Below are 72,089 nucleotides of genomic sequence, written 5' to 3'. Positions count from 1 at the left end.
AGGAGCAGCGGCTGTACTTTGCAGTAGCAGGAGTGAAGAGATACTGCACATCCAAGGTAAGAGAAATCCCAGTAAGATGGTAGGTGCTGAGAGAGGGCATTAGGGGGCAGAAACACTGAAACCACCATCGCAGAAACTTAACCAATCTATCACATGAACCCCGGCTTGTCTAACTCAGTGGAACTAAGCCATGCTTTGTAGGCTCACACAAGATGGACATCCATACATATCCCCTGAGGGGGCGGGGGGAGGAAAAACTAGCTTTGCCTGGGGGTGGGGGGAAGGAAAAACCAGCTTTGCCTAAACGGACCTTTGTCAACAAAATGATGTCTCTGCTTCTCAGCACATTGTATCTAGGTTTATCATAGGTTTTCTTCCGTGGAGCTAGAGTGTCCTATTTTCGTGGCTGTAATCACTGTCCCCAATGATTTTGGAGACCAGGAACACTGTCGTCTTTCTATGTTTAACCTTTGTATTTGAAAAACTGCATTTAGCCTTTGTTCTGCATCATTTTATACCCAAGTCCAAACTTGCCTGTTACCCATGTATCTCCTGACTTCCTGTTTTACATCACAGTCAGCTATCATGAAAAGGGCATCTCTTTTGGGTGGTAATTTTAGAAAATCTTGGATGGTTTCCTAAACTATTAAAGTTCCATGATAGCTTCAGTGGTAAAAATTTGAAATGCAGAAATTTGCATTGTTTATCTATGAAAATCTACATTCAAATTTTCATACAAAATTAAGGAATTCCACATGTGCAGTAGGAAGCATAATCATCCTGAATTTCAAAAGTGAATTATAGAGAATAGCAACTTTCAAATAGAATTGACACCTATGTTTTCCTATGTGAAATTTAGAGACTCATATAGGAAAATCTACACCAAAATTCTTATATGTGAAATATAGAGAATTTATACTTCATTTAGGAATAGTGCCCTTGATTTTAATATTTGAAAGATAGGAATTCCATATTTCAAGCAGTCAATCCAACATCTGGATATTCAATGAAATACAGGAAATTCATATTATATGAAAGAAATTTAAAAATCTAGAATTTATTTATATTTTTTAGAAATTATTTATTTATTTATGGCTGCACTTTCTTCATTGCTGTGCACAAAGTTTCTCAAGTTACAGTAGTTGGGGACTACTCTTCATTGCAGTTAGCTAGTGACTCATGGTACTCCCTTCTATTGCAAACAGAAGCCCTAGGACGCCCAGATTAGGTAGTTGGGGCAAAAAGGGTTATCTACTTTGGTAGCATGTGCCATATCTTCAGACCAAGGATCGAACCCACGTCCCCTGCATTGGCAGGGAAATTCTAAACCCACAGGATCACTGGAGAAACCCAGCAGGCTTTTTTTAAAGTATATATATATTTTTAAATTTCATTTATATTAATTGGGGCCTAATTACTTTAAAATATTGGAGACTAGTCTAAGATGATGGAGGAGTAGGACGGGGAGAACACTTTCTCCCCCACAAATTCATCAAAAGAGCATTTAAACGTCGAGTAAATTCCACAAAACAACTTCTGAATGCCGGCAGAGGACATCCGGCACCCAGAAAAGCAATCCAACTCTTCGAAAGGAGGTAGGAAAAAATATAAAAGACAAAAAAAGAGACAAAAGAGGGAGGGACGGAGTTCCGTCCCGGGAAGGGAGTCTTAAAAAGAGAGAAGTTTCCAAACACCAGGAAACCTTCTCACTGCCGAATCTGTGCCGAGCTTTGGAAGCACAGAGGGCAACATAACGGGGAGAAAAAATAAATAAACAATTAAAACTCGAAGATTGCGAGTCCTACAGTAACTCGCCCAGCAGGGAAGCAGCGCAGACGCCTGCACGCACCATTAGCAAGCGGGGGCTGGGCAGGGAGGCGCAGCGCGGGCTGCATCGCTTAGAGTAAGAATCTGGCCTGAATACCCTGAGCACTATCTGAGCGAAATAATCTGGGCTAGCAAACCAGACTGTGGGATATCTACCACGCGAAAAGCCAGCCCCAACCTAAGACACCGCCAGGCCCGCGCAGGGAACAAAGAACTGAACAGAGATAGCTGGCTGCAGACCTTCCCCCTCCAGTGACAGGCAGCCAGAGCCGGAAGGGCGCAATCGCAGCCCCAGAGAGACATTATCTATAAAACTGTAAGCAGGCTTCTTTGCTAACTAAAACTTCTTGGGGGTCTGGACGGTTAACATCTGCCTGAGAAGGTGCGCCGGTTTTATACCCAGATAACCGAGTGGCTGGGAGGCGATAAGTCGCAGTATTGGCGCTCGCCAAACACCTCATCACTTGAGCTGCTCGTACCTGGGAAGAGCACAAAAATCAGGCCCAACTGAGTCTGCGCCTCTGAGGACTGCCCGAGCACCTGAACCTGAGCGGCTTGGACGTGGGAGGTACATGCAGCCCAGGGCCAGCCTCGGATTGTTCCCAGCGGAACAACCTAGAGCCCGAGCAGTGTGGGCAGGGAGGCTACACGCGCCATGAGTGGGGGCAGACCCAGTGTGGCTGAGGCACTGCGAGCGCACGCCAGTGTTATTTGTTTGCAGCATCCCTCCCTCCCTCCCCACAGCGCGACTGAACAAAGAGAAGAAATACAGCTCCACCCATCAGAACACCGACACAAGCTTCCCTAACCAGGAAACCTTGACAAGCCACCTGTACAAACCCACACACAGTGAGGAAAAGCCACAATAAAGGGAACTCCACAAACTGCCAGAATACAGAAAGGACACCCCAAACTCAGCAATTTAAACAAGATGAAGAGACAGAGGAATAGCCCGCAGATAAAGGAACAGGATAAATGCCCACCAAACCAAACAAAAGAGGAAGAGATAGGGAATCTACTGATAAAGAATTCCGAATAATGATAGTGAAATTGATCCAAAATCTTGAAATTAAAATGGAATCACAGATAAATAGCGTGGAGACAAGGATTGAGAAGATGCAACAAAGGTTTAACAAGGACCTAGAAGAAATAAAAAAGAGTCAATATATAATGAATAATGCAATAATTGAAATTAAAAACACTCTGGAGGCAACAAATAGTAGAATAACAGAGGCAGAAGATAGGATTAGTGAATTAGAAGATAGAATGGTAGAAATAAATGAATCAGAGAGAATAAAAGAAAAACGAATTAAAAGAAATGAGGACAATCTCAGAGACCTCCAGGACAATATTAAACGCTACAACATTCGAATCATAGGGGTTCCAGAAGAAGAAGACAAAAAGAAAGACCATGAGAAAATACTTGAGGAGATAATAGTTGAAAACTTCCCTAAACTGGGGAAGGAAGTAATCACCCAAGTCCAAGAAACCCAGAGAATCCCAAACAGGATAAACCCAAGGCGAAACACCCCAAGACACATATTAATCAAATTAACAAAGATCAAACACAAAGAACAAATATTAAAAGCAGCAAGGGAAAAACAACAAATAACACACAAGGGAATTCCCATAAGGATAACAGCTGATCTTTCAATAGAAACTCTTCAAGCCAGAAGGGAATGGCAAGACATACTTAAAATGATGAAAGAAAATAACCTACAGCCCAAATTATTGTACCCAGCAAGGATTTCATTCAAGTATGAAGGAGAAATCAAAAGCTTCTCAGACAAGCAAAAGCTGAGAGAATTCTGCACCACCAAACCATCTCTACAACAAATACTAAAGGATATTCTCTAGACAGGAAACACAAAAATGGTGTATAAATTCGAACCCCAAACAATAAAGTAAATGGCAACGGGACCATACTTATCAGTAATTACCTTAAACGTAAATGGGTTGAATGCCCCAACCAAAAGACAAAGACTGGCTGAATGGATACAAAAACAAGACCCCTACATATGTTGTCTACAGGAGACCCACCTCAAAACAGGGGACACATACAGACTGAAAGTGAAGGGCTGGAAAAAGATTTTCCATGCAAATAGGGACCAAAAGAAAGCAGGAGTAGCAATACTCATATCAGATAAAATAGACTTTAAAACAAAGGTTGTGAAAAGAGACAAAGAAGGCCACTACATAATGATCAAAGGATCAATCCAAGAAGAAGATATAACAATTATAAATATATATGCACCCAACACAGGAGCACCGCAGTATGTAAGACAAATGCTAACAAGTATGAAAGGAGAAATTAACAATAACACAATAATAGTGGGAGACTTTAATACCCCACTCACACCTATGGATAGATCAACTAAACAGAAAATTAACAAGGAAACACAAACTTTAAACGATACAATAGACCAGTTAGACCTAATTGATACCTATAGGACATTTCATCCCAAAACAATGAATTTCACCTTTTTCTCAAGCGCACATGGAACCTTCTCCAGGATAGATCACATCCTGGGCCATAAAGCTAGCCTTGGTAAATTCAAAAAAATAGAAATCATTCCAAGCATCTTTTCTGACCACACTGCAGTAAGATTAGATCTCAATTACAGGAGAAAAACCATTAAAAATTCCAACATATGGAGGATGAACAACACGCTGCTGAATATCCAACAAATCACAGAAGAAATTAAAAAAGAAATCAAAATTTGCATAGAAACGATTGAAAATGAAAACACAACAACCCAAAACCTGTGGGACACAGTAAAAGCAGTCCTAAGGGGAAAGTTCATAGCAATACAGGCACACCTCAAGAAACAAGAAAAAAGTCAAATAAATAACCTAACTCTACACCTAAAGCAACTAGAAAAGGAAGAAATGAAGAACCCCAGGGTTAGTAGAAGGAAAGAAATCTTAAAAATTAGAGCAGAAATAAACGCAAAAGAAACAAAAGAGACCATAGCAAAAATCAACAAATCCAAAAGCTGGTTCTTTGAAAGGATAAATAAAATTGACAAACCATTAGCCAGACTCATCAAGAAACAAGGGGAGAAAAATCAAATCAATAAAATTAGAAACGAAAATGGAGAGATCACAACAGACAACACAGAAATACAAAGGATCATAAGAGACTATTATCAACAATTATATGCCAATAAAATGGACAACGAGGAAGAAATGGACAAATTCTTAGAAAAGTACAACTTTCCACAACTCGACCAGGAAGAAATAGAAAACCTTAAAAAACCCATCACAAGCACGGAAATTGAAACTGTAATAAAAAATCTTCCAGCAAAGAAAAGCCCAGGTCCAGACGGCTTCACAGCTGAATTCTACCAAAAATTTAGAGAAGAGCTAACACCTATCCTGCTCAAACACTTCCAGAAAATTGCAGAGGAAGGTAAACTTCCAAACTCATTCTATGAGGCCACCATCACCCTAATACCAAAACCTGACAAAGATCCCACAAAAAAAGAAAACTACAGGCCAATATCACTGATGAACATAGATGCAAAAATCCTTAACAAAATTCTAGCAATCAGAATCCAACAACACATTAAAAAGATCATACACCATGACTAAGTGGGCTTTATCCCAGGGATGCAAGGATTCTTCAATATCCGCAAATCAATCAATGTAATACACCACATTAACAAATTGAAAAATAAAAACCATATGATTATCTCAAAAGATGCAGAGAAAGCCTTTGACAAAATTCAACACCCATTTATGATAAAAACTCTCCAGAAAGCAGGAATAGAAGGAACATACCTCAACATAATAAAAGCTATATATGACAAACCCACAGCGAACATTATCCTCAATGGTGAAAAATTGAAAGCATTTCCTCTAAAGTCAGGAACAAGACAAGGGTGCCCTCTTTCACCATTACTATTCAACATAGTTTTGGAAGTTTTGGCCACAGCAATCAGAGCAGAAAAAGAAATAAAAGGAATCCAAATTGGAAAAGAAGAAGTAAAACTCTCACTATTTGGAGATGACATGATCCTCTAGATAGAAAACCCTAAAGACTCCACCAGAAAATTACTAGAACTAATCAATGATTATAGTAAAGTTGCAGGATATAAAATCAACACACAGAAATCCCTTGCATTCCTATACACTAATAATGAGAAAACAGAAAGAGAAATTAAGGAAACAATTCCATTCACCATTGCAACGAAAAGAATAAAATACTTAGGAATATATCTACCTAAAGAAACTAAAGACCTATATATAGAAAACTATAAAACACTGGTGAAAGAAATCAAAGAGGACACTAATAGATGGAGAAATATACCATGTTCATGGATTGGAAGAATCAATATAGTGAAAATGAGTATACTACCCAAAGCAATTTATAGATTCAATGCAATCCCTATCAAGCTACCAACGGTATTCTTCACAGAGCTAGAACAAATAATTTCACAATTTGTATGGAAATACAAAAAACCTCGAATAGCCAAAGCGATCTTGAGAAAGAAGAATGGAACTGGAGGAATCAACCTACCTGACTTCAGGCTCTACTACAAAGCCACAGTCATCAAAACAGTATGGTACTGGCACAAGGACAGAAATATAGATCAATGGAACAAAATAGAAAGCCCAGAGATAAATCCACGCACAAATGGACACCTTATCTTTGACAAAGGAGGCAATAATATACAATGGATTAAAGACAATCTCTTTAACAAGTGGTGCTAGGAAATCTGGTCAACCACTTGTAAAAGAATGAAACTAGAACACTTTGTAACACCATATACAAAAATAAACTCAAAATGGATTAAAGATCTCAGCGTAAGACCAGAAACTATAAAACTCCTAGAGGAGAACATAGGCAAAACACTCTCCGACATACATCACAGCAGGATCCTCTATGACCCACCCCCCAGAATATTGGAAATCAAAGCAAAAATAAACAAATGGGACCTAATTAAACTTAAAAGCTTCTGCACATCAAAGGAAACTATTAGCAAGGTGAAAAGACAGCCTTCAGAATGGGAGAAAATAATAGCAAATGAAGCAACTGACAAACAACTAATCTCAAAAATATACAAGCAACTCCTACAGCTCAACTCCAGAAAAATAAACGACCCAATCAAAAAAATGGGCCAAAGATCTAAATAGACATTTCTCCAAGGAAGACATACAGATGGCTAACAAACACATGAAAAGATGCTCAACATCACTCATTATCAGAGAAATGCAAATCAAAACCACTATGAGGTACCATTTCACACCAGTCAGAATGGCTGCAATCCAAAAGTCTACAAATAATAAATGCTGGAGAGGGTGTGGAGAAAAGGGAACCCTCTTACACTGTTGGTGGGAATGCAAACTAGTACAGCCACTATGGAGAACAGTGTGGAGATTCCTTAAAAAACTGGAAATAGAACTGCCTTATGATCCAGTAATCCCACTGCTGGGCATACACACTGAGGAAACCAGAAGGGAAAGAGACACGTGTACCCCAATGTTCATCGCAGCACTGTTTATAATAGCCAGAACATGGAAGCAAAAATAAAATAAAATAAAATATTGTAGTTGGTTTTCCATACACTGGCATGAATCAGCCATGTGTTTACATGTGTTCCTGCTATGAACATTCCTTCCACATCCCTCCCCATCCCATCCCTCAGGATCATCCCAGTGCACCAGCCCTGAGGACCTTCTCTCATGTATCAAATCCAAACTGGAGATCTGTTTCTCATATCATAATATACATTTTTCAATGCTAACCTCTAAAATCATCCCACCCTCGCCTTCTCTTCAGATCAGATCAGATCAAATCAGCTGCTCAGTCGTATCCGACTCTTTGTGACCCCATGAATTGCAGCACGCCAGGCCTCCCTGTCCATCACCAACTCCCGGAGTTCACCCAGACTCATGTCCATCTAGTCAGTGATGCCATCCAGTCATCACATCCTCTGTCGTCCCCTTCTCCTCTTGCCCCCAATCCCTGCCAGCATCAAAGCCTTTTCCAATGAGTCAATTCTTCACATGAGGTGGCCAAAGAACTGGAGTTTCAGCTTTAGCATCATTCCTTCCAAAGAAATCCCAGGGCTGATCTTCTTCAGAATGGACTAGTTGGATCTCCTTGCAGTCCAAGGCACTCTGAAGAGTCTTCCCCAACACCAGAGTTCAAAAGCATCAATTCTTTGGCGCTCAGCCTTCTTCACAGTCCAACTATCACATCCATACATGACCACAGGAAAAGCCATAGCCTTGACTAGACGAACCTTTGTTGGAAAAATAGTGTCTCTGCTTTTGAATATGCTATCTAGGTTACAGAGTGCAAAATACCGTTCTGTACATTTATGTCTATATTGCTGTCTCACATATAGGGTCATCGTTACCATCTTTCTAAATTCCATATACATGTGTTAGTATACTCCTGATCCTGGGCATTTTCTTTCCTTTGGCCTCTTCTCATCTTTTGATGTATTCCATAGATACAGGGTCTGTGTCATTAATCATGTATATTTAATTTGCAGCGTGCACAACTGGTTGGAAGGTTTCCAATCCTCTTGCTTAATGGCTCTATCCCTGGGTCTCTGGTGTAATTTTTGTCCTTCCTCACATGTGGTCACCAAAGGAGTCTGCCCTGAGAAACTCGTGGCACACCGGGGCCTGCCTGGGTGAGCACAGGATGTGGTACAGCTGCTTGGAGTGCTGGAACCCTGGTGGTGCCAATTATGAATAGGAGCCAGCAGCCACGGGCAGAAGAGATTTGGCCTTAATGGGATCATTATCTAGCGTGTTTTTGCAGAAGCATGAGTAGTACTTCTGACTGGTCTTTCTCTATTGCCTTGTAGTAGGTGTTAACAGGCAGGAAGAGGAGTGGCTACAAAGGTATCTCTACCTCCTGAGTGTGACACAGCAGTAAGGTCCTGCCTCTTTGGCAGTTTGTGATTTCTCAAAAGGCATTTTCTGCTACACAACTACTCATACGTGCTCCGTCAGGCCATCTCCACATAACCAACAACAGTCCTCTCCCAGGATGGCTCTCTAAATCCTGTGTCCAGCTTCCAGACCCCATGCACACTGGTTGAGCTGCATTGCAGTTTGGGCCATATAGAGCCACGACACACATTATCTGTGTAACTTTTGCTCTACATAAATAATATTTCATCAGCTGTTCTACCTTGCTTCCTTTTAGTCCAAAGCAATTTACCCTTTACTGAAGGGGCTTGCCTCATTCTGGAAATCTCTTCCCTGCTTCTCCATCTCCCACCACAAGGCTCAGGTTTTGTTTTGCTTCCTCTTATACTCCTTCTCCCATCCTAATTCCTTCCCACCCAGGTATGTCTGAAACCCACATGGGACACTCTGGGGACTAGGGTCTTCTGCTAGTATTTATCTGATGCTCTGGGAAAACTGTTGACCATGTAGAAGTATTATTTCTGATCTATACATTGAGAGAGGTGTATTTCATATCCTTCTACATTTCTGCCTTCTTTGAACTTCTCAGTGTTTCCTGGAAAGCTCTATTATTCTTTTTCCTTGACAGCAAAACATGAAACATTAGTGGACATGAATTACTCTGTTTGATGGGACGTTGCTTACGTACACATGTCACTGGCATTACTTTGACTTCCAACATGCAATCAAGCACATTTGTTGTTGTTGTTGTTTTCCCCCTAGAAAATTTCTCTTAATGATGAATTGTCATCAGCATGAAGAAATGCAGAACTTTCCACATAAAATATAATAGCATAACTGGGCTCAAAAAGTCAGCACTTGAATATTTCTAGCTATATTTTGAATGTTCCTGACATTTTCCCAGAGTACCGATGTCTGATTTTGAATCTCAAAGTTTAATTCCATTCAGTGAGTCTCAAGGGTCAGAGACTGCTGTGGGCATAATTTAATTCCTGTAGAATAAGTTGGCAAGTTCATACTGACTTGACTACTTGGTACTTGACTACTTGATAAAGAGAGAAAATGACAATAGCAACAATGACCAAAAAATAAACAAACAAAAAAACACAGAAATGTGTAGTTAGGGATTCAGTCATAACAGGTACACATGAATTGATGTATGGACTATATAATCATCTATATCTGCTTAATTGTTTCTGCTAAGGACTTGGACACTGTGAATTGCACACAAACCATTAAAAAAGAAAAGTAATTTTGGAAAATTCTTAGAGAAAAGAATACTATAATCCCTTACCTGTCTCCTGGGAAATGTGTACGCTATTAAATTTACAACAGTTAGACCTGGACACGGGACAATGAAGTGATTCAAAATCGGGAAAGGAATAAGTCAAAGCTATCTAGTGTTGCCCTGGTTATTTGACTTTTGTGCAGAGGACATCATGAAAAAATAAAATCCCAGATGAATCTCAAGCTAGACACAAAATTTATGTGGGCGATATGATAACTTAGTTATCCAGATGACAACACCCAAATGACAGAAGAATAGTAGGAATTAAGGCTCCTCTTGATGAAGGTATTACCTGTTTCAAGTACAGACATCTGAAATGACATAGTCCTTCACAAAATATGAAATTCTCAGTTTCACATATGAAAATCTAGATGCATATTTCAGAATGTGAAATATAAATTTCTCTATTAGTCACATGTACAAATCTGGGGACAATTTTTCCAACTAGAAATGTGGAATTCTCACATGAAAGTATAGATACAATATTTTCTGTGTAAAATGTGGAATTTTTCATGTTAGAGATATGAAAATCGGGATGCAGATTCTTTGACAGGAAATACAAAAATGGCTATTTCACATATCAAAATATAGTCACAGGTTTTTCTCACATGAAATATGGAATTTTTTCATATTTCTCATTTGAAAATCTTTGTGCTGTCTTTCCTTCATGAAATATTGAATACTGTCTATTTAACATTTGAAAAAAGTGCATTCATTCTCCTACAAGAAATGCAGAATTTTCCCACAGATTTTTATGCTTGAGCTGTGAAATTCTCTATATTTCCATCAAGAAAGCTTGAATGAAGGTCTTCTGATATGAGACTTGGAATTTTGTGTATTTCACATATAACAATTTGGGGAGAAATGTTCTCATATGAAATATGAAATCTTGATTATTCACTTATGAAATTTTTTCTAGATTTGCACACATGAAACTTATATGCAGGTCAGGAAGAAACAGTTAGAACTGAACATGGAACAACAGACTGGTTCCAATTAGGAAAAGGAGGACCGCAAGCCTATATATTGTCACCCTGCTTATTTAAATTATATGCAGGGTACATCACGAGAAACATTTGGCTGGAAGAAGTGCAAGCTGGAATCAAGATTGCTGGGAGAAATATCAGTAACCTCAGATATGCAGATGACACCACCCTTATGGCAGAAAGAGAAGACGAACAAAAAAGCCTCTAGAAGCAAGTGAAAGAGGAGGGTGAAAAAGTTGGCTTAAAGCTCAACATTAACAAAACAAAGATCATGGCATCTGGTCCCATCACTTCATGAGAAATAGATGGTGAAACAGTGGAAACAATGTCAGATTTATTTCTGGGGGCTCCAAAATCACTGCAGATAATGAGCAGCCATGAAATTAAAAGATACTTACTCATTGGAAGAAAAGTTATGACCAAGCTAGATAGCATATGCAAAAGCAGAGATATTACTTTGTCAAGAAAGGTTCATCTAGTCAAGGCTATGGTTTTTCCAGTGGTCATATATGGATGTGACAGTTGGACTGTGAAGATTGTTGAGCGCTGAAGAACTGACGCTTTTGATCTGTGGTGTTGGAGAAGACTCCTGAGAGTCCCTTGGACTGCAAGGAGATCCAACCAGTGCATTTGGAAGGAGATCAGCCCTGGGATTTCTTTGGAAGGACTGATGCTACAGCTGAAACTCCAGTACTTTGGCCACCTCATAGGAAGAGTTGACTCATTGGAAAAGACTCTGATGATGGGAGAGATTGGGGACAGAAGGAAAAGGGGATGACAGAGGATGAGATGGTTGGACAGCATCACTGACTCGATGGAAGTGAGTTAGAATAAACTCCGGGAGATGGTGATGGACAGGGAGGCCTGGCATACTGCAATTCATGGGGTTGCAAAGAGTCAGACACGACTGAGTGACTGAACTAAACTGAACTGAACTGTATACGTGAAATAGAGAATTTTCAATGAATTAGAAATTGATATTTGAGCTAAAACATCAAAAAAGTACAGCTATATTTCATATATTTCCTGAATAACAGAAAGGGTTCTCTGTATTTCTTTGAAAAAAGTCTGGGTGAAGATTTCTCTGCATGAAATAGGAGATTAGCATATTTTACACATGCAAAACCAAAACACTTATGATTATACAGTGGAAGTGATAAATAGATTCAGGGTATTCTATCTGATAAACAGAGTGCCTGAAGACCTATGGGTGGAGGCGTGACATTGTACAGTAATCAGGGATAAAGACCATTCCCATATAAAAGAAATGCAAAATGACAAAGTGATGAGGCCTTGCAAAGATCTGAAAAGACCAAAGATGCAAAACAAAAACGGGAAAATGAAAACAATACCCATTTGAGTGCAGAGTCCCAAAGAATAGCAAGGAGAGATAAAACCTTCCTCAGTTATCAAAACCAGTTAATAGAGGAAATAAATAGAATGGGAAAGCCTACAGATCTCTTCAAGAAAATCAGAGATACCAAGGGCACATTTCATGCAAAGAGGGGCACAATAAAGGACAGAAATGGTATGGAGATAACAGAAGCAGAAGCTCTTAAGAAGAGGAGGGAAGAATACACAGATGAACTATGCACAAAAGATCTTCATGACCCAGTTAAGCACAATGGTGTGATCACTCACCTAGAGCCAGACGTCCTGGAATGCAAAGTCAAGTCAGACTTTAGAAGCATAACTATAAACAAAGCTCATGGAGGTGATGGAATTCAGTTGAGCTCTTTCACATTCTAAAAGATGATGTTGTGAGTGTGCTGCCCTCCATATGCCAGCAGATTTGGAAGACACAGCTGTGACCAGATGACTGGAAAAGTTCAGTTTTCATTCCAACCACAATAAAAGGCAATCCATCGAATGTGCAAACTACTGCTTAACTGCACTCATCTCACACATTCGCGAAGTATTGCTCAAAATTCCCAAAGCCAGGCTTCAATAGAATGTGAACCATGAGCTTCCAGATGTTCAAGCTCGATTTAGAAAGGTCAGAAGAACCTGAGATCAAATTACCAACACACGTTGGGTTATCAAAAAAGCAAGAGAACACCAGAAAACATCTACTCCTTTTTGGCTATGCCAAAGTCTTGTTTGTGTAGATCACAACAAAACATTTTAAATTCTTCTAAACATGGGACTACTAGAGTATGTTATATGCCTCCTGATAAATCTGTATGCAGTTCAAGAAGTAACAGTCAGAAAAGGAAATGGAACAACAGACAGGTTCTGAGTTGGGAAAGGAATATTTCAAGGTGTACTGTCAACCTCTTTATTGAACTTACATGAAGAGTTCATCACACAAAATGCCAGACTGAATGCAACAGGGTTTGGGATCAAGTTTTCTGGGAGAAATATTAATAACATCAGATATGCAGATGGCATGATTCATGTAGCAGAACACGGAAAGAACTACAGAGTATCTTGAGGAAAGTAAAAGAGGAGAGTGATTCAGGTGACTTAAAACTCAACATTCAAAATGAGATTCATGGCATCTAGTCCCATCACTTCATGGCATAAAGATGGGGAACCAACGGAAACACTGAGAAACTTTATTTGGGGGGAGCAGGTTCCAAAATCACTGAAGATGGTGACTCTGTTCAGGAAATTAAAATATGCTTTCTGCTTAGAAGAAAAGTTACAACCAGGCTAGACGGCACATTATAAAGCAGACAAAGGTCAGTCTCATCAAAGCTATGTACAGAGATGAGAATTGGACCTAAAGAATCTTGACCTCCAAGGAATCGATGCTCTTGATATGTGGTGTTAGAGAAAACACTTGAGAGTCCCTTGGACTGCAAGGAAATGAAAGGAGTCAATTCTAAAGGAAATCAGTTCAGAATATTGATTGGAAGGGCTGATGCTGAAACTGGATCCTGGATATTTTAGCCACCTGAAATGAAAGGCTGACTCATTGGGAAAGAACCTGATGCTGAGAAAGATTGAAGTCTGGAGGAGAGGGTGACGACAGAAGATGAAATGCTTGGTGGCATCATGGAATCAGTGGTTATGGGTTTGAGCAGGCTCTATGAGTTGGTGATTGACAGGGAAGCCTGGCATGCTGCAATCCATGGGGTCAGAAGTCGGACTGGACTAAGTACTTAATGATACTCACCGTACTTACTTAGGTTCTCAGCAAAATGAAAATGGTAAAGAACTCTCTTACCCATCAATTGAATCCTGACGATGGGACCTCACCAATCCTGAGGAATGGTCATTGCAAATGGATGTTATCTAAAACAATTTCTGCCTATTACTTTAGTGATGACACAAAGCAAGCACATTATGGTAATCATGCCTTCGTTAACCTTCCCTAACCAAGACAATAGGCTGCACTAGCCATTGGGGAGCTTACAGGATCACAAGGTCTCCTGTAAATGGTTGGAGCCACCTGGGCCTTTCCCACAGAGGGTTTGCAGGTGTGATGAGGTCACCTTTTCCATGGCAAAAATTCTCATCTATGGCCACCAGTCTTACTGCCAGTCCTCTGAATTTGTGAGAACCCCACAAGACCAATTCTAGCTTGCAAAGTATACATCTGCTTAAAAAACAAACAAAAGGATAAAATCCAGTCCAAACTGAAGTGCCTAAGGATAATCAAATGGTCCTCAGGTCTATGAAGGGCCATTAGGGCCACAAAAGCACGGGTCCAGGCAAGTTCATTGTTAACACCTGCAGCCCTTCAAAGGACATGTCCTGGTAATGGATAAAGATTGTAGATTGTAAGTCCTCTACCAATTTGAGAAATTGTGTCAACAAGACCTCTTAACCTCCCATCTTAGCCAAGCCTAAAAGACAGAATATGTGCATATCAGGCCCAAGACACATTCAACTGGGAATATTTGGAGGTAACAGTACCAGGTATAGGACGCTATAGAGAAGGTGTACACAAAAATGAAATAATAAAAAAAAGCCTTTTGTGCCAGTTTCAGACTGAAAATGTGCATTTCCCAGATGCCCAAGTGAACAGGATTCAAGTCACTAATAACACTCAACGTAGCCACATGTCAATGCAGATTCCCACTAGGTAACTTCAGAAGCTTCTGTGCAGGCCTGTCTTCAGCCTCTGCTTTCCATTCATAAATTGTGTTCATTCAATCAGCAGACAGTATGAAATATAGGCAATGGGTAGGCACCCACGGAAGATGATGAAGACTGTAAGAACAAAGTATCTTTCCAGGGCAAGGGACAGACAACACCACAGGTTGGTGATAAGATGGAGGAAGTTGGAGAGGAGAATGAAGGGCAGATTTCAGATCTAGCTTCTGGACATTTAGGGTGATGGCAGCTGCTCCAGACCTGGCTGCAGGCCTTGAGGAGATATTTCCAAATGTAATAAATTAATGTGGTCTCTGTCCTTTATGAGCTTTTACAACCTTAAAGCCTCAGCCTATGATACTATACCAAGTAGAGAGTCATAGCTTAGAAATTCAAGAGATATTAATTTAGGGAGGGTGTGTGAGACTTGTCGGAGATGTGTTCTATCAGACATGTTCTAACATTTAGCATAATTAACGGGGCTCGAGCCAGGACTCACTTATATGCATGTAGACTGCTATCTTAGGAAAATTCCAATTATGAGATCATATAACCTGATATCTGGGATTTCACTTTCTTGGTGAGTACTTCTCCACTTAAGAAAAAGGAAGATAGCACTAGTTAGAAGGTACATCTTTGTATTAGGACTTTTCTATCAATTTCCCAACTCTACCAATTGTTCTAGGTAACTTCCTGACACTACTAAATATGGCCAACTATATAGTATCTCCTCCTGCCATACTAGAGGCACTACAGTAAGTGTAAAGGCAGATAACACACACAAGTACATTTATAGCTCATGATTCTTTGCTAATTTTCTTTTCAGTTGATGTATCCATAGGTGTGAGTGGGGTATTAAAGTCCCCCATTATAATTGTGGTACTGTTAATTCCCCCTTTCCTACTTCCTTGCATTTGCCTTGCATCTTGAGGTGCTCCTAAATGGCACAATGGACTAGTTACACCTAATTGTTATACATAGGCATTACACTCATTAGTAATGGAATCACCTTTTTCCAGTGCAGTCCTGAGCCCAAGTCTTGGTCCCTGCACAATAGCAGGCTGTATCCTTCCCATGTTCAAACCGTGAGAAACACTCCTGAGCCCACATCTCTGTCACTGCACTGAACTAGGCTGGGTCCAGCAGTTGCTCAAACCCCTGGAAAATACTCATGAGTCCACATCTCGGTCACTGCACTGAACCAGTCTAGGTTCTTCCTTAGTTAGTCCCCCGACACATACCTCTGAACCAACATCTCGGGCCCTGCCCTGAAGCAGGTTGGTCCTTCCCATGTTCAAGCCCCGACAAATGCTCCTGAGCCAACCTCTCAGTCACTGCACTGAACTAGGCTCGGTCCTACACTTGAATCTCATGCCCTGCACAAGATCCAGTCTATGTCTTGCCCTTGTTAGATCCCCCAACACATACACCTGAGCCCACATTTCAGTCCCCGCACTGAAGCAGGCTGAGTCCTGCCTTTTGTTCAAGCCTCCGGCAAACAACCGTGAGCCCACAACTCGCTCCCTGCCCCTGAAATTAGGTCTGTCCTGCCCTTGTTCAATCCCCCAGAAAACACTCCTGATCCCTCATCTCACTCCCTGCTCTGAGACCCCAATAAATACTCCTGAACCTACGTCTTAGTTCGTGCACTGAACCAGTCTAGGTCATGCCCTTGTTAGATCCACCAACACATACTGCTGAGCGCACATCTCAGTCCCTGCACTAAACTAGGCTGGGTCCTGCCCTTGTTTAAGACCCCAACAAACACTCTTGTGTCCATATCACATCCCCAGCACTGAACCAGTCTAGATCATGCCCTTGTTAGATCCCCCAACACATACTCCTCAACCCACATCTCGGTCCCTGCACAAAAGCAGTCTGGGTCCTGCCCTTGTTGAAGACCCTGACAAACACTCCTGAGCCTGCATCTCAGTCCCTGCACTGAACTAGGCTGGGTCCTGCCCCTGTTCAAACTCCCGACAAACATTCCAGAGCCAACATCTCTGTCCATGCACTGTCCATGTTCAAGCCCCCTGGCAAACAATCCTGAGCCGACACCTAGCTCCCTGCCCCTGAACTAAGGTGTGTCCTCCCCTTGTTCAACTCTCTGCCCCCCAGGAAACACCCCTGATCCCACATATCACTCCCTGCACTGAAGCCGCCTGGGTCCTACCCTTGTTCAAGACCCTGACAAATACTCTGGAACCCACATGTCAGTCCCTGCACTGAAGCAGATGGGTTCTTGCCCATGTTCAAGCCACGACAAATACTCCTGAGCCCACATATCACTCACTACAATGAACTAGGCTGGGTCCTACACTTGTTCAAGACCCTGACAAACACTCCTGAGCCAACATCTCGGTCACTGCACTGAACGAGTCTGCTGCTACCACTGCTAAGTCTCTTCAGTTGTGTCCGACTCTGTGCGACCCCATATATGGCAGCCCACCAGGCTCCCCCATCCCTGAGTTTCTCAAGACAAGAACACTAGAGTCGGTTGACATTTCCTTTTCCAAGAATGAGAGTGAAAGTGAAGTCGGTCAGTCGTGTCCAACTCTTAGTGACCCTGTGGACTGTAGCCCACCAGGCTCCTCCATCTATGGGATTTTCCAGGAAAGAGTACTGAAGTGGGGTGCCATTGACTTCTCCGACTGAACGAGTCTAGGTCCTGTCATTGTTCGATCCCCCTACACATACTCCTGAGGCCACATCTCGGTCTCAGCACTGAACTAGGCTGGGTCCTGCCCTTGTTCAAACCCACGACAAACACTCCTGAGCCTGCATCTCGGTCACTGCACTGAACTAGGCTGGGTCCTGCCCTTGTTCAAACCCTCAACAAACAGTCCTGAGCATGCATCGCAGTCCATGCACTGAACTAGGCTGGGTCCTGCCCATGTTCAACTCCCTGACAAAAACTCCTGAGTCAACATCTCCATCCCTGCACTGAATCAGGATGGTTTCTGCCTCTGTTCAAGCCCTGACAAACAATCCTGAGCCGACGACTCGCTCCTTGCCCCTGAACTAAGGTGAGTCCTTCCCTTGTTCAAACCCCCAGAAACACTACTAAGCCCTCATCTCACGAACTGCACTGAACCAGGCTGGGTCCAGACCTTGTCGAAATCCCTGACAAAAACTCCTAAGCCCACATCTCAGTACCTGCACTAAAATAGGCTGGGTCAAGCCCTTGTTCAACCTCCCCGACAAACACTCTTGAGCCTCCACCACCATCCCTGCACTGAACTAGGCTGTGTCCTGCACTTGTTCAAGACCCTGACAAACTACTCCTGAGCCAACATCTTGGTTCCTGCACTGAACCAGGATAGTTCCTGCCTTTGTTCAAGCCCCGGCAAACAATCCTGAGCCGAAAACTCTCTCCCTGCCACTGAAGTAAGGTGTGTCCTCCCCTTGACCAATACCCCAGGAAACACTACGAGCCCATATCTCATTCACTGCACTGAAGTACGCTGGTCCCTGCCCTCATTCAAATCCCTGACAAACACTCCTGAGCCAACATCTCCATCCCTGCACTGAACTACAATGGTTTCTACTTTGTTCAAGCCCCCACAAAACCATCCTGAGCTGACAACTCGCTGCCTGCCCCTGAACTAAGGTGTGTCCTCCCCTTTTTCAATCCCCCTGGAAACACTCCTGTACCCGCATCTCACGCCCTGCCTTGAAGCCGCCTGGTTCCTGCCCTTGTTCAAGACTTTGATAAATGCTCTTGAAGCCACATTTCGGTCCCTGCACTGAAGCAGGTGGGTCCTGCCCACGTTGAAGCCCTGACAAACACTTCTGAGCCCACATCTCGCTCCCTACACTGAACTTGGCTGAGTCCTACACTTGTTAAGATTAGATCAGTCGCTCAGTCATGTCTGGCTCTTTGCGACCCCATGAATCTCAGCACGCCAGGCCTCCCTGTCGAACACCAACTCCAGGAGTTCACTGAGACTCACGTCCATCGAGTCAATGATGCCATCCAGCCATCTCATCCTCTGTGGTCCCCTTCTCCTCCTGCCCCCAATCCCTCCAAGCATCAGAGTCTTTTCCAATGAGTCAACTCTTCGCATGAGGTGGCCAAAGGACTGGAGTTTCAGCTTTAGCATCATTCTTCCAAAGAAATCCCAGGGCTGATTTCCTTCAGAATGGACTGGTTGGATCTCCTTGCAGTCCAAGGGACTCTCAAGAGTCTTCTCCAACACCAAAGTTCAAAAGCATCAATCCTTAGGTGCTCAGCCTTCTTCACAGTCCAACTCTAACAACTATACATGACTACAGAAGAAACCATAGCCTTGACTAGACTGATTTTGAATATGCTATCTAGGTTGGTCATAACTTTACTTCCAAGGAGTAAGCATCTTTTAACTTCATGGCTGCAGTCACCATCTGCAGTGATTTGGAGCCCAGAAAAATAATGTTTGCCTCTTTTTCCACTATTTCTTCATCTATTTCCCATGAAGTGATGGGATTGGAGGCCATGATCTTTATTTTCTGAATGATGAACTTTAAGCCAATTTTTTCACTCTCCACTTTCACTTTCATCAAGAGGCTTTTCAGTTCCTCTTCACTTTCTGCCATAAGTGTGGTGTCATCTGCATATCTGAGGTTATTAATATTTCTCCCGGCAATCTTGATTCCAGCTTGTGTTTCTTCCAGTCCAGCGTTTCTCATGATGTATTCTGCATGTAAGTTAAATAAACAGTGTGACAATATACAGCTTTGGGGTATTCCTTTTCCTATTTGAAATGAGTCTGTTGTTCCATGTCCAGTTCTAACTCTTGCTTCCTGACCTGCATACAAATTTCTCAAGAGGCAGATCAGGTGGTCTGGTATTCCCATCTCTTTCAGAATTCCCCACACTTTACTGTGATCCACACACTTGTTCAAGACCCTTACAAACACTCCGGTGCCAATATCTTGTTCCCTGCACTGAAATAGGCTGGGTTCAGCACTTGCAGAAGTCCCCTGCAAATGCTCCTGAACCCACATCCTGGTCCCTGCACTGAGGCAGGCTGGGTCCTGCCCTTGTTGAAACCCCTGACAAACACTCCTGAGCCCACACATCAGAAACTTCACTGAACCAGGCCAGGAACTGCACATATTCAAGTCCCTGACCAACTGTTCTGGGCCTGCATCTGACGCAAAGGCTGGTTTTTGGTCTTATTTAAGCCCCAGCAAGCAATCCTGAGCCCACAAATTGCTCCCTGACCCTGAATTAAGGTGTGTGCTCCCCTTGTTCAATCCCCCAGGAAACACTACTGAGCCTGCATCTCACTCGCTGCCCTGAACCAGGGTGGGTCCCTCCAAAGTTCAAGCCATGACAAATACTGCTGAGCCAACATCCCGGTTCCTGCACCAAACCAGGCTGGTTCCTGCCCATATCAACCACGACAAACACTCCTAAGACCACATCTTGGTTCCTGCACTGATAGCGGCTGGGTCCTGCCCATATTCAAGCCCAGACAAACACTCCTGACTCCATTTTTTGCCCCTGAACTGGACTAGGCTGGGTCCTACATATGTTCAAGACCCTGACAAACACTCCTTGGCGTGCATTTGACTCTCAGGCTGATCTCGTTCCCTACACTGAACTAGGCTAGGTCCAGCACTTGCTGAAATCCGTGGGAAATACTCCTGAGCCCATATCTGGGTCCCTTCTCTGAACCAGGCCGGGTCCTGCCCTTGTTCAAGCACCCGAAAAACACTCCTGAGCCCACATCTCGGTCCCTGCACTGATTGCGGCTGGATCCACCCCTTGTTCATCCAGACAGACACTCCTGAGGCCACATCTCAGTCGCTCCAATGAACCAGGCTGGGTCCTGCCTTTGTTCAAGCCCCCAACAAACACTCTTGAGCCCACATCTCAGTCCTTGCACTGAATCAGGTGGGTCCTGCCCGTGTTCAAGCTCTTTGTAGAATGCATGTATCATATATCAGGACTATAGGATGGCTGGCTTAGCTTGGTCCTCTTGCTGCTCCAGGCCCCACAGGCTTGGGTGACAGGGCAGGCTGGGATGTGTTCTCACATGGAGAACAGTGCCACTTTGAAAGGGCCTCAATAGGGTAAATGGCAGACATGCATGTCTCCGACACCGGTGAGTCATGGAACTTAAGGGGAACTGTCTTTAGAGTCTTCCTGGCAGGCATTCGAACAAGGTTCAGGGAGTTCCCTCATGCCAGCAGAGCGGGCCCCATTTCTCCCTCTGTGCAAAGTGTGGCCAAGCCACCTCAGGCCTGTGCAGTGTTCACATCTGTCCAGCGAGGGAGGGAGGGTCGCACTTCCAATTCTGCAGTTCAGCAGTGACCGCCCACTGTTGGCTCTCAAGGTTGAGAAAGCTCTCTCCGAACGTGTGGACTAAAACCGTCTAATCTCCCATTGCTGCAACTCACTCAGGACGCGAAGGGCTTGCAAAGGATAAGCGTCTTTTCTGAGAGCTGCTGTCCAGAGAGTGGCAGACGGCAACAACACTACTTAGAGAGACAGAGACACACAGACATCAGCCCCTGGTACACATAGAGAATGATTGCCCCAAACAGTGCTATGCCGGAAGTAAAGATAGAGAGACAAAGAGTGAGCTCTGCACCCTAAGGCTCTGGTCTCCCTGAACAGTGAAGATCAACTGTAGCAAATTTGGGGTTTTTTCCCTACTCCCCTAGCATCAGGACAGCAACAGGCTCCCTGTCCCATGAAGAAAAGTATCCAGCCATTTGGCACCCCTGCATATCCTTGGGATAGTCGGGGAGAGCTCCCAGTTATTGCCGGTTCTGGGGGACACAGGAGTGTATTGTTTGGATTGCGGAGCATGAACCCGTGGTTGGAATTTCCAGAGCCAGGTCAATGACAGCGCCTGGGGCTACCCCAGCCATATGCAAAACCCTCTACATTTCTGGGGCAGAATCTGGCCACGTCGGGGCACCGGAGCACAGGAACCGCGGAAGATGCCCTCCGGTCTAGGGGCATGTCCATAAGGGTGCCGCCCACTACCCTCTCCGCCTTTGGTCTAGATTTGGGCAAGGAGCCTGTGCGTGGCTCACAGCCTAGGCTCCTGCCTGTTTTCCGCTGATGTCCCAGGGCCCGTTCACCCTGGCCTGGGCTGTGCGGCACCCCTTTCCTTGGCCTCACGCCATCCCCAACACACCAATCCCCGCCTCCCGACGATCCCCCTCACTCCCCACCCCCAAAGAGCTAGTGGGTCCCACAGGTTTACTGCAGCCTGGGCCGCCATTATGCACCATTGTCTGTGCTGTTATATCGTGTCCCTTCACATCTGCCCCAGCTTGGGCCAAGAGGAGCGTGAGAGGCAATCAAAGGAAGGCGGGAGTGTCCTGGAACCCCCGACCTTCTTAGCTGTGAGCCCCAGTACTCAGGAAGAAACCCCCACCCCTCATCCCTGGATCTGCCGTCCTGATGCTGTGTGCAGCTGGAACCTTGCAACCACCAGTTGTCACGCCAGGTGAAGAAGCCATCCTCTCTAGGGTGGAGGCAGTGCAAGACAGCGAGACCCTGGTGGACGGAGACGTGGCAGGTATCGGGTGGAAGTTCCAGCTGCTTGCAGAAGACATCATGGAAGAGGTGGAAGCTGTGGCAGATGAGCAGTGGGAACAGTGGTCCTCCCAAGAGCTGGAGGAGAAGACGGTAAAGGAGCAAGGCCAGGACAGGCCGGGAGGCCCGAGTGAGCACCAAGTGCTAGACGTCCTGAAGGCACTGGCCGCCCTGCAGGTGGAACTGAGCTCTGAGTGTGAGCAAAACCACAGGGCCTACCATCAGAGGAGGAAGCATCACTTGGCTTGGGGAAGTGCCATCATCCAGGGCATCCCTGGCTTCTGAGCCAAAACTGTATCCTTTCTGCTGCTCCTTTGGGTCCACTGCTCATGAGAAGGAGGAGATGGGGCAGGAGCAGGAGGAGGGGGAGGGGCGAGGGCACAGGAAGGGCACTGGAGGCCCCTGAAAGAAATGTGGTCCTGGGCAATTGGCAAGCTCCAAAGGCCCAGCCGAGTAGGATCCGGGCAGGGCTACATATGTACACGTTGCAGCCATACCTTTGAGTGTCTCCTTCAGGCCTGCATCTGAGGAGGAGCAGCATCTGAGGCCTCCAAGTCAGGAATGACCAGAGATGGTACACCAGAGCAGCATCGGCACACAGTTATTGCTGTAAATGCGGGTGATCCTGGCATATAGCTGAGACATGTGAGTCATTCATATGCACACACACAACACACACACACATACATACACACGTACACACACACACACACACACACACACAACCCCTTTGCTTTCAAACATGGATTGTCACAGGACTGCAAATCTGACCATGTAAGCAGTGACATGCCACTACCCAGCATACACAGGTCTGGAGGAGAACAGTAGTGGTCAGAAATAGCCCCTGCTTGGAGAATGCAGACCACCTCAGATGCACACCACAACAAGGGGCCCAGAGCCATGAGCCTGTCTGATGGTATGGCAAAGCCTGATGACATCAGTGGTGGCCAGGTAACAGGCAGTACCCAGCTCCTTGCAGATGCCTTTTCCAGTATCCTTGTTTCACCCCAGACTAGGACTGATGCTCCTGGCTCTTTTTGGCCTGGCATGTAGCTCCCTGAATGGCTTCTTGACCTAAAGCAGAATATTAGCCACCCTCAATTTCCATCATGATCAGCAACCAAGATCAAGACTTTCTCCGCTACATGATAGACTTGAACGTCAGTGAGGGAGACTGAGGAAGGGTGGGTATGGGACCTGGCGGGGAGTGGGAGGATCCTGTTAGCCATGTTGCTGCACTGTGAGACTTTAGAGAGGCGTCGTGGAAGCTGTTAATGCCTGCCTGGGAGGCAAGCTGAGGCCCCTAGAAGTTTGCACCTTTTCCCTCCTCCCTATCCTGGCAGGTGCAGGTGCGGAACCATCTGCAGTCCCCCTGCAAGCTGGTCTTTTCCTTTCAGGACAACTCCTACTTCTTGAACACCATGATCATTAAGGAGTATTACCTTGACATCACCGGTAAAACGTGGCTCCCAGGGTGATGAATGTGGGTGTGCAAGCATGTAGATGCTCCACCTGTGGAGTCCACCCCAGTCTCCCCTGTCTTTCTGCAGGGTACAGGGCATGTCATTCCACTCCAGTCCACTGGTTCTGGGACTTTGAATGGGGATCCCCCAGCCACAGTCTAGACACCAGGAGCCTTAATTTTCTCAACTGGCTTTCAGGCCACAATGGCCCAGAATCGAACAGGATTGCTGATGTGGGGTTGCTTTGGGCCTGCACAAAGTTGATGATTGATGGTGGAGTTCTTGGCTGCTCATGGGAAGGTTCGGGGCCTGGTCAGCCCTGGGTTGACCTTGCTCGGGTTGCCAGCAGCTCATCAGCAATGACGTGTGGGATGATCCCCTGAAGTACTACCTCAGGGAGGAAGGTTCTTCCATCAGAGATAACTGACAGAAACACATGTAGTGAGGGGGTCTGGAGGTAGGCCCTGAGGGACAGCCTTATCGTAGCCGGGACACTATCCTTTCCCAAATGGGATGCTCAGGCTCATGCAAGCTGGCTGCAGAGCCGGCATTTGGGTTATGCACGTAGCAGGTGACTTGCTGAGACTGGGGGCATGGGGGACTCGGTGTGTCTGTGAGTGAAGTAAGTCTCCCTCAAGTCAGCTATGGTTGCAGCTCGAGAGTCCTAGGTGATACCTAGGTGATACCCTATTCCTCGAGAGGCCTAGAGGAAGGGTGAATTAAGGGTCTGTGTCAGAATCATCCGTCCCTGGGTCCTGCCATCCTCCAGCCTCCTGCTGCTCACTGAGTTTGAGATTAACTGGGCCCTTCACTCCCGCCCCTTACCCTGCAATGGCCTATCATTGAAAGGGCATCCTCTCAGTGGTCCCAATGCACCTGTGTGCTGACTTTGGGATCTTGGGTGAATTTCCACATTCACCACTCAGATCTCACCACCACCACCACACATGCTGCGCTCGAAGTGGCTTCAGGCTGCCTTGGGAAAATCGGATGAATTTGGGAAGAGGTGGACAGGGAGCCCCAAAGGCAGGACATGATGCCGACTGACACCATCTCTGACATTGCTGGACATGGGCGTCTTCAGCTCCTGAAACACCTGCATTCCCTGTTTGCATTTGTGTCCCCATGCCAAGCATGTGTGTATACACACATGTGCTTGTGTTGGCTGTGTTTATGTGTGTGTTTTTGTGTATCCAGCCCAGGGCAGATGCAGAGATGAAGGCGACAGGAAAGGAGGTGCTGAGTAACCAGAAGAGGAGGCACGAGGCGTTCCCAGTCTGAAGGTGGTTTGTTCCGTATCTCTGCACTGACCCTGTCCAGGATGGGAATGAAGAAAGGATGGCCAGTGGTAACTCCCGTCCATGGCTCCAGATATCTGCAATTAGACCAAACACAAAACACACTCACCATTTCTACTGTGTTGTTGTGTGTGTTTGGACTGGGAAAAGGGATTCATGGTCTGAGGGTTCACTCAGGGCATATCAGGTGGGGTGGGACTTTGAAACCACTGCCTATGGATCCCTGAGTCTGGGGGAACACTGCTGGCCTGTTGAAATGGTGGATGTGGCTATGGCAAGACCCAGAATGGTGAGGAGGCTAAGATTGCCTGCTGCACTGGAGACTTGTTCCACACATGTGAGAGGGAGAACTGGAAAGGTCCTGGGCCAGTGCTGCCCAGGAGCAGCCCTTCAGCCAGCACACTCCCTCCCTGAGGGTGGCACACACTGTGACACAAAACGGGAGACATGCTAAAGTAAGCTGTACCTGCAAACCCACAGGCATCCTAGGAGAGACAGGATGTGAGCGTGGCATGCCTCCAGGCACTTCCAGCCTGCCTCCCTGGCAGTGCAGAAAGGCGAGGAAAGCACAGGTGGTTGTACGTGTTTGACCCTCTGCCCGGATGAGCCTATGAGGGAGGGAACGGAGTGAGTAAGGAGTAATTGCATGTCCCAAAGGACCTCAGGAGAGTGGGAGACAGGGAAGCCCCTGGGGGCAGTTCGGGGCCTGCTGGTTTTCAGGGTCCAGGGTCTAGGCAATAGCCGTCCTGCCAAAGATACCCCATGGTGCATGCTGAAAGTCCTGACGAGAATTCCTTCTTTCCTCTGGGGTCTTGCCACTGGCTTTGGGGGCCTGAGGGGCAAAAGTGTGCATCTGCATTTGAGAGAATTTGAGCAGTCTCGATGAAGCAAAATCTCTGATTTAGTCATAGGGGATCTGAAACCAGGTGACACTCAGAGGGAAGCTGCATTCCAGGTGACCGTCTTGGACACTCCTGGGCCCAACTTGGGGCTGGCTTCCTTGGCATGTGGGCTGTGTAGGCAAGCAGAGATGCGTGTCTGTAGGGAGTCCTACCTGGGCCTAATGAGAGCAACTGAAAGACAGTCTTGATATTTAGCAAATCACTGTGGCCTGGGTGGTTCAAGCCCTCTTGGTGCCTTTGAGCTAGAAAAGCTGCTTTCTGCCCAAGGGAGGCATGAGCTGTGGGCCCAGAAAGGGAAAGTTTTGCAGGGCATCATCTGTTCGGGGACTCCGTGTTCATGGGTACTGTTAAACAGAAGGGAGGACGTGTAGGGATGCCACCTTACCTTTATGGCCTCAGGTTCCAATCTTTGTATCTGAAGAGACCCTGTATCCATGTGCACCTTTCTCACAACATTGGATAAGACCCAGGCCTATCACAGTCTCTTGGGGCTCTTGGAGGCTCTTTGGCCTTTTCCTGCTACATGGAGTTAGCACTTGGGGGCACATGCAGACAGGAGCACACAGAAAGCTACACGGAGAGAAAGAACAGAAGGCCTCACTCAGAATGTTGTTGGCCATAAAGGGTTGTAGGCTAGCAAGAGGGGCACAACATTGACAAGGAATGACCTAGATAGGTGCACACCGAGAGAGAGCTTCTCCGAGTCACCTGAGCCCAAAGGTCCTTGTTTTCTGTCCCCACATGGATCAGACCAATGTGACTGGTACTGTGAAGCTGTCCAAGGTGATGGGAGAATGTAGAACGCAAGCGCATGTCATACAGCTGTTCATGGCGAGTGCTTCCAACCCGCTCGCTGCTCTGCAGGTCAGTCCGTGTCACTAGCAAATGCCAAGATTTTGTAACCTTTGAGGATAAGTCACAGAGTTAGATGGAGAAGGCAATGGTACCCCACTCCAGTACTCTTGCCTGGCAATTCCCATAGACAGAGGAGCCTGAGAGGCTGCAGTCCTATGCAGGGGTCGCGAAGAGTCGGACATGATTAAGCGACTTCCCTCTCACTTTTCACTTTCATGCGTTGGAGAAGGAAATGGCAACCCACTCCAGTGTTCTTGCCTGGAGAATCCCCCGGACGGGGGAGCCTGGTGGCCTGCCATCTATGGGGTCACATAGACTCAGACTTGACTGAAGTGACTTAGCAGCCGTAGCAGCACAGAGTTAGAAGTGCAAGGTGACATGATTAATTAACAAGTGAAAGGAAACAACCAGGACAAAGAAAGTTACTTTTTCGTTGTGAGTACAAAGGTGCTTACCAAAATTCATATTCCTAGAGAAGAAAGCTTGTAATTCTGCACGTGTGCAAGTTTCCTCTCAGGGATGTTACTGTGTACACGTACATGTGTGTGCTCACATGCGCATAGAAGTCCCTGCCAGTATGCTTGTGAGTATGAGCTTCCAGAATTGACCTAGCCAGGTGATGGAAGTTGGATAGCAAAAACATGAAGATCTTAGAGAAAGGTACATAAACTCTGGCCAGCAGAAGCACTGAAGCCAGGGATTCGATCCCCTTTATCTCACTGAGCAAACACGTTCTAAGTGGGATCACAGGGGTGCACCCAGGATGTGTGGCAGAAAGTAGTGGCAGGAAAAAAGAGCCCGGGGAGTGTGCAGAGAAAAGTCCACTACATCTGCAGTTTGTGAAAAGCAGAAAATGTACCAGGAAGGAGAAACTGTACTTAATTAATTGAGATATCTAGCTAAGGAGATTTCCAGCCAAACAGCCAAAAGTGCTTCCTGATTTCTTCTTGCTGCCTATAGTAAAATATAAAGGGAAATTAAAAAAATATATATTTAAGAGAAAGACTATTAAAAAATAAGACAAAACTTCCTGAATTGGAAATTTTCTAGTCTTTTAACATGACAGAGGATGCTAAAATTAATGGCTCTCAAGCAAGGTTCTATCCAGGGCATTGAGATAAGGTGGTCTAAACATAACATTTTATAGCACCTATACATCAATTCTTATTCCTTTATTTATTTTTAATAAAGGTGGTCTAAAGATAAGTGTGACTGTAAAATTCTTTGTTAAGCCTCAGAAAGCTGGAAAGGGATGCTTCATGGCATTATTTAGGCAGGCCAATGCCCTCCAAAGAGTTTAGGGGTGTCACTCAGAGATCATTTCAGTCACACAATAAGACTTCTACCAGGTTTCAGGGTGTTATCCCTCAGCTATCTCAGCAGAAAACCAAGACAGACTAGGCCTTATTATGAAGACATGTGTGATGGTGGCTTTGGAGTGGGGTGCTTTGCCATGAAAACCAGTAAGACTATCAGGAGACACACCAAGTTTTTAAAATAACATATTTAAGTTCAGATTGGACTGAAAGGACCAGCAATAGTACAAAATAAGAGACCTCTGGATTTCTACCTTCGACAAGCAGAAAGTAGGCTAGGGAGACTGTTTCACTGTAACCATATACTATCCACCTTTCATGCAATGGAATCATGTCAGAGGGCAGAATTAAAAATTCAGAGACTGAAGCCTAGGAAGTTTCCAGGCCTTAAATCCTAATCAAAGGACTGCCAACAAGAACCTGTGGGATTTCAGAACTGCTACTGTTGACTCCTATCTCCCCTCCCCTTTCTGGAACAGGAGTGTCTATGAAGGTTATCTATGCCTGACCCAGCATTGTATGTTGGCTGTGAAATGAGCAGATCAACTCATCTCTTTTGCTCACAGATCATCAGGTCTACAGGAACTACACTTTTATAATTTGAACTGATGTGTTAGAGATGACTTGAGAGTCTCATGGACTGCAAGGAGATCAGACCAGTCAATCCTAAAGTAAAGCATTCCTGCATATTCATTGGAAGGACTGATGCTGAAGCTGCAGCTCCAATACTTTAGCTACCTGATGCGAAGAAGTGACGCATTGGAAAAGTCCCTGACGTGGGAAAGATTGAAGGCCGGAGAAGGGGACGGCAGAGGATGAGATGGTTGGATGGCATCACCAACTCAATGGACTTGAGTTGGAGCACGCCTCTGGAGTTGATGGTGGACAGGAAACCCTGGCGTGCGGCAGTCCATCGGGTCGCAAAGAGTAGCACACAACTGAGTGACTGAACACTTGAGATAGTGCCCAAGTGCACCCTGGTCCATATCTGGACCTGACTTAGATGACAAGGTCCTGAACTTCAAGTTAATGCTATAATGGATAAATTATTTGAAAGCATTTGCAGGAAAATGCATTTTGGACATACAAGTATGTAAACAATTTGTGGCCATGGGTTTTAAAGTATGTCCACAAGTCCTTTCCTTCAAGGGTGGACCTTATACTCCCCTTTACATGTTGGCTGGACTTAGTGGCTCATTTCTAATGTTAGAATATTGTAGAAATGAAAATGAAGTGTCTGACTATGCCTTTGTAGGTCATAAAAGGCACTGCAGCCTCCTTGCTCATCCTCTTGGATCACTCACTCTAGAAGCCAGCTTAGTCATATCTTGAGAACACTCAGGTAGCCCAGGGGCCCATGTGAAAGAACTGAGGCTTTCTCCCAATAGCCAGCAAGGAAACTGGTTTCAACAGCTATGTGAGTAAGCCATCTTGGAAGGAAATCCACCAGCCCATGTCAAGGCTTCAGATGACAAAAATCTCATGAAAACCTGAGCCAGAACACTCAACTGAATTACTCCTGGATTCCCAACTTTCAGCAGCAGTATGAGATAATATTGTTTTAAGCTGTTGCTTTGGGATAATTTGTTATGCAGCAGTAGTTCATTAACGCACTGCCAACTTTGGTTCATGTCTTTATACCGGGGTGTCTGTCCATTTAGTCTAATCTAAGCTAGATTCTGCTACTTCAGTTTAGAAAACATACTTCACCCTTGATCTGACCACCCTCAGATCAGATCAAATTCTTTATCACTCACTTCAATATCTTATCAGTCTTGCCTAGCCTCAGCAATGATCCTCTCAGTTGAGCCAGAATCCACCGGCACACTTATGGTCGTCTTAATAAGTTTCCATCCACTGACACCCACTCTGTTGTTGTTCATTGCTTTTCAGTCTCCCAGTCTCTCTTTGCTATCACATGGACCCACCCTGTTCCTTAGCTATAAATCCCAGCTGTGTCCCTGCTGGAGTCAGACTTAAAATCAATCTCTCTCCCGTATTATAAGACCTCAGCTGTAGTACTCTTACCTTGAATAACGTTTTTCTTACCACCTTTAGGAAGCGTTATGCATCATTTGTTTAACTTTTCCAGGTTCTGTTAGTAGGGATTATTCTCAAAGGAATAGTTTTATACTTTTACTTTTTATACTATATTCCTTTGGGGAGCAAATTTCTAGAATGAAAACATTTCGTGTTTTTACCGTACAAACAGAAAATATCTTTTAAAATACATTTATATATCTTTAAAAAATGTAGTAATCTGAAAAGGATGTGTATATAGACATGCCAGTGTATATACACACATACCCTCAGACCTCCAAGGAAAACTTAATTCTCAGTAAACTATAAATTAAAACATTCAGCCTGCAGGTAGTGAAATTTTTGTAATTAATGTGCCAAAAATCATAGAGAATGAAATTTTAATTTTAAAAATGTATACATAAAACCATCTGGGATTCAGACAAAATAGGTTATTTAAATAAAGTTAGGTCAAGCCCTAAACCATCTAGTTAAAGAAAAAAAAAAAAGAAAGAAAGAAAAGAAATAGCCTCATGTAATAACCTATAATGAAAAATAACCTAAAAAATAGATATATTTATGCATAATTAAATCACTCTGATATACATCTGAAACACAACATTGTAAATCAAATATATTTCCATAAAATTTGTAAAGAAAGCTTTTAAAGTATATGATTATAAAGAAAAAATCCTAAACAAAGTAGAAGGTATATATGAATGGAAACAAAAATAGAAAACAACAAAAATAAAACTTGCTGGGATAATAAAACAAAAGCTGCTTCTTAAAAAAAAAAAAAATCAGAAACATTGATACAACTATAGCCAATCTAATAAGGGGAAGAGGAGGTTAATTCCAATACTAGAAATGACACATGGAATGGGATTCTGAGACGGTAATATTCAACCCTGAGTGGAATTACTTTTGCTTCAGGAAAGGTCAAGTCAAACCAAAACCTGGGAAAAGAAAGGGAAGGAAAGAAAGAGAAAGACGGCCATGGGAAGAAAGGAAGAAAAGGAAAGTAAGGGAGAAAGAAAGAAAAGTAAATGTCTCAACAGATGTTGTAAATATCCAATGAAACAATTCTCTTTAAAATCTTAAAAGAGAAACAGAAATTCATTAAGCCATATCCTCACTGCCTTTGATGGTACTAAGAACCAGAAAACCCATTTACACATCGCTGTTTAGAATTTCTGGACAACACAATAAGATTATTTAAAAAAAAGAAACAAACAAAAAAATGCTATGTTATTTGTAAAAAGATGGACAGCAGAAATAATTTTTAAAAAAACATTTTATTTTTATAAATAGTAATTTTATTGACAATGTTTTGGCAACATTAATAAAACAATAAATTTTACCTGAACGAACAAGCAAAGTAGACAAGGAAATTCACCAAAGGCAAAGCAAAATAGTCATCTTGACAGATATTCAATACATTTGTAAAAAAACACAAAGTGTCATTGCTTGAAAAAAATAGAGAGGTATCAATAGAAAAAGAGAGGAAGCTCCTGAAAGAACTCAACTCAGTATTAACTATCTTTGTTCTGCAGGCACAGAAACTTGCTCAAGTTAATTTTACGAAGCAAAGCCCTGATGTTATTATCTCTTTTCAGGTTTTGTGTGTATGTGTGTCTGTGTGTGAAAATCTAGGAAGTTTAGTCTGGACAGGGAAGAAGAGTGTAGAGACTTAAAGTACCTTTAAGGAGGAGAAGGAAAAGGAGGGGCGTGAGGATTTCATTGTGTGATTTGAACAGCATTGGTGAAGCTCAAACAAGGGATGTAGCAAGCCATGGTGGCCTAGGGGAAGAGCATTTCCAGAAGAAGAGAATTTGGAAAGTCTTTGGATTGGGAAGAAATGGAATTTGCTTAGGGAAAGCAAGGCCAGTGTTGTCAAACACTGGGCAGCAGTGGGGAAAACAGTAGAGTAGAATGACAGAGAATGGAAGAGAGGAAGTAGTCAGGGACCATATCACTGGAAACTTTTCATTTGGCAGTAAATCAACTTGTACTCCTTAGGAGCATACTACAGAGCAAACAACAGTAACAGTGTTGATAATCCTAAGCAACAATAAAAACATATAAATAAAACATTTCATATTTTTACAATAGAAATAGAATAAAGGAGATAAGAATGCAATAGTCTGCACATTTATACATAGTTTTCACCTGAGACCAGAAGACACACACACACACACACACACACACACACTCTTTATACACCTAAAAGCGGTTTAAGCTGACACTTAGCAAAGTGCTTTGGCCCAAGCAAACTAACTGGAAAGGCCTAATAAAATATTCAAAGTGCAAACCAATCAATCAAGCATTGAGTAAATAAATACAATTTACTTGTGTTTGAATTCACACTCAGGAAATTACCTAAAATGGAGACAAGAGACTCACTACAGCTTAGTCATCTGTAGTCCTTCCACTTTTGTTCTGAGAGGGATGGTAACCCCTTGGTGATGATCACTTTCTAGCATTTTGTGAAAGCTTAGAGGATTTAAATGAATTGTGGAGGTGGGTCGGGGCAGGGGGGAAAAAGTGGGGAGAGACAAAGAGGAGGAGAAAGGAAGAGGAAACAGAGAGATTTCTCCTGGCATAGGTCTACAGCCAAGATTCCAGGTTCCTTGAATGGTGCACAGAGATTCTAGGTATCTGTGCCAGAAGTGGAGAAGGTATGGCATTCAACTCCAGGAGGAGACTCAACTCCAGGAACCCACAGAGGAAGCCAAGTGTGCTGAAACACAGGAACCAGTACTTAGAGGGTACACCACAGGTCTGTGAAAGAGCCCTTGGAGATCACACGAAAAAAGGTTTCCACAAGTATAATCACAGACTAGGTAGTTGGATACAGTAGAGGAAGGATGATAACTCTATGACCTGATAATTACTGAAATAAATGAGAAAATTCCTGCACATCAGACTGTGTCAAGTAAGACAGAAACCAAGTATTAGTTTGATAAAATGGGAAATTAAACAAAGAATTAGCTGTTAACTTTAATACATTCATGCCCAAGGCAAGATAAGATACAAAACTGAAATTGTCACATGTTTAAACTAGGGTAAGACACATGTAACTGGAAAATGTAAGGAAAAGTTCTATAGAGGCTTTAATCACCTTTGTATCCACTACATTTACTATTCTCAGATAACTCCTTTGTAGCTTAAGGGAAAGAGAACTAAATTTAGCTCAATTCATAAACTGAAAAGGTTCCCTGTGTTTGATCCTTTTCAGTTAAAACTATGGGTCCAGTACAAATCAAACTGGATGTCAAGGCTTTTTTCTTGGGGAATCTTAACTTGCTTTACTACTGTGATGGAGACTGATAGGGCTACTTCACTTTGACTAAAGGCCAGCCAAATGGGAAAGGAGATGGAATGAATCAAATCCCCTTTTGATTACTCAACAGGAGGTCCACAGGCACCAGGCCTCATTCTTTAACTGTCTCTGCTTCTCCAACTGCAGTCAATGATACACAGGTCCTGCTTGATCCTTGCAGGTGCCTCTCACCTAACAGGCATTTTAATGGTTGGCTTCCTTGAGATGTCCCTGGGCTAGGTAAAGACACTCTTAGACAGTGTTCCTTCTGCCTTGGCTCCATGCCTGGAGTGCATGCATGCCTCTTCCTCAACTGGGACAAGAAGCCACAGCTCTCCACTAACTAAATCCCGTGTCTGGTCCAAACTCACATCATAGTTTCTCCATCAACTTCTCCACATCAGGCTTTTGGAACCATTTTATCTTAGAACAGCACAACAGAGGCACTTCACAGAGTTCAGCAGCACACAGGACCATACCATAACAAAGCCATTCCAATCTGGCTATATAGTTAATACTGAGATCTTCAAGGCATGAAAAGAGTTGAAATTTTCATTGCTAAACACTCTACAGATTACATGTATAGTGAAGAAGGCAATGGCACCCCACTCCAGTACTCTTGCAGGAAAAATCCTACGGATGGAGGAGCCTGGTGGGCTGAAGTCCATGGGGTTGCTAAGAGTTGGGCACGACTGAGTGACTTCACATTCACTTTTCATTTTTATACATTGGAAAAGGAAATGGCAACCCGCTCCAGTGTTCTTGCCTGGAGAATAACAGGGACAGGGTAGCCTGGTGGGCTGCTGTCTATGGGGTCGCACAGAGTCGAACATGACTGAAGCAACTTAGCAGCAGCAGTAGCAGCAGCAGCAGAGCTTTCAAACTTGCAAATAACATGAAATACCAAAATACATTGTTACTTTTCCTTTCTCCACCTCTCTCGATCTCTCTCTCTCACACTCACACACACACACACACACGCACACATAATTTTTACATGTTAAAATACTTATATGAAAAACAGGTACTATATTTTTAAATAACATCTCAATATTTAAACAAAGCTGTACGTCATGTATTTAAAATAAAAACACATAAATTACACATTGGTTTCCCTATATTTGATATTATTGAATAATTCTATAATTTGAATTTTTTGTTTTTAATGGGGTTTTTAACTTTGACTGAAATACTTGCTTCAGACTTATTGAAAGCAGAATTAATGTTTTTTTTTTTTTTTTGACCTCCTACTTTTAGATTTGGGGTGATGGTTCAGAATCAGATGTGTTCACAGTAATGGATGCCACTTCCACCAATCTTGTTGAAGGGGTTCCAGTGATACCTGAATAAAAACTCTTGTTTCAGGAGGTAATCCTTCTAGATGCTGAGGCTTCTTATATATTTGATGACACTGGGTCTTGTGCTGTCTTTTCTCTTTAAAAGTTAAAAAGTGTAGCTGACATTTGGAACACTGATGAAAACTTTTCCTAGTGCTGTCTATAATGACATATGTATGGTGTTGCAGTTTTAAAAATTTGTAGACAAAAGGGGCAAAGTAAATTCTTAATGTTACCATGGTAAGCTCTGAAATGTGCATCCACATCTGCAAAGAATGATGATCTGTAACTGCAAACCTGGCATGCATAGGGCATGTCTCCAGGCTTATGATTATCTTTCATGTGCTGTTAGAGAACCCGATCTGTCTCAAAGGACAATTCACAGATTTTACAGACTGCAGAGGGCTCCTGGGAATTATGGACACTTTCAATGTGACACTGCAGCTGGAAGGGAGTAGGAAACTGGCAGTTGCAGTGCTGGCAGGTGGTGTGGTATTTCCAGCTGTCACCTCTCTGCCTCTCAAGCTCCAAATGGTGCTTCATGTGATTCATAAACTTGACATTTTTTAGAACTTTCAAGCAGCTGAGGCATTTAAAGGCTGTGTGAGTTTGCGGTTCTGGCTGCCTATCTCCTATATGCTGTCCATAGTAGAAATCACAGAGTAACACAATCAGATTGCCTTCTGTGGGATCAACAATCTTGTTTTGACTTGCTACACTTGGAAAGTCAATTTTTGTCAGTCCATTTTACCCTAAAGCACTTATAGGCTTGCAATGGACATTGTCCTTTGGAAAATGTGTTGGACAAGATTCTCCATTCTGAACATGGCTTACTGAGGTATGAACACTGTCTGGTGTGCTTTGCTGAGTAGTCACTGTTTGAAAAATACCTGGAGGGGACAAAGCTAAAGAATGTTCTCCTATAATTCCATCACTGAGTTTAGGCCTTTTGGGATTTATTGCTATTTGTTTCAGAAGTGGAAAGTCACTTTGATATATGAGCAATTTTATCCATAGCTCCTGCAGTAACTGCTGTTTCTACTGGATGCTGCAATGAACTTGTGAAGGTAATCAAAGGAGAACATAACTCTGAAAAGCTGTTAGGCACTATTTGTGGTGAAATATTTTTATAGTCCGCTTTGGACAAAGGCTCAATAATAATAGGACTCTATGTTGATCTTGATTCAGAGACAGAAAGAGGCAAGACAGTCTTTGCTTCTGATGCAGGAGTCACATGACTAACACACTGTAATTTCTGAGCATTATCTTTCCTGAAGTGAACATACTTTTTTCTCCTTGAACAAGAACCTGGGGTAACTCTGTTCAGTATGTTTGAAACAACTGATTTTGAATTTGAGGTCATCCCCACAAAGATCACATCAGCATCTTCATTTACATGTTCCACTCCAAACAAGATCAGTTCAGCATCTTCATCATCTACTTGTTTGGTTTCTCCCTCGCTTTTCTGTGGTTCTGGCTCTTGTTCTTTTTCACATACATGGTCGTTCCATATTTTAAGTACTTTTTTTCTTTTATTCTTGGAGGATGTGGCCACAAGTCCCAGTGCTTCCTTTAAATAAACTTCCACCTAAGTATAAATATATTACATATTAGCTAAGTACAGAACAATGTGCTATTTGTTTATCTCCAAAACTCTAGGGGAGTTATAAACACCCTTATCTTACAGATAAGGACATTTAGCATCAAAGAGACTAAATGGCAGCGGAAAAACCTATGACTACAAGTCTACATGACTCGAGAATCATAGCTTTGTCCCATGTTGATTTTAATCTTTTCTATTTAAAAAAAGAAAGAAAGGAAAAAAAAAAACAAAAACACCACTGATCATTAGGTCAAATCACATGTAAAAGACAAATCTTTTTACAAAAGCACTATTTTACACTGTTTAGAAACATGGACTTTGGAGTCAAAGAAGATTAAACTGGAATTCTAAGTTAACCACACACCAGCTGCATCTTTTTCGGCAAATTTATAATTTTTAAATGTGTTTCCGTATCTTAAAGACAAACAAGCTTATTTCCAAGACTTAAGGTTAACAGCTCTTTTCTAAAAGCATCAGCTATTCAATGGCATCTTGCTTTGTAGGAAAATTGAAAAAAAAACTTATCTTAAATGCACATTACAACTGGTTCACAAATACTAATTTCATAAATATTAATACAGAAAATAGGGCACAAATTCAAAGTATATAGTATCTCTACATAATTAACAAACAGCATAATTCGATGTCAAGCACTTAACACAGGCCTAGGAAATTGAGAATGAACTCTCTTGATAACCTCACCTCAAATCCACACTGATGCATCCTAAATTTCTCCCTCTAACCCTGACTAAACTTAAATCCAACAATGTTTTATCCTTCACTCCACATGTCTCTTCCCTATATAGCAGGCAAAATGAGGTCAGTATTTCTCTAATACCAAGATCAGACAGAGACATCACACACAGACACACAACCAATGTCCCTTATGAATACAGATGCAAGAGTCCTCAACAAAATACTGGCAAAAAAACCCTAACAACATATAAAAAAGGCTATATGACATGATCACGTGGGATTTATGGAGGTATGCAAAGTTGGTTCATTATATGAAAGTCAATCGACATTATGCCATTTTAATACAATAAAGGAGAAAAAACATATCTGCCTGCCGAAAAAGCATTTCCCTGAGTCTAGCACCTAATAGGGGTTAAAAACACATAATAACTAAGAACAGAAGAGCACTTTCTCAATCAAAGGGTACCTGTAAAAGACCCACAGCTAACATCATACTTAATAATGAAAAACTGAGAGCTTTCCCCCTAAGAATGGGAACAACACAAGGAAGTCTATCCCACACTTTGGCTCAATATTATACTGGCAGTTCTATAACCAGAGCAATCAGTTAAGAAAAGGAATTATTGTTTTTGTTGTTTTTAAAAAAAAAAAAAGCCTTCAGAATGGAAAGGAAAAAGTCAAAGTATATTGGAGATAACATACTTTTATATATAGAAAATCCTGAAGAAACCACAAGTACGAGAAGTAATAAAAACCTTGCAGAATACAAGATAAATATTTTAAAAATCAAGCAGATTTCTATACAATATCAACAAAAGTTTTGAAAATGAAATTAAGTAAACACTTGACTGTACACTAGCATTAAAAAGAATACTTAGGATGTCAGAAAGAGAAAGACAAATATCATATGGTATCACTTATATGTGGACTCCAAAATATGATACAAATGAACTTATCTATGAAACAGAAACAGACTGAGAGACATAGAGAGGAGACTATGTGATTACCAAGAGGGGAAGGGTGGGGGAGGCATAGATTGGGAGCTGGTGATGAGCAGATGCAAACTATAATGTTAATATATAGAATAGATAAACAAGATCCTACTGTATAGCACAAGGAAATATATACATTGTTTGTGATAAATAATAATGGAAAAGGATATGGAAAATATTGTGTGTGCATGTGTGCGTGTTTACATATGAAGGAAAGGAAAGGTAAAAGGAAAGAAAGGAAAGGACAATTCTTGGCAAGCAGGTACAGAAAGTAGATCCTTGTGTGTTATGGATAGATTTTAAAATGGTGCAACTGCTACAGAAAACAGTATAAAGGCTCCTCAGTAAACTAAAAATAGAACTACCACACGATTCAGCAATTCCACTTCTGGATGTAAATTCAACAGAAGTTAACATGGGGTCTTGAGATATTTGCACAGCCATGCTCAAAGCAGTGCTAATCACAACATCTAAGGGTTGGAAGTATCTAAACATCCATCAAATGTGATATATACATACAATGGAATATTATTTATCCATATAAAGGAAATTTTGCCACATGCCACAACATGCATGATTCTTTAAGACATCACCTAGAGGAGAACATAGGCAAAACACTCTCCGACATACATCACAGCAGGATCCTCTATGACCCACATCCCAGAATATTGGAAATCAAAGCAAAAATAAACAAATGGGACCTAATTAAACTTAAATGCTTCTGCACAACAAAGGAAACTATAAGCAAGGTGAAAAGACAGCCTTCAGAACGGGAGAAATTAATAGCAGATGAAGCAACTGACAAATAACTAATCTCAAAAATATACAAGCAACTCCTACAGCTCAATTCCAGAAAAATAAATGACCCAATCAAAAAATGGGCCAAAGAACTAAATAGACATTTCTTCAAAGAAGACATACAGATGGCTAAAAACACATGAAAAGATGCTCAACATCACTCATTATCAGAGAAAGGCAAATCAAAACCACTATGAGGTACCTTTTCACACAAGTCAGAATGGCTGTCATCCAAGTCTACAAGGAATAAATGCTGGGGAGTGTGTGGAGAAAAGGGAACTCTCTTACACTGTTGGTGGGAATGCAAACAAGTACAGCCACTATGGAGAAGAGTGGGGAGATACCTTAAAAAACTGGAAAAAGAAATGCCATATGGCCTAGCAATCTCACTGCTGGGCATACACACTGAGGAAACCAGAATTGAAAGAGACAAATGTACCCCAATGCTCATTGCAACAGTATTTCTAATAGCCAGGCCATGGAAGCAACCTAAATGTCCATCAGCAGATGAATGGATAAGAAAGCTGTGGTATATATACACAATGGAGTATTAAAAAGAATACATTTGCACCAGTTCTAATGAGGTGGATGAAACTGGAGCCTATTATACAGAGTGAAGTAAGCCAGAAAGAAAAAGCACCAATACAGTATACTAACACATATATATGGGATTTCAAAAGATGTAACCATAAACCTGTATATGAGACAGCAAAAGAGACAAAGATGTATAGAACAGTCTTTTGGACTCTGTGGGAGAGGAAGAGGGTGGGATGATTTGGGAGAATGGCATTGAAACATGTATAATATCATATATGAAATGAGTCGCCAGTCCAGGTTCGATGCATGATACTGGATACTTGGGGCTGGTGCACTGGGACGACCCAGAGGGATGGTATGGGGAAGGAGGAGGGAGGAGAGTTCAGGATTGGGAACACATGTATACCTGTGGTGGATTCATTTTGATATATGGCAAAACCAATACATTATTGTTAAGTTAAAAAATAAAATAAAAAATAAATTCACTTAAAAAGTAAATAAAGACATCCAGCCAAAGGAATTAAGCCAGTCATAAAAAAAGACAAATACTATACATTTCCACTTATATGAAATATAACATAGTCAAGCAATAGAAAGGAACAAAGTAGAATGATGGAGTCCAGGATCTAGGGAAACAGGGAAGAAAAGAGGAGTTGTTGTTTAATGGGACAGGTGATGGGTATAGCGTTTCAATTTTGCAAGATGAAAAGGTGTAAAGATATGTTTCATAACAATATGATAAGGAATTCCATGGTAGTTCAGAAGTTAGGACTCCACGCTTTCCTATCAGGGGCCTGGGTATGGTTCTCAACCAGGAAACTGTCATTCAAGCTGCATAGCACAGCGAAAACAATGACAACAACAACAAAACAACACTGTGACTGTATGTGTGTGTGTGTGTGTGTGTGTGTGTGTGTGTGTATTAGTTGCTCAGTCATGTATGAGTCTTTGCTTTCGCATGGACTGTAGCCCATCAGGCTCCTTTGTCCATGGGGTTCTCCAGGCAAGAATACTGGAGTGGGTTGCCATTTCTGCCTCCAAAAAGGCTGATGAAAGTATGTGAAATACTTAGCATGTAAAAATGGTTAAAATGGTAAAAATTTAAGTTAGATTTTTTTTACAACAATTAAAAACATTTAACAACCAGGAAAAGAATTTGAATAGAATTTTCACCAAAAATACTGCTTAACATGATTGAAAGTGAAAGAAATTAAGTCGCTCAGTCGTGTCTGAGTCTTTGCGACCCCATGGACTGTCGCCTATCAGGCTCCTCCATCCATGGGATTTTCCAGGCAAGAGTGCTGGGGTGGATTGTCATTTCCTTCTCCAGGGGATCTTCCTGGCCCAGGAATCGAACCCAGGTCTCCTGCATTGCAGGCACACACTTTACCTTCTGAGCCACCAGGGAAGCCCTTAGCAAAATGTAAATCAGTTTCATTGAAATACTACTTCACACACATTAGCTTGGCTATAATCAAAACCAGGAAAAATAACAAGTGTGGCAGAGGATGTGGAGAAAATGAATCTTCATATATTGCTGAAAAGATGTTGAAAATATACTGCTAAAATATATTGTTGAAAATATATTGCTGTAAAATTGTACAACCACTTTGGTTTGTCAGTACCTCAAAAATTAAATATATAGTAGCCATATGATCCAGAAATTCACTCTTTTGTATATATCAAAAAAAAAAAAAAAAATCCCTGAAACTATTAAGTCCATTCAAAAACAGTGTTCCCAACAACATTACTCAAAAGAGCCACAAAGAATACACCATCCAAATATTATCTATTAATTGATGAATGGATAAAAAACCTGTGGTATTTGTTCACAATGGAGTTCATGTAAGCCGTATACCATATTGATATACCATATCCAGCCATATAAAAAAAAAAAGCATTGCTATACAGCCAAGAAATGGATGAATCTTGAAAATACACAAACTAGGGGACTTCCCTGGAAATCCAGTGTTTAAGACTATGCACAGGTTCCGTCCCTGGGCAGGGAACTAAGATCCCACACGCCACATAGATAAATAAGTAAATATTTCAAAAAAAAAAATATGACATATGAATAAAGCCAGACACAGAGGTAACACATTGTATGTGGGAGAATGTAGGTAGAAAAGAAGCAGGAAAGAGAAGCATTCTGTAATGCAAATGAAACTTTTTTTTTTTTTTTTTTTTTAGGGAGGAGGAAATGCACTGCTCTGATAAAGGCTGTCAATAAATTAAATAAAATAACAACTAAAAATTGACCATTGAGTTAAACATTTGGAATTCACTGTTGATCTTGACAAGAGTGAATTTAAAGGAAAATGAGAGACCTGGAGATAACAAATTCTACAAACAACTCTGCAGAAGTCTACCATAAGCAAATATGAAATAAAAAAAGCATAGGCAGGACATGACACCGAAAGACAGATTTTTAATGAGAGGTAACATTATAGTCATTCTGTTTGCTGATGGGAACTATCCAGAGAAACAGAAAACTTAATCCAGGACAAAGAAGAGACTTGCTAGAATATCACTGAATAAACAAGAATTGAGGTGGCAAGAATACACGGAAGAACTGTACAAAAACAGATCTTCATGACCCAGATAATAAAGATGGTGTGATCACTGACCAAGAGCCAGATATCCTGGAATGTGAAATGAAGTGGGCCGTAGAAAGCATCACTATGAGAACAACTAGAGGAGGTGATGGAATTCCATTTGAGCTATTTCAAATCCTGAAAGATGATGCTGTGAAAGGTTGCACTCAATATGCCAGCAAGTTTGGAAAACTCAGCAGTTGGCCAAAGGACTGGAAAAGGTCAGTTTTCATTCCAATTCCAAAGAAAGGCAATGCTAAAGAATGCTCAAACTACCGCACAATTACACTCATCTCACATGCTAGTAAAATAATGCTCAAAATTCTTCAAGTCAGGGTTCAGTAATATGTGAACCGTGAACTTCCTGATGTTCAAGCGGGTTTTAGAAAAGGCAGAGGAGCCAGAGATCTAGTTGGCAACATACACTGGATCATGAAAAAAAAAAAAAAAAAGAGTTCCAGAAAAAAAACATTTATTTCTACTTTACTATGTCAAAGCCTTTGACTGTGTGGATCACAATAAACTGTAAAGTTCTGAAAGCGATGGGAATACCAGACCACCTGACCTGCCTCTTGAAAAATCTGTATGCAGGTCAGGAAGCAACAGTTAGAACTCGTCATGGAACAACAGACTGGTTCCAAATAGCAAAAGGAGTAAGTCAAGGCTGTATATTGTTACCCTGCTTATTTAACTTCTATGCAGTGTATATCATGAGAAACTCTGGACTGGAAGAAGCAAAAGCTGAAATCAAGATTGCAGGGAGAATTATCAATAACCTCAGATATGCAGATGATACCACCCTTATGGCAGAAAGTGAAGAGGAGCTAAAAAGCCTCTTGATGCAAGTGAAAGTGGAGAGTGAAAAAGTTGACTTAAAGCTCAACATTCAGAAAATGAAGATGATGGCATCCAGTCCCATGTACTTCATGGGAAATAGATGGGGAAACAGTGGAAACAGTGTCAGACTTTATTTTGGGGGGATGCAAAAGCACTGCAGATGGTGACTGCAGCCATGAAATTAAAAGACGCTTACTCCTTGGAAGGAATGTTATGTCCAACCTAGATAGCATATAGAGACATTACTTTGCTAACAAAGGTTCATCTAGTCAAGGCTATGGTTTTTCCTGTGGTCGTGTATGGATGTGGGAGTTGGACTGTGAAGAAGGCTGAGCACTGAAGAATTGATGCTTTTGAACTGTGCTGTTGGAGAAGACTCTTGAGAGTCCCTTGGACTGCAAGGAGATCCAACCAGTCCATTCTGAAGATGAGTCCTGGGATTTCTTTGGAAGGAATGATGCTAAAGTTGAAACTCCAGTACTTTGGCCACCACACGCAAAGAGTTGACTCATTGGAAAAGACTCTGATGCTGGGAGGGATTGGGGGCAGGAGAAGAAGGGAACGACAGAGGATGAGGTGGCTGGATGGCATCACTGACTCCATGAACGTGAGTCTGAGTAAACTCTGGGAGTTGGTGATGGACAGGGAGGCCTGGAGTACTGCTATTCATGGGGTCACAAAGAGTTGGACACGACTGAGCGATTGAATTGAATTGACCCTTAGAAAATGGCCAGGCGTGGCATGCCAACAAACAAACAAACAAACGGGTGCAAACCACATGTAAGGAAGGAAACATCAACAGGTAAATACTTAGTCAATGCTTAGAAAGAAGCCTCTGGAAATGTGCCTCATTTGCTCTATTATCAGTGAATTGAAAACTTAAACTGCAAGGCAATATCACTAATAAGAAACCAAAAAGGTCATTATCCAAAAGTCTACAGACAAGAAAGAGTAGATCAATGTTAGTAAAGGGGAACCCTGTATGCCATTAGTGGGAGGAAAGTGGTCAGAGACTTTATAAGCATGGCTGCCAAAGTGCCTAGGAATCACAAAATGACATAGAGAATGTCATATGTCAGCTCGACTCCCAGAGTATTTGAGCAATCAACAGATTGTGAAAAACACACACAACACCACCACCTCCACAAACATACCCTGGAGCAGCAGTCACAATGCCCAAGAGATGAAAGGAAAGAGAATCGCTGGCTGCAAATTAAAAGAGAAACATATGGGACATAGAGACACAATAAATATGAGTCTGACATTATGAAAATGCAAAAAAAAAAAAAAAACATTTGCAGGAATATGCAGAAATCTAGGGCGAATCACAGAAAGTAAAGAAAGGCGGATTAAAGAGATATTATAACATATGCCTTCCAGAAGGGATTAAAAAACATATTGATGGGATGAGTACCCAAGGAAAAGTGAAATGGACCTACACTCCTGGTAAGAAAATTACAGTTGGCAAAGGGTATTGGTGGGTGAGAGGCCAACAGGTGAAGGCTGGAATAGAGTTATACCCACAAATACCTATGCAATTCATAATCCACATGGACCTCCTGTATCAAGAGATATGTACTCAATAGATTCCAAAAGATACCTCTGACAATAACTAGAGCTAAATTCCTCCAAGTGTCTGTGGAAAGGAAGGTGGAAATGTTTCTAAGCAACAACTACAAGAGTGTTAATAGTCTTAAAAAATATATAGTTTCACTTAAAAAAAAGATCAAAGAGTAAACAACCAAAACTTTTGGTGACTACCTGTGTCTCATTTTACTCTCATTTACAACCAGACTTGGGAATAACACAGAGGCTGCTGTTACCATGGGAAAAGAGGAGGGAATGAAGAAATGCTGTCACCTTGTGCACATTTTCTCTAACAGCAACCTTAAAATGCATGCTGATGGCCACAATATTTGCAAGGGTGCTGAGTTCTAATTGATACCCACCCTTAACAAATTTTCAGGGTTCACAGAGGGGAAAATAAGTAAAGTAAACTTGGGAGAAACTAACAGGAAGAGGATATGAACAGCCAAACATAGTTCTGTGTTTCTTGAAAAAAGCACATGACACATAGGGTGAATTCTAAGAGATACAGGCATCTAACCTCCGAGGACATTATCACCTCCGCATGAGCATGGAAAGGGCCACTGTCAAATTCTGGACATGGCATCAATGGCAGAGTAGGAGTAGTACAGTGGATGCTTTAAGGTAATGCTTTAATGGACCTGGTAAGAGCCACTATGGACATGACTAGAAAGGTGCACTCCCATGAGAGAAAAATAAATAAATAAAGATGTCATGACAGCATGATAAATCAAATCCTCTCCTGCAGTATTTCAGACATGTACAGATTTCAAACACCACACACCCCAAACTAGGTCCTGCTGCATCTTTCAGAACATCAAAGAAAGGAAAGTTAAGATAGTGTACTTGGATAGAGGAATGGATAAAGAAGTGTGATATAGGTCTGGAATGAAGCTTTAATCAGGATTGAGATTTGAAAGTAGGCCCTCTTCACCAATAGAGAGAAATCCAGAGATCATCACACTAAACGAAGGAACATTTCAAGAAACATCATGGGATACATTGGAGTGGTGGGATACAGAAATCCACTGCAGTGTGCACCCACATAAATGTGATGTGGACATCCAAACTGGCAAGAAACTTATGGTAGCCAAGGACCTTGGTGGATGGAAGGGATACATCTGGAACTTGATATTAATTTCTTCCCACAGATACATCTTAAATACAAAATCCGTATAAACCTTTTGCAGCAAGAGTGGTAGACAAAACAATTTCTAATAATATGTAGGGAAAAGCAAGCACCGCTGAATACATAAAGTCATCTCAGTGTTTCAGAACAAGAATCTGTACACGTAAAACCAACTCATCCTTATCTTCAACTTAAAGAGAATATGAACACTTACTTCAAAGATCCAAAAGTGAGGATACATTAGGTTTGGTGGCATCCTTTGGGTCATTCTACTCTAATGTACTTCCAGGCCTGACAAAAACTCTCAGACATCACAGGCCATCCTAAAAAGGAGCAAATAATAAAGCCTTGCAGCATGGATTTTCTCTGTAACAGCAGCCTTAAAACTATCACTGATGGACATCTGATATACACAAGGTCCTATTGCTGGACTTGATATGACACCTACCCTTGAACATGACAGTAGTCACTCATCAAAAAAAAAAAAAAAAAAAATAATAATAATAATAATAAGTGAAAAAGAAATCCAGGACACTCTTAAGAAGAAAACATCAATATTTAAATACAGCTCAAACTGCTTGGAAAAAAAAAAAAAAAAAGAAACAGACTCACTTAATATTCCAAAGGCTTCTGAGCTTTAAATATATCTGTCTTTAGAGGAGAACATAGGCAAAATACTCTCTGACATACATCACAGCAGGATCCTCTATGACCCACCCCCCAGAATATTGGAAATTAAAGCAAAAATAAACAAATTGGACCTAATTAAACTCTAAAGCTTCTGTACAACAAAAGAACTATAAGCCAGGTGAAAACACAGCCTTCAGAATGGGAAAAAAAATGATAGCAAATGAAGCAACTGACAAACTAAACTCAAAAATATACAAGCAACTCCTACAGCTCAATTCCAAAAAAATTAATGACCCAATTAAAAAATGGGCCAAAGAACTAAATAGGTATTTCTCGAAAGAAGACATACAGATGGCTATGAAACACATGAAAAGATGCTCAGCATCACTCATTATTGGATAAATGCAAATCAAAACCACAATGAGGTACCACTTCACACCAGTCAGAATGGCTGCCAGATCCAAACGTCTACAAGCAGTAAATGCTTGAGAGGATATGGAGAAAAGGGAACCCCTTTACACTGTTGGTGGGAATGTAAATTAGTACGGCCACTATGGAGAACACTGTGGAGATTCCTTAAAAAAAAAAAAACTAGAAATAGGACTGCCATACGACCTAGCAATCCCACTGCTGGGCATACACACAGAGGAAACCAGAAGGGAAAGAGACACGTGTACTCCAATGTTCATCGCAGCACAGTTTCTAATAGCCAGGACATGGAAGCAACATAGATGTCCACCAGCAGATGAATGGATAAGAAATCTGTGGTACATATACACAATGGAGTATTACTCAGCCATTAAAAAAATGCATCTGAATCAGTTCTAATGAGGTGAATGAAACTGGAGCCTATTATGCAGAATGAAGTAAGCCAGAAAGAAAAACACCAATACAGTATACTAACACATATATATGGAATTTAGAAAGATGGTAATGACAACACTGTATGCGAGATAGCTAAAGAGACACAGATGTATAGAACAGTCTTTTGGACCCTGTGGGAGAGGGAGCGGAGGATGATTTGAGAGAATGGCATTAAAACATGTATAATATCATATTAGAAATGAATCGCCAGTCCATGTTTCATGCAGGATACGGGAAGCTTGGAGCTGGTGCGCTGGGATGACCCAGAAGGATGGTATAGGGAAGGAGGTAGGAGGGGGTTCAGGATGGGGAAAACGTGTATACCTGTGGCGGATGCATGTTGATGTATGGTGAACCACTACAATAGTGTAAAGTAAAAAACAATAAGAATAAAATAAATAAATACAGAAATACAGAAATGAAAACAAACAACAAAAATTTCTAACTCTTTTGTGTGGATGAAAAATGTCAAAGAGCACACCGTATCTGGAAGAAAATACCAACAGGTAAATACATTTCTCAGTATTTCTTTAACAGCATATGAAATACACTCATTATAGTGAATTACCAAGAAGTCTTTTAGGTTCACCTTTTTGCGATCCTGGAGACCATAGCCCAACAAGTTCCTCTGTCCTTGGAATTTTCCAGGCAAGAATTCTGGAGTGAGTTGCCATTTCCTCCTCCAGGGCATTTTCCCAAATCACATCTCCTTTGACTCCTGCCTTTGCTGGAAGATTCTTAACAACAGTGCCACCTGAGAAGCCCAGTGTATTATTATAAATAATCAAACTATGGTAATGAAGTATCACCTCTGAGTAGTGAAAAAGTATCAAACACTATACAGAGAAGACATGGTAGAGAAACATTGCTAAAGGGGAATCTTTATGGTACTAGTGAGATATATTTGGTAGGAGCCATTATAAATGTCACTACTAAGTGCCCTTTTTTTTTTTTTTAAATTTAATTTAATTTTTTAAATTTTATTTTCTTTTTAAACTTTACAATACTGTATTACTTTTGCCAAATATTGAAAGAATCCGCCACAGGTATACCCGCGTTCCCCATCCTGAACCCTCCTCCCTCCTCCCTCCCCATACCATCCCTCTGGGTCGTCCCAGTGCACCAGCCCCAAGCATCCAGTATCGTGCATTGAACCTGGACTGGCGACTTGTTTCATATATGATATTATACATGTTTCAATGCATTCTCGCAAATCAACCCACCCACTCCCTCTCCCACAGAGTCCAAAAGACGGTTCTATACATCTGTGTCTCTTTTGCTGTATCGTATGCAGGATTACTGTTACCATCTTTCTAAATTCCATATATATGCATTAGTAAACTGTATTGGTGTTTTTCTTTCTGGCTTACTTGACTCTGTATAATAGGCTCCAGTTTCATCCACCTCATTAGAACTGGTGCAAATGTATTCTTTTTAATGGCTGAGTAATACTCCATTGTGTATATGTACCACAGCTTTCTTTTGATGGACATCTAGGTTACTTCCATGTCCTGGCTATTATAAACAGTGCTGCTATGAACATTGGGGTACATATGTCTCTTTCCCTTCTGGTTTCCTCAGTGTGTATGGTAAGCAGTGGGATTGCTGGATCATAAGACAGTTCTATTTCCATTTGTTTAAGGAATCTCCACACTGTTCTCCATAGTGGCTGTACTAGTTTGCATTCCCACCAACAGTATAAGAGGGTTCCCTTTTCTCCACACCCTCTCCAGCATTTATTGCGTGTAGGTGTTTGGATCGCAGCCATTCTGACTGGTGTGAAATGGTATCTCATAGTGGTTTTGATTTGCATTTGTCTGATAATGAGTGATGTTGAGCATCTTTTCATGTGTTTGTTAGCCATCTGTATGTCTTCTTTGGAGAAATGTCTATTTAGTTCTTTGGCCCATTTTTTCATCAGGCCATTTATTTTTCTGAAATTGAGCTGTAAGGGTTGCTTGTATATTTTTGAGATTAGTTGTTTGTCAGTTGCTTCATTTGCTATTATTTTCTCCATTCTGAAGGCTGTCTTTTCACCTTGCTTATAGTTTCCTTTGTTGTGAAGAAGCTTTAGAGTTTAATTAGGTCTCATTTGTTTATTTTTGCTTTGATTTCCAATATTCTGGGGGGTGGGTCATAGAGGATCCTGCTGTGATGTATGTCGGAGAGTGTTTTGCCTATGTTCTCCTCTAGGAGTTTTATAGTTTCTGGTGTTACATTTAGATCTTTAATCCATTTTGAGTTTATTTTTGTGTATGGTGTTAGAAAGTGTTCTAGTTTCATTCTTTTACAAGTGGTTGACCAGTTTTCCCAGCGGCACTTGTTAAAGAGATTCTCCTTAATCCATTGTATATTCTTGCCTCCTTTGTCAAAGATAAGGTGTCCATATGTGCGTGGATTTATCTCTGGGATTTCTATTTTGTTCCATTGATCTATATTTCTGTCTTTGTGTCAGTACCATACAGTCTTGATGAATGTGGCTTTGTAGTAGAGCCTGAAGTCAGGCAGGTTTATTCCCCCAGTTCCATTCTTCTTTCTCAAGATAGCTTTGGCTATTCGAGGTGTTTTTTTGCATTTCCATACAAATTGTGAAATTATTTGTTCTAGCTCTGTGAAGAATACCGTTGGTAGCTTGATAGGGATTGCATTGAATCTATAAATTGCTTTGGGTAGTATACTCATTTTCACTATATTGATTCTTCCAATCCATGAACATGGTATATTCCCCCATCTATTAGTGTCCTCTTTGATTTCTTTCACCAGTGTTTTATAGTTTTCTAATATAGGTCTTTAGTTTCTTTAGGTAGATATATTCCTAAGTATTTTATTCTTTCTGTTGCAAAGGTGAATGTAATTGTTTCCTTAATTTCTCTTTATGTTTTCTCATTATTAGTGTATAGGAATACAAGGGATTTCTGTGTGTTGATTTTATATCCTGCAACTTTACTATAATCATTGATTAGTTCTAGTAATTTTCTGGTTGAGTCTTTAGGGTTTTCTATGTAGAGGTTCATGCCATCTGCAAATAGTGAGAGTTTTACTTCTTCGTTTCCAATTTGGATTCCTTTTATTTCTTGTTGTGCTCTGATTGCTGTGGCCAAAACTTCCAAAACTATGTTGAATAGTAATGGTGAAAGTGGGTACACTTGTCTTGTTCCTGACTTTAGAGGAAATGCTTTCAATTTTTCACCATTGAGGATAATGTTTGCTGAAGGGTTTGTCTTATATAGCTTTTATTATGTTGAGGTATGTTCCTTCTATTCCTGCTTTCTGGAGAGTTTTTATCATAAATGGATGTTGAATTTTGTCAAAGGCTTTCTCTGCATCTTTTGAGATAATCATATGGTTTTTGTTTTTCAATTTGTTAATGTGGTGTATTACATTGATTGATTTGTGGATACTAAAGAATCCTTGCATCCCCTGGATAAAGCCTACTTGGTCATGGTGTATGATCTTTTTAATGTGTTGTTGGATTCTGATTGCTAAAATTTGCCTTTTCAAGAATACAAGAGACTGAGCATATGACCTGGCAGCTCCACTCCTAAGACTATGTACTAAAACAAAACTAAACAAAACAGATTTTGAAAAAAACATGTAACTCAGCCATGTACTGCAGGGAGATCAACAACATCCTATAATGGCACCACACTCCGGTACTCTTGCCTGGAAAATCCCATGGATGGAGGAGCCTGGTAGGCTGCAGGGCATGGAGTTGCGAAGAGTCAGACAGGACTTAACGGCTTCCTTTTCATTTTCTACTTTCATGCATTGGAGAGGAAATGGGAACCCACTCCAGTGTTCTTGCCTGGAGAATCCCAGGGATGGGGGAGCCTGGTGGGCTACCGTCTATGGGGCCTCACAGAGTCAGACACAACGAAGCGGCTTAGCAGCAGCAGCAGCATACATGAAAAATCAGGCTTCCCTTGTGGCTCAGCTGGTAAAGAATCCACCTGCAATGCAGGAGACCTGGTTTCGACCCCTGCGTGGGGAAGATCCCCTGGAGAAGGAAAAGGCTGCCCATTACAGTATTCTGGCCATGGGCTATATAATCCATGTGGTAGCAAAGAGTCGGACATGACTGAGTGACTTTCACTACCACTACTATACATGAAAATCAAGAAACTGATGCAGCCACTATTGAAAACAGTAAGCAGTTATTTTATAATTATTATTATTTTTTTCTTAAGGGTAATTGCTTTTCAGAATTTTGTTGCTTTCTTTCAAACCTCAACATGAATCAGCCATATGTATACATATATTCCTTCCTTTTGAACCACCTGCCCATTATCTCCTTCCCTTGTATAGAGTTTTTTAATACTCTAAAAATACAGTTACTATATGATCCAAAAATAACACTACTGGGCATATATCCATTAAGATGAAAACTCCCATCAGAAAAGTGATACGCAAAACAGTGTTTATAGTAGCACAATGTACAGTAGCAAAGACATGCAAACGACCTTAAGGCACTTAAATATGTGAGTGGATAAAGACAGATATATTATGCATACAATGGAATATTTTCCATAAGAAAGAATGAAATAATGTTATTCTTTCCAACATGGGTGGATCTAGAGATGATCATACTAAATAAGTCAGAGAAAGACATGAGGAGCTTAGGTGGGTTCAGCTTACCTTGACACATCCTTTGGACCTCAGTTGGTGGGAGATCTTCATCTTTTCCTCCTGGGTATCTAGAGTCAGCTGTCCAAGAATGAGGCTAAAGCTGAAACTCCAGCACTCTAGAGCCTTCCTAGTTACCTTAGTAATTTTGAAGACTTGCAGTCGTCTACTTCAGAGCCCCTGAACACCCCTATATATATCCTTCCCCAGGTGGCCACACCCTTACACTTTATGAGGTCAGCAAGCCACTTCCACAGCCAACGGTGGCCCTGGTGAGCCTTGACATCACAAAGCCTCATCCTGACACCTCTAGGGGAGTATGGGGAGCAAGTCAGAGAGAGTTGACTTCTCCCGATTCTTTTAACCACACCCTCTATCTTCCTAGAGTTTTGGGCCACCTTTAAAATTTCTTATTTTACATGTTCTTTGTCCAGAAGTTTAAAAGGGAAAATTTACATAATGTTTTTTGTAGTAAAACTCCTGCATGACTGAATAGAAAATAAACACGGAATTATAAAATGACAATTGAGAAATATTTGGAAGACAGCTGACAAATGACTCATTTACCTCATTTATGCAGAGTCCAAAGTTAAAATAAGAAAAGATGAAAAACCCAATAGAAGAGAATTGTGAAGTAAACAAGAATACAAAAAAAAAAACAAAAACAAATTACCCAGAAAAAAAAGGAAAATTACCAAAAATCAGGAAAAAATATCAAACCTACTTGGTATTAAAATAAATGCAAACAAAAATAATAATGGAATATGATTTCTCAACATGAAAATTGCCAAAGTTCAATGACAAAGTTGAAATATACCAAATTGTTCCTCCAAATGGAGGATGACAAATTGGAAAAGGAGTGTTTAAGCAGTGTTGTGAGCGCATAGTGTGATGCAACTTTCTGAAGGACAATATGACATTATCTAGTAAATTTATAAATACATAGAGCCACTTGGCAAGACCCTGTTTGGAATTTCCATTTCAGAAATATTTCTGCAATTTCACCTAGATTATATACCTAATGCTCACTGAAAAAAAATTTTTTTTCCACATCTTCCTAGATAATTTCTTTGGTACACTTCCCCACACTGTCCTTCCCCATGCAACCCCTGTTCTCAGTTCTGTTATTGTAGATTACTTCTGCTTCTTTTAGAACTTCCTTTAAATGGAGCCTAGAGTATGTACGTATGTACACATGTAGTTGCTTAACAATGTTGTTACATTCTTCTGTCGCAAATCACACTAGGTGTACAAGTGTATAAACATAACATCTTTCATTTAATTTTCTTCTAAATTTAAGTCATCACAGAGCATGGAGGACAGTTTCTTGTGCTACACAGATAGTTCCCATTATTTATCAAGGCATTATTTTCCAAAACATACAAACGGCTATGTAGCCCAGTATCAAACACACACACACACACACACACACACACACACACACACACACACACACACCACCTCAGTAAAAAAACAGGCAGATCTAAATAAACATTTCCCAAAAGAAGTTATACAGATGATGAAAAAACCCTTGTAAAGAGGCTAAGTTCAGGTTAGTCACTCAGTCGGGTCCGACTCTTGGCGACCCCATGGACTTCAGCACGCCAGGCCTCGCTGTCCATCACCAACTCCCGGAGTCCTCCAACTTATGTCCACTGAGGCAGTGAAGACATCCAACCATCTCATCCACTGTCGTCCCCTTCTCTGTCTGCCCTCCATCTTTCCCATCATCAGGGTCTTTTCAAATGAGTCAGCTCTTCACATCAGGTGGCCAAAATATTGGAGTTTCAGCTTAAACATCAGTCCTTCCAATGAACACCAGGACTGATCTCCTTTACGATGGACTGATTGGATCTCCTTGGAGCCCACAGGACTCTCAAGAGTCTTCTCCAACACCACAGTTCAAAATCATCACTTCTTTAGTGCTCAGCTTTCTTTACAGTCCAACTCTCACATCCATACAGGACTACTAGAAAAAACATAGCCTTGACTAGATGGACCTTCATTGGCAAAGTAATGTCTCTGCTTTTTAATAAGTTGCCTAGTTTGATCATAACTTTCCTTTCAAGGAGTAATGTCTTTTAATTTCATGGTTGCAGTCATCACCTGCAGTGATTTTCAAGCCCCCCAAAATAAAGTCAGCCACTGTTTCTGCCATTTCCCCATCTATTTGCCATAAGGTGATGAGGCCATGATCTTCATTTTCTGAATGTTGAGCTTTAAGCCAACGTTTTCTCTCTCCTCTTTCACTTTTGTCAAGAAGCTCTTTAGTTCTTCTTCACTTTCTGCCTGCAGAAATGGTGGTGTCGCCTGTGTATCTGAGTTTATTGATATTTCTCCCAGCAAACTTGATTCCGGCTTGTGCTTCCTCCAGTGCAGGGTTTCTCATGATGTACTCTGCATATGAGTTAAATAAGCATGGCAAGAATATACAGCCTTGATGTACTCCTTTCCCGCTTTGGAACCAGTTTGCTGTTCCATGTCCAGTTTTAACTCTTGCTTCCTGACCTTCATACAGATTTGTCAAGAGGCAGATCAGGTGGTCTGGTATTTCCATCTCTTTGAGAATTTCCTACAGTTTATTGTTATTCACACACTCAAAGGCTTTGGCATAGTCAATAAAGAATAAATAGGTGTTTTTCTGGAATTCTCTTGCTTTTCATGATCTGACAGATGTTGGCAATTTGTTCTCTTGTTCCTCTGCCTTTGCTAAAACCTCCTTGAACATCTGGAAGTTCATGCTTCATGTATTGCTGAAGCCTGGCTTGGATAATTTTGAGCATTACTTTACTAGTGTGTGAGATGAGTGTAATTGTTCTGTAGTTTGAGCATTCTTTGACATTGCCTTTCTTTGGGATTGGAAGGAAAGCTAATGTTTTCTTGTCCTGTGGCCACTTATGAGTTTTCCAGATTTACTGGCATATTGAGTGCAGAACTTTCACAGCAGCATCTTTGATAATTTGAAATAGCTCAACTGGAATTCCATCACCTCCACTAGCTTTGTTCATAGTGTTGCTTCCGAAGGACCACTGGACTTCACATTCCAGGATGTCTGCCTCTAGGTGAGTGATCAGACCAGTGTGATTAAATGGGTCTTGAAGATATTTTTGGTACAGTTCTCCTCTTAATGTCTTCTGCTTCTGTTAGGTCCATATCATTTCTGTCATTTATTGAGCCCATCTTTGCATGAAGTGTTCCCTTGGTATCTCTAATTTTCTTGAAGAGATCTCTAGTCTTTTTCATTCTTTATTTCCTTCTATTTCTTTGCACTGATCGCTGAGCAAGGCTTTCTTATCTCTACTTGCTATTCTTTGGAAATCTGCATTCAAATGGATATATCTTTCCTTTTCTCCTAGCTTTTGGCTTCTCTTATTTTCACAACTATTTGTAAGTCCTCCTCAGACAGCCATTTTGCTTTTGTGCATTTCTTTTTCTTGGGGATGGTCTTGGTTCCTGTCTCCTGTACAGTGTCATGAAACTCCATCCATAGTTCATCATCACTATTCATTAGAGAAATACAAATCAAAACTACAATGTGGTATTCCTTCACGCCAGTCCGAATAGATAGCAACAAAAATTCTACAAGCAATAATTCCTGGGGAGAATGCGGGAAAAAAGGGAACAATCTTGCACTGTTAGTGGGCATGTAAATTGGTACGACCACTATGATGAAGACTATGGCAGCTCCTTTAAAAACTAAAAAATATAGTCACCTTATGACCTACTCCTGGGCATTTTTTCTGGAAAAAACCTTAAAACCAAAAGATTGATGCACACTAATGTTCATTACAGCATTATTTCCTGGAGGCGCGACATGCAACATTTTTTATTTATAGCAAAAACGGAAAAAAGAATAAAAAACGTATAAAGCAAGCAGTCTCTAAAGATGTGGTCAAATTACTCAGTATTTGTAAAAGGAAAATCTTCAGTATAAGTAAACAAAACAAGAACCACATATCAGAACCAAGTTATATGTTAAAATTCAAATAACAGAAAGTATTTTATAGTGAAAGAACTAATACACCCTGATATTTTATCTCTCCAGCTCAGGAACTCAGAATTCTGAGCCAGTGTTAAATGAGATCATGAGTGATTTTTTCTTCTTTTTTTTTCGAGCAAATTTACATTTTCTATTAAGAGCATGTATTAATTTTTTAATAAACTTATACAGTATCTTTTTCAATATATGAAGAATGGATCTGGATTTTTAAAATTTCATTCATAAGCATTCTTCTATTTCTCCATGAGATGGCAGTATAACCACAGTAAATATTTCTTCATACACATTTATACATATGAGTGAATACATTCGGATTTTATATTTTCATTTGTTATCATTTTTCTATTTCTGCTTGAGAGGGCATCATATGCATCCGTTCAGTTCAGTTCAGTCGATCAGTGGTGTCCGACTTTTTTGAACCCATGAATTGCAGCACGCCAGGCCTCCCTGTGCATCACCAACTCCTGGAGTTCGCTCAGACCCACGTCCATTGAGTCAGTGATGCCATCCAGCCATCTCATCCTCTTTCGTTCCCTTTTTATCCTGCCCCCAATCCCTCCCAGCATCAGAGTCTTTTCCAATGAGTCAACTCTTTGCGTGAGGTGGCCAAAGTACTGGAGTTTCAGTTTTAGCATCATTTCTTCCAAAGAAATCCCAGGGCTCATCTCCTTCAGAATGGACTGGTTGGATCTCCTTGCAGTCCAAGGCACTCTCAAGAGTCTTCTCCAACACCAGAGTTCAAAAGCATCAATTCTTCGGCGCTCAGCTTTCTTCACAGTCCAACTCTCACATCCACTTGACCACTGGAAAAACCATAGCCTTGACTAGATGGACCTTTGTTGGTAAAGGAATGTCTCTGTTTTTGAATATGCTATCCAGGTTAGTCATAACTTTCCTTCCAAGGAGTAAGCGTCTTTTAATTTCATGGCTGCAGTCATCATCTGCAGTGATTTTGGAGCCCTAAAAAATAAAGTCTGACGCTGTTTCAACTGTCTCCCCATCTATTTCCCATGAAGTGATGGGACCAAATGCCATGATCTTCGTTTTCTGAATGTTGAGTTTTAAGACAACTTTTTCCCTCACCTCTGTCACCTTCATCAAGAGCATAGTAAACTTTTATTCATACCCACATATACATATGAGAGAATACATCAACATTTTATGAATTACATTCATAAGTATTATTCTATGTCTCCAAAAGACGTAACATAAGCACAATAAATATTTGTTCATACCCACATATACTCTGGAGAGTCTCTTGGATTGCAAGGAAATCAATCCAGTCAATCCTTAAGGGTATTACTCTTGGATATTCACTGGAAGGACTGATGCTAAAACGTCAATTCTTTGGCTACCTTATGTGAAGAACTGACTCATTGGAAAGGCCCCTGATGCTGAGAAAGATTGAAAGCAGGAGGAGAAGCAGAAAACACAGGATGAGATCATTGGTTAACATCACCCACTCGGTGGATCTGGGTTTAAGCAGGCTCAGGTAGTAGATAATTGAACAGGGAAGCGTGGCATGCCACAGTTCATGGAGTCACAAAGAGTTGGACTTGACTGGGCAACTGAGGTGAAGTGATAGATACATATAAAATCCTTATACAGACTCAAAATGGACATACTATACCAAGAGTGCTTTATAAACACCTTTTAATAATATATTTTAGAAAATAACCATAGATGAATAGCTCTATGTATGGTTAAAATGATACAGGAATATGTACAGTTACAACAATAAGGCCATTTGAGTCAACATGCATGGCCTGAGAGTTGATCATACTAAATGAAGTGAGGCACACAGGGAAACATATGTACCAAATAATATCATAATATCCAAATGTGGAATCTAAGATATGACACAAATGAACGTATGTGTGAATCAGAAAGACACTCATAGACAGAGAGAATAGACCTACAGCTTCAAGGCAGAGAGAATTGGGGGAGAAATGGAGTAAGAGACTGGGGTTAAGAGATATAAAACAAACTATATGGATTGGATTGACAAGTTCCTACTGTAGAGCACAGAGGACTACATTCAGTATCCAATTTCTCCCCCAATTCTCTTTGCCTTGAAGCTGTAGGTCTATTCTCTCTGTCTATGAGTGTCTTTCTGATTCACACATATGTTCATTTGTGTCATATCTTAGATTCCACATTTGGATATTATGATATTATTTGGTATATATGTTTCCCTGTGTGCCTCACTTCATTTAGTATGATCAACTCTCAGGCCATGCATGTTGACTCAAATGGCCTTATTGTTGTAACTGTACATATTCCTGTATCATTTTAACCATACATAGAGCTATTCATCTATGGTTATTTTCTAAAATATATTATTAAAAGGTGTTTATAAAGCACTCTTGGTATAGTATGTCCATTTTGAGTCTGTATAAGGATTTTATATGTATCTGTCACTTCACCTCAGTTGCCCAGTCATGTCCAACTCTTTGCGACTCCATGAACTGTGGCATGCCACGCTTCCCTGTTCAATTATCTACTACCTGAGCCTGCTTAAACCCAGATCCACCAAGTGGGTGATGTTAACCAATGATCTCATCCTCTGTTTTCTGCTTCTCCTCCTGCTTTCAATCTTTCTCAGCATCAGGGACTTCCCTGGCAGTCCAGAGGTTAAGACTGCAGATTTCCACTGCAGGGGAGGCAAGGTCAAACCCTGGTCAGGGAACTAATTCCACTTGTAGCACAGTGTAGCCAAAAAAGAAGAGAGATTAAATAAAAGAATGTGTGTATGTGTATATATATACATATATATATATATATATATATATATATATATATCCACACACAACATATACATATATACATGTATATCTATAACTGAATCATTTTGCTGTAAAGCAGAAATTAACACAAAATTACAAATGAACTATACTACAGTTAAAAAATAGCATGACTGAGGAAAGAAAAGATTGCTATATTTCATTGTGTGTAAAGTTAATATCCAAAGAAAATTGCTATACACAAACACGGCTGACTACTTAACGGCAGGCTTGCTGAGATACTTAAGGAGACACATACTGAAATGCACCAAGGAAAAAGATTGATTGTTGATTGGATAGAGGGATGGACAAATGGATAGATATGTGACAAAGAAAGTATTATAAATAGGTTACAAAACCAGACTTCTATGTATGCTGTGCAAAAGAGACCCACCTGAAGCCAAGGAGCACATACAGAGTGAAAGTGAAGGGCTGGGAAAAGGTATTTCATGCAAAATGTGAGCAACAGAAATTAGAAGTAGCAATACTCATATCAGATAAAATAGACGTTGAAATAAAGGGTGTGAAAAGAGACAAAAAAGGCCACTATATAATGGTCAAAGGATCAATCCAAGAAGAAGATATAAAAATTATAAATATATATGCACCCAAGATAGGAGCACTCAATACGTAAGGCAAATGCTAACAGGTAAGAAACGGGAAATGAAAAATAACACAATAATAGTGGGAGATCTTAAGACCCTACACACACCTATGGATAGATCAACCAAACAGAAAATTAGCAAGGAAACACAAACTTTAAGTGATACAATGGATCAGTTAGACCTAATTGATTTCAAAAGAACATTTCACGCCAAAGCAATGAATTTCACCTTTTTCTCAAGTGCACATGGAACATTCTCCAGGATAGATCATATACTGGGCCATAAATCTAGCCTTGGTAAACTGAAAACAAAAATCAAAATCATTTCAAGCATCTCTTCTGATCACAAAGCAGTAAGATTAGATGTCAACTACAGGGGGAAAGAAACCATGACAAATAGAAACATATGGAGGGTAAGCAACATGCTTCTGAATGACCAACATATAACAGAAGAAATCAGAAAAGAAATGGAAATATGCATAGAAACAAATGAAAATGAAAATACAACCCATACAAATAGCTGTGAAAAGAAGAGAAGCGAAAAACAAAGGAGAAAAGGAAAGATATAAACATCTGAATGCAGAGTTCCAAAGAAAAGCAAGAAGAGAAAAGAAAGCCTTCTTCAGCGATCAATGCAAAGAAATAGAGGAAAATAACAGAATGGGAAAGACTAGGGATTTCTTCAAGAAAATCAGAGATACCAAAGGAACATTTCATGCAAAGATGGGTTCAATAAAGGACAGAAATGGTATGGACATAACAGAAGCAGAAGATATTAAGAAGAAATGACAAGAATACACATAAGAACTGTACAAAAAAGATCTTCACGACCCAGATAATCACGATGGTGTGATCACTGACCTAGAGCCAGACTTCCTGGAATGCGAAGTCAAGTGGGCCTTAGAAAGCATCACTACGAACAAAGAGAGTGGAGGTGATGGAATTCCAGTTAAGCTATTCCAAATTCTGAAAGATGATGCTGTGAAAGTGGTGCACTCAATAAGCCAGCAAATTTGGAAAACTCAGCAGTGGCCACAGGACTGGAAAAGCTGAGTTTTCATTCCAATCTCAAAGAAAGACAATGCCAAAGAATGCTCAAACTACCGCAAAATTGCACTCATCTCACGCTAGTACAGTAATGCTCAAAATTCTACAAGCCACGCTTCAGCAATATGGAAACCATGAACCTCCTGATGTTCAAGCTGGTTTTAGAAAAGGCAGAAGAAACAGAGACCAAACTGCCAACATCAGCTGGATCATGGAAAAAGCAAGAGAATTTCAGAAAAACCTCTATTTCTGCTTTATTGACTATGCCAAAGCCTTTGTCTGTGTGGATCATAATAAACAGTGGAAAATTCTGAGAGAGATGGGAATACCCGACCACCTGATCTGCCTCTTGAGAAATTTGTATGCAGGTTAGAAAGCAACAGTTAGATCTGGACATGGAACAACAGACTGGTTCCAAATAGGAAAAGGAGTACATCAAGGCTGTATATTGTCACCGTGTTTATTTAACTTCTATGCAGAGTACATCATGAGAAACGCTGGACTGGAAGAAATACAAGCTGGAATCAAGATTGCTGGGAGAAATATCAATAACTTCAGATATGCAGATTATACAACCCTTATGGCAGAAAGTGAAGAGGAACTCAAAAGCCTCTTGATGAAAGTGAAAGTGAAGAGTGAAAAAGTTGGCTTAAAGCTCAACATTCAGAAAACGAAGATCATGACCTCCAGTCCCACTACTTCATGGGAAATAGATGGGTAAATAGTGAAAACAATGTCAGACTTTATTTTTAGGGGGCTCCAAAATCACTGCAGAAGGTGACTGCAGCCATCAAATTAAAAGACACTTACTCCTTGAAAGGAAAGTTATGACCAACCTCGAGAGCAGATTCAAAAGCAGAGACATTCCTTTACCAAAAAAGGTTCGTCTAGTCAAGGCTATGGTTTTTCCTGTGGTCAGGTATGGATGTGAGAGTTGAACTGTGAAGAAGCCTGAGTGCCGAAGAATTGATACTTCTGAACAGTGGTGTTGGAGAAGACTCTTGAGAGTCCCTTGGACTGCAAGGAAAACCAACCAGTCCATTCTGAAAGAGATCAGCCCTGGGATTCCTTTGGAAGGAATGATGCTAAAGCTGAAGCTCAAGTACTTTGGCCACCTCATGCGAATACTTGACTCATTGGAAAAGTCTCTGATGCTGGGAGGGATTGGGGGCAAGAAGAGAAGGGGAAGATATAGGATCAGATGGCTGGATTGCATCACTGACTCCATGGGCATGAGTCTCAGTGACTCCAGGTTTTGGTGATGGACAGGAAGGCCTGGCGTGCTGTGATCCATAGGGTCGCAAAGAGTTGGACATGACTGAGTGACTGATCTGATCTGAAGGGGAAGGTTCATAGAAATACAAGCTTACCTCAAGAAACAAGAGAAACCTCAAATAAATGACCTAACTTTACACCTAAAGCAACTAGAAAAAGAAGAAGTGAAAAATCCCAGGGTTAGAAGAAGGAAAAAGTAATAATAACAATTAGGTAGTATACTCATTTTCACTATATTGATTCTTCCAATCCATGAACATGGTATATTTCTCCATCTATTAGTGTCCTCTTTGATTTCTTTCACTAGTGTTTTATAGTTTTCTATGTATAGGTCTTTAGATTCTCTAGATAGATATATTCCTCAGTATTTTATTCTTTCTGTTGCAATGGTGAATGGAATTGTTTCCTTAATTTCTTTTTCTGTTTTGTCATTATTAGTGTATAGGAATGCAAGGGATTTCAGTGTGTTGATTTTATATCCTGCAACTTTACTATAATCATTGATTAGTTCTAGTAATTTTCTGGTGGAGTCTTTAGGGTTTCCTATGTAGAGGATCATGTCATCTGCAAATAGTGAGAGTTTTACTTTTTTTCCAATTTGGATTCCTTTTATTTCTTTTTCTGCTCTGATTGCTGTGGCCAAACTTCCAAAACTATGTTGAATAGTAACGGTGAAAGTGGGCACCCTTGTCTTGTTCCTGACTTTAGAGGAAATGCTTTCACTTTTCACAATTGAGGATAATGTTTGCTGTGCGTTTGTCATATATAGCTTTTAATATGTTGAGGTATGTTCCTACTATTCCTGCTTTCTGGAGAGTTTTTATCATAAATGGATGTTGAATTTTGTCAAAGGCTTTCTCTGCATCTTTTGAGATAATCATATGGTTTTTATTTTTCAATTTGTTAATGTGGTGTATTACATTGATTGATTTGTGGATATTGAAGAATCCTTGCATCCCTGGGATAAAGCCCACTTGGTTGTGGTGTATAATCTTTTTATTTATTTATTTACTTATTTTTTTATAATCTTTTTAATGTGCTGTTGGATTCTAATTGCTAGACTTTTGTTAAGGATTTTTGCATCTAAGTTCATCAGTGATATTGGCCTGTAGTTTTCTTTATTTTGGGGATCTTTGTCAGGTTTTGGTATTAGGGTGATAGTGGTGATAGAATGAGTTTGGAAGTTTCCCTTCCTCTGCAACTACCCAAAGCAATTTATAGATTCAATGCAACCCCTATCAAGCTACCAACGGTATTCTTGAAAGAGCTAGAACAAATAATTTCACAATTTGTATGGAAATACAAAAAGCCTCGAATAGCCAAAGCTATCTTGTGAAAGAAGAATGGAACTGGAGGGATAAACCTACCTGACTTCAGGCTCTACTACAAAGCCACAGTTATCAAGACAGTATGGTACTGGCACAAAGACAGAAATATAGATCAATGGAACAAAATAGAAAGCCCAGAGAGAATTCCACACACATATGGACACCTTATATTTGACAAAGGAGGCAAGAATATACAACGGATTAAAGAAAATCTGTTTAACAAGTGGTGCTGGGAAATCTGGTCAACCACTTGTAAAAGAATGAAACTAGAACACTTTCTAACAACATACACAAAAATGAACTCAAAATGGATTAAAGATTTAAATGTAACACCAGAAACTATAAAACTCCTAGAGGAGAACATAGGCAAAACACTCTCTTCCATACATCACAGCAGGATCCTCTATGACCCACCTCCCAGGATATTGGAAATAAAAGCAAAAATAAACAAATGGGACCTAATTAAACTTAAAAGCTTCTGCACATCAAAGGAAACTATTAGCAAGGTGAAAAGTCAGCCTTCAGAATGGGAGAAAATAATAGCAAATGAAGCAACTGACAAATAACTAATCTCAAAAATATACAAGCAACTCTTAGCTCAACTCCAGAAAAATAAATGATCCAATCAAAAAAATGGGCCAAAGAACTAAATAGACATTTCTCCAAAGAAGACATACAGATGGCTAACAAACACATGAAAAGATGCTCAACATCACTCATTATCAGAAAAATGCAAATCAAAACCACTATGAGGTACCATTTCACACGACTCACAATGGCTATGATCCAAAAGTTTACAAGCAATAAATGCTGGAGAGGGTGTGGAGAAAAGGGAACCCTCTTATACTGTTGGTGGGAATGCAAACTAGTACAGCCACTATGGAGAACAGTGTGGAGATTCCTTAAACAACTGGAAATAGAACTGTCTTATGATCCAGCAATCCCACTGCTTACCATACACACTGAGGAAAACAGAATTGAGACACATGTACCCCAATGTTCATTGCAGCACTGTTCATAATAGACAGGACATGGAAGCAACCTAGATGTCCATCAACAGATGAATGGATAAGAAAGCTGTGGTACATATATGCAATTGAGTATTACTCAGCCATTAAAAAGAATTAATTTGAATCAGTTTTAATGAGGTGGATGAAACTGGAGCCTATTATACAGAGTGAAGTAAGCCAGAAAGAAAAACACCAATACGGTATACTAAAGTATATATATGGAATTTAGAAAGATGCTAACAATAACCCTGTGTATGAGACAGCAAAAGAGACACAGATGTATAGAACAGTCTTATGGACTCTGTTTCAGAGAGAGAGGGTGGGAAGATTTGGGAGAATGGCATTGAAACATGTATAATATCATGCATGAAACGAGTCGCTAGTCCAGGTTTGGTGCATGATACTGGATGCTTGGGTCTGGTGCACTGGGACAACCCAGAGGGGTGGTATGGGGAGGGAGGATGGAGGAGGGTTCAGGATGGGGGACACATGTATACCTGTGGCGGATTCATTTTGATATTTGGCAAAACTAATACAATTTGTAAAGTTTAAAAATAAAATAAAATTTAAAAAAAATAAACAATTAGGGCAGAAATACATGAAAAAAAGCAAAGGAACCTATAGCAAAACTCAGCAAAAATAAACGCTGGTTCTTTGAGAAGATAAATAAAATAGGCAAACCATTAGCAAAACTCATCAAGAAAGAAAGGGGGGATAATCAAATCAACAAAATTAGAAAGGAAAATGGATAAATCACAGCGGACAACACAGAAGTACAAAGGATCATAAAAGACTACTATCAGCAGCTATAGGACAATAAAATGGACAACTTGGAAGAAATGAACAAATTCCTAGAAAAGTATAACAATCCAAAACTGAACCAGGAAGAAATAGATAATCCCAACATACCCATCACAAGCATGGAAAGCAAAACTGTAATCAAAAATCTTCCATTGAACAAAAACGAAGCTCAGGACCAGATGACTTATTCACACTCCTGGTTACCCTGGACACCTGGAGAGGACAAGAGAGGGAGCACAGAATACCACTTGTTTGGGGAAGAGGGTGAAGATGGATAGGAACGATAGTTTCAGGAAAAGTGTGACCAGAGGAGAGCTATGTGCCAGGCCAGTAGAGGGCAGGGGGGTCTCATGGGGCGGTGTCAATGGGCAAGAGGAGCTTGGATGGGTTCAACTCACCTTGACACTTTTGTGGACCCCAGTTGACAGGAAGTCTTCATCTTTTCCTCCTGCTTACCTGAAGTTGGCTATTCCATAAGTGCTCTAGAGCCTTGTGGCTTCTGAGTCTCTTTAGTCATTTTGAAGACACCCAGTGGTCTGCTCCAGAGCCCCTGAGCACACCTCTATATACCCCTCCCTAGGGTCCACAGCATTATGCTTTAAGAGATCAGCAACTCACTTCCCCAGGCAATGGTGGCCCTGGCTGAGAATTGACATCACAAAGCGCAATCCTGATACCTCTAGGGCAGAATGGGGGGCAACTCAGATGATTTGATGGGGGGGGCGGAATGCATCACTTTTAATGGCCCTTAGGAGCCCTCCAAACTCACCTGTCATCCTCATCTCTCTAAGTCAACTCTGTTGTGTCACAAGGCAGGGAGCATGTGTCTCCTCCAAACCTTGACCCACAGCCACAGTACCGAGGCTTTGATTCTGTTCTCTCCCACATTTCACCATCATCTAGATTGTAATATCTTGCCTAAATTTCCTCCATGATAATTAGGCTGTATTGAAGTGTCTGTGGAAATGAGAATCATCCCACTTTCCTCCTACAGTTCAGTTCAGTCTCTCAGTCATGTCTGACTCTTTGAGAGGTGGTCTTAAAGCACTTTCAAGACCATTTAATTCTGGGCCACCTCCCAGAACCTTTTTCCATCTCATCTCCTTTGTTCTAGCTTCCATTCAGACACTGCTGTCTTCAGGCTGTGAGACTGCACTGAATACACTTGCCCTTTCTCCACATGGAGCTGTCTTGCTTCAAGTCTTGGAATCATGGTCACCTCACTATGTGTAAAAAAAAAAAAAAATGTTTCCCCAAAGACGTGCACATGAATGTTCATAGCAGTCTTATTTCTAATAGTCAAAAAGTTGAGATGAGCAAGATGGCAGAGTGGTAGTTGCAGGAGCAATACACCTCTCTCCTTGGACACATCAGGAATACATCTTCAGACACAGAAGTGCTTGCAGAACACCAGCTGAGAGCTGACAGGAGTACCTGACCAGTGGAAAAGAATGTATAGAACCACAAAACTTGGTAGGATGAAGGAACTAGGGGGAAAAACAGGAGTGTTAATAGGTCTGGACCTGCCCTTGGTGGGTGGGAGAACTGAAGTAGGTTTCCACTTCCCTCATTGGAGTAATTGTCTGGATCAGAGGAGAAACAGTTAAGGCTGAGAATGAATCAGCTGATCTGTGGCAGCCTACACCAATACATACAATGTATGACATAGCAGAATCCATTGGTTTTTGTCCCCTTAAGAGTGTAGCATTCATTAAACATTTGAAAATCCATCAGGATAAACAACTTACTAAAGAACTGAAAATGATGACACAGTAGGGTCATTTAGATAAATGCTGAAAACTAATTTGATAAAATCTAATATCCCTGGGTTGGGAAGATTCCCTGAAGTAGGGATTGGCTACCCACATCAGTATTCTTAGGCTTCGCTGGCAGCTCAGCTATTAAAGAAAGTGCCTGGCATCTCAGAGATCTGGGTCCATCCTTGGGCTGGGAAGATCCCCTGGAGGAGAGCATGACAATCCATTCCAGTATTCTGGCCTGGAGAATCCCCAAGGACAGAGGAGCCTGTTTGGCCTACACTTCATGGGGTTGCAAAAAGCTGGACACAACTCTGTGACTGAGCACTTTCTGTATAAAATATTTTAGCGAACTAGAAATAGAAGAAGAAATAGAAATAGAATTGGAGAAGGCAATGGCACCCCACTCCAGTACTTTTGCCTAGAAAATCCCATGGATGGAGGAGCCTGGTAGGCTGCAGTCCATGAGGTCGCTAAGAGTCGGACACGACTGAGCGACTTCACTTTCACTTTTCACTTTCATGCATTGGAGAAGGAAATGGCAACCCACTCCAGTGTTCTTGCCTGGAGAAAACCAGGGAAGGGAAGCCTGGTGGGCTGCCGTCTATGGGGTCGCACAGAGTCGAACACGACTGAAGCGACTTAGCAGCAGCAGAAAGAGAAGACTTCCTCAACCTTATGAAAGTACTAAACTATCACTAATATCACACTTTATGGTAGAACACTGAGTGTTTTACTTCTAAAATCACAATCAACAGAAAGATGTCCACTCTCATTATATTGAATTTCTGTCCGTGAAGTCATATTAGGAAATGATTGAAAAGTTATCCAGTTTGGAAAAGAAGAATAAAGCTGTTTTTATCTGTTGGTGACATCTATGTAGAATATCCAATGAAATCTACAGGAACAGAATACCTAAAACTAAGAATTAATTTAAGCAATGTCACAAGATATACAGATGATATATAAAATTTAATTAATTGCTTTCCTATATAGTAGTCCAATTTAAAATTAAAATAAAAAATAATAACAGTCACATTGAAGTCAGAAAAACTTAAGAATCAGACAGAATATATGAAACACACCAATGCAAAAATGGACAAAAGATGTGAACAGGAAATTCACTAGATAATGATATACAGATGGCAAGTAAGCATGCAGGGCACACCGAAAGTATGGCTCTCATGAGAGACAGAGAAGAACAAGTCTGATGAGGAAGTGGAAATATTTGAACTTTCATGCACTGTTTATGGGAATACAAAATAGTACACCATGGTGGAAAACAGTTTGGAAGTTCCTTCAAAAGTTAAACATTGGGTTACCATATGTCCCAGCAATCCCTTTCTTAGGTTTATACAAGCAAGTATGAAAAAAAAAAAAAAAAACCCACAGACATGCACATGAATGTTCATAACAGTCTTATTTTTAGTAGTCCAAAAGTTGAGATGAACAAAATGGCTGAACAGTAGCTGGAAGTGGAGTACATTTCACTCCACGGATACATCAAGGATACACCTTCAGACACAGAAGTGTGTGCAGAACACCAGCTGAGAGCTGACAGGAGTACCTGACCAGAGGAAAATAATAAATAGAACCACAAAACTCGGTAGGGTGAAGGAACTAGGGGTGGGGGGAACAGGAATGGTAATAGGCCTGGACCTGCCCTCGGTGGGTGGGAGAACTATAAGTTGGTGTGCGACCCCCCACCTGGGATCAACTGTCTGGATCAGAGGAGAACTATTTTAGGCTGAGAGTGAAACAGTTGATCTGTGGGAGCCTAAATGGAATGAGAATCAGACAGTCCTTGCCACAGTCATACACACCCCAGACAGGGACACAGGTCCCATAGAAGGGACAGCAGTTGGGATCTGGATTTTTCGGATTGTGGAGCAATCCCAGGGCAAGGGCTACTACTGACTGCAGAGAGATGGACTGATGGGATGTGAGGAAGGAGATCGGGATGGGAAATGCTTGTGGAGGAACACCAGGCCCCATGGAAGCAAGGGGATCCTACTGGGTCAATCATAGTAGGTGGAGCCATCACCATAGTCTCTTTCTCCCCATACACCAGCATAGGCAGCTGAACAATAGAGAGGCTGGCCAATCAAGTGCCTGACTTACTGATCTGCAGACTAGGACCCCACCCAGGGGCCCCATCTATGTACCTGATGCTCCAAACAGAGAAGTACCCCAGGTAAGGGAGCCCTCTAAGTGCCTGAAAGGGTGGAGCTATGGAGGAAGAGTGGCAAAAGAGGCCTCCTTATCACCAGCTACAAGAGGCTGGTGAAAAGACTCTGATAGGGTCAAAACTTCTGCGGCAGAGGAGGTCATTGTCCCTGCACAGTTATCGCTACCATGGTCCCCAGAGATCAAGAAGCTATGCCAAGTTCATGCTCAATGCTCGCTGGGGCGGAGCTGCTACAGGCCAAAAAAGTCTTGTGTCTATGGATACCTGGTCACTTCAGTTCAGTTCAGTTCAGTTCAGTTCAGATCAGTTCAGTTCAGTTCAGTCACTCATTCCTGTCCCACTCTTCGCGACCCCATGAATCGCAGCACGCCAGGACTCCCTGTCCATCACCACCTCCCGGAGTTCACCCAGATCCACGTCCATAGAGTCAGTGATGGCATCCAGCCATCCCATGCACTGCTGTCCCCTTCTCCTTCTGCCCCCAATTCCTCCTAACATCAGAGTCTTTCCCAATGAGTCAACTCTTCTCAAGAGGTGGCCAAAGTACTGGAGTTACAGCTTCAGCATCATTCCCCCAAAGAAATCCCAGGGCTCAATTGCTTCAGAATGGACTGGTTGGATCTCCTTGCAGTCCAAGGGACTCTCAAGAGTCTTCTCCAACACCACAGTTCAAAAGCATCAATCCTTAGGTGCTCAGCCTTCTTCACAGTCCAACTCTCACATCCATACCTGACCACAGGAAAAACCATAGCCTTGACTAGACGGACCTTTGTTGGCAAAGTAATGTCTTTGCTTTTGAATATGCTATCTACGTTGGTCATAAATTTCCTTCCAAGGAGTAAGTGTCTTTTAATTTCATGGCTGCAGTCACCATCTGCAGTGATTTTGGAGCCCCCCAAAATAAAGTCTGACAGTGTTTCCACTGTTTCCCCATCTATTTCCCATGACGTGATGGGACCGGATGCCATGATCTTCGTTTTCTGAATGCTGAGCTTGAAGCCAATTTTTTCACTCTCCACTTTCACCTTCATCAGGAGGCTTTTTAGTTCCTCTTCACTTTCTGCCATAGGGCGGTGTCATCTGCATATCTGAGGTTACTGATATTTCTCCCGGCAATCTTGATTCCAGCTTCTGTTTCTTCCAGTCCAGGGTTTCTCATGATGTACTCTGCAAAGAAGTTACATAAACAGGGTGATAATATATAGCCTTGACGTACTCCTTTTCCTAATTGGAACCCGTCTGTTGTTCCACGTCCAGTTCTAACTGTTGTTTACTCACCTGCATAGAGGTTTCTCAAGAGGCAGGTCAAGTGGTCTGGTATTCCCATCTCTCTCAGAATTTTCCACAGTTTATTGTGATCCACACAGGCAAAGGCTTTGGCATAGTCAATAAAGCAGGAATAGAGGTTTTTTCGGGAACTCTCTTGCTTTTTCCATGATCCAGCAGATGTTGGCAATTTGATCACTGGTTCCTCTGCCTTTTCTAAAACCAGCTGGAATATCAGGAAGTTCACAGTTCACGTATTGCTGAAACTTGGCCTGGAGAATTTTGAGCATTACTTTACTAGCATGTGAGGTGAGTGTAACTGTGCAGTACTTTGAGTATTCTTTGGCATTGCCTTTCTTCGGGATTCGAATGAAAACTGACCATTCCAGTCCTGTGGACACAGCTGAGTTTTCCAAATTTGCTGGCATATTGAGTGCAATACTTTCACAGCATCATCTTTCAGGATCTGACATAGCTCAACTGGAATTCCATCACTTCCTCTAGCTTTGTTCGTAGTGCTGCTTTCTAAGGCCCACTTGATTTCACATTCCAGGATGTCTGGCTCTAGGTCGGTGATCACATCATCGGGATTATCTGGATCATGAAGATCTTGATTGTATAGTTCTTCTGTGTATTCTTGTCATCTCTTCTTAGTATCTTCTGCTTCTGTTAGGTCCATGCCGTTTCTGTCCTTTATTGAGCCCATCTTTGCATGAAATGTTCCCTTGGTATCTCTAATTTTCTTGAAGAGATCTCTAGTCTTTCCCATTCTGTTGTTTTCCTCTATTTCTTTGCATTGATCACTGAGGAAGGCTTTCTTATCTCTTCCTGCTATTCTTTGGAACTCTGCATTCAGATGCGTATATCTTTCCTTTGCTTTTCGCTTCTCTTCTTTTCACAGCTATTTGTAAGGGGTGCCCAGACAGCCATTTTGCTTTTTTTGCATTTCTTGTCCATGGGGATTGTCTTGATCCCTGTCTCCTGTACAATGTCATGAGCCTCATTCCATAGTTCATCAGGCACTCTATCTAACAGGTCTAGGCTCATAAATCTGTTTCTCACGTTCACTGTATAATCATAAGGGATTTGATTTAGGTCATACCTGAATGGTCTAGTGGTTTGTCCTACTTTCTTCAATTTCAGTCTGAATTTGGTAATAAGGAGTTCATGATCTGAGTCACAGTCAGCTCCGGGTCTTGTTCTTGTTGACTGTATAGAGCTTCTTCATCTTTGGATGCAAAGAATATAATCAATCTGATTTCAGTGTTGACCATATGGTGATGTCCATGTGTAAAGTCTTCTCTTGTGTTGTTGGAAAAGTGTCTTTGCTATGACCAGTGCATTTTCTTGGCAAAACTCTATTAGTCTTTGCCCTGCTTCATTCCGTATTCCAAGGCCAAATTTGCCTGTTACTGCAGGTGTTTCTTGACTTCCTATTTTTGCATTCCAGTCCCCTACAATGAAAAGGACATCTTTTTTGGGTATAGTCCGAAAAGGACTTGTAGGTCTTCATAGAACCGTTCATCTTCAGCTTCTTCAGCATTACTGGTTGAGGTCTAGACTTGGATTACTGTGATATTGAATGGTTTGCCTTGGAAACAAACAGAGATCATTCTGTCGTTTTTGAGATTGCATCCAAGTACTGCATTTCGGAATCTTTTGTTGACCATGATGGCTACTCCATTTCTTCTGAGGGATTCCTGCCTGCACTAGTAGATATAATGCTCATCTGAATTAAATTCACCCATTCCAGTCCATTTTAGTTCGCTGATTCCTAGAATGTCTACATTCACTCTTGCCATCTCTTGTTTGACCACTTCCAATTTGCCTTGATTCATGGACCTGACATTCCAGGTTCCTATGCAATATTGCTCTTTACAGCTTCAGACCTTGCTTCTGTCACCAGTCACGTCTGCAACTGGGTATTGTTTTTGCTTTGGCTCCATCCCTTCATTCTTTCTGGAGTTATTTCTCCACTGATATCCAGTAGCATATTGGGTCCTTACTGACCTGGGGAGTTCCCCTTTCAGTATCCTATCATTTTGCCTT

The sequence above is a fragment of the Bos taurus genome, chromosome Y (genome assembly GCF_002263795.3).
Source record: "Bos taurus isolate L1 Dominette 01449 registration number 42190680 breed Hereford chromosome Y, ARS-UCD2.0, whole genome shotgun sequence".
In the NCBI taxonomy this organism is placed as follows: Eukaryota; Metazoa; Chordata; class Mammalia; order Artiodactyla; family Bovidae; genus Bos; species Bos taurus.
Note: the sequence above shows the minus strand (reverse complement) of the source record.